Below are 72,089 nucleotides of genomic sequence, written 5' to 3'. Positions count from 1 at the left end.
TATCCCACTCTCAACAACAATATTTTAGCATCAATCCATAAACAGAAGTACTTTGTAAGAGCTATGGGATCCAGCACTGTATATCAAGAGACTCAGAGGAATTCTCGTCCACTCATGTATTGGGTAATAGACATACAGAATGCAGAAGGCATAGGGAGTATAAAATGGTAGGATTTTTGCATGAAATTGGAGTAAAAGATGTTAAAGTAAAATAAACTGCTATATATGGATATAAATGCAGATTTACATATAGATTTATGAGATATGTTTTAGGTAACTCTCATGGTAATAGCAGGCAAAGACCAATATTAGATACACACACACACACGCACATATTGGAATCAAATCATACCAACCACGAAAAAAGTCATCAATTCAAAAACGAAGGCAGCAAGAGAGGGAGAACAAACAACCAAAAAGCCAGAAAATGATCAATAAGATGTCATCAGTAAGTTTTTCCCTATTAATATTAAGTAAATGGCTTAACTTCTCTAATTAGAATGAAGAGTGATGGATGGATAAGAAAAAGACTCACCAAAGAAAGCTTTGGTAGTTATAACAGATACCATAGATTTTAAGCCAAAAACCTGTACTAACAGACAAAGAAGGTCATTACATAATGATAAAGGCATCAATTCATCAAGAGGATATACATATACTTTCAACTTCAGAGCACCTAAATATATTAAGCAAATAATAAAATATATGAGGGGAAAATGGACAACTTATATTAATAGCAGGGATAAATTATACAGGCAGAAAATCAGTAAGGAAATTTTGGACTTGAACTATAATAACACATAAATACAAAAGATCATAAGATATTACTTGGCACAATTATATGTCAATAAATTGTATAATCTAGAATAAATGGATAAATTCCTAGAAACACAAAACCTACCAAGACTGAACCATGAAGAAATAGAAAGGCTGAACAGACTAATAACAAGTAATAAGGTCAAATCAATAATCAAAATCTCCTAATAAAGAAAAGCCAAGGACAAGATGGTTTCCCCTGTGAATTCTACCGAACATCTAAAGAATTAGTACCAGTCTTTCTCAGAATGCTCCCAAAAATTGAAAAGAAAGAAACACTCCCAAACTGATTTATGAGTCCAGCATTAATCCTACCCAAGCCAGTTAAGGATATTACAAAAAAAAAAAAAAAAAAAACTAGAGGCCAATAATTTTGATGAAAATAGATGCAAAAATTATTAATAACATAATACTTATTTGGTTTCAGCATCACATTAAAAGGATAATACACCATAATCAAGGGATGTATAGTTCAACATATGCAAATCAATAATATGATATAGTATATTCATAGAATGAAAGATAAAAATCATATGATCATCTCAACAGATGTAGTAAAAGGATTTGAAAAAACACCATATCCATTTCTTTTATTGGAGGATAATTGCTTTACAATGTTGTGGTGGTCTTTGTTATCATTTTAAGATAAAAAACACCTCAACAAATTTTATAGAAGGGATGTATCTCAGGATGGTAATGATCATAATGACAAATCCACAGTGACATGATACTCAACAATGAAAAGTTGAGAGACTCTTTTATGGTCAGGAACAAGATAAGGATTCCCACTTAACACTATTCTTATTCAACATAGTAGTTAAAAACATAATCAGAGCAATTAGGTGAAAAAAGAAATGAAAAGCATCCAAATTAGAAAGGAATAAGTAAAACTGTTTGTGTTTGAAGATAAAACTGTGTGGGGTTTTTTTTGAAATCCTAAAGACTCCACCAAAAAAAAAAAAAAAGATATAACTAATCTACAATTCAGAAAAGTTGCAGATACAAAATTGACATAATGAAATCAGTTTCATTTCTATACACTAACAAATGAAATAACTGACAAAGAAATTTAAAAAAAATCATACAATAACGTCAAAAACAATATAATACTGAATAGCCGAAGCAATCCTGAGCAAAAAAAAAGAAAAAAAAAACCTTGAGGAATCACTTTTCTTAATTTCAGATGATATTACAGGCTATAATAATCAAAGGAGTATGGTATTGGTAAAAATTGAAACATAGACCCGATGGAATGGACTCAAGAACCCAGAAATAAACCCTCATATATTTGTCAACTAATATTTGTCAAAATAACCAAGAATATACAATAGGGAAAGGATAGTCTCTTCAATAAGTGGTTCTAGAAAAATTAGATTTTCACACGGCAAAGAATTAACTGGATAAAAGATTTAAAAATAAGACCAAAAACCATACAACTGCTAATAGAAAACAATTGTTGTCAGGACTGAATACGTTGATCCTGGAAACAATGATTTGAATATGACACCAAAAGCTCAAGCAACAAATTAATGGGACTACATCAAACTAGAAAAATACTGAATGGCAAACAGGACCATCAACACAAAAAGGCAACTTACAGATGGAGAAAATGTGTGTGACCCATATATTTGATAAGGAATTAATATTCAAAATATGTGAAGAAGTCATACAACTCAAGAGTGAAAACAATCTGATTTAAAAATGGTCAGATGATATAAATAAACGTTTTGTTTTTTTTCAAAACAGACGTTACCAATGGCCAACAGGTACATCAAAAGAAGCTCAATACCAGTAATCATCAGAGAAATGCACATCAAAAGTACAAGAGATGTCATCTCACACCAGTTAGAAGACCTGTTATCAAAAGACAAGAGATACCAAAGTTTTGCAAGGTTGTCAAGAAACGGGAACCTTTGTGCACTGTTGGTACACTGTTGGTATATCATTGGTACAGCCACCGTGGAAAATGGTATGCAAGTTCTACAAAAAATTAAAAATGGAACTACCATATCATCCAGCTAGCTCACTGCTGAATACACATGCAAAGAAAATGAAATCAGGATCTCAAAGAGATATCTGCACTTTTGTGTTCATTACAACATTAATCCACAGTAGCCTAGACATGGAAACAATCTAAGTGAACATCTATGGGTAAATAGATAAAAAGATGTTGTACGGATACAGATAGAGAATATCATAAAGTATTTCTATGCTCTGGTAGCCCAATTTGTAAAGAATTTGCCTGCAATGTAGCAGAGACTGGTTTGATTCCTGGGTCAGGAAGAACCCCTGGAGAAGGAGTAGGCTACCCACTCCAGTTTTCTAACCTGGAGAATCCCCATGGATAGAGGAGCCTGGTGGGCTACAGTCCACGGGGTCACAAAGAGTCGGACACAACTGAGTGACTAAGCACAGCACAGCAATGTCAAATATTTAATTTTTTTTTAAATGTGTAATTATAATTAATAAAAAATATTTTTTTAAAAAAGGTGTCCTCATTCTACTAAAACTCTGTGTGTGTGTCTGTGAGCGCACGCACGCATGCACAAGTGTATATGTGTATGTATAAAGTTCTAAATGAAAGGGATATCAAAACAAATAAGGATAAGAGAGTTTAATGACTCACTGGAGGTCACTTTACTCTGGTGCATATTTAGAGTTTGCCATGCTGAGTCACTAACCCTTAAAAATACTGATGATATTATAATAACACAAAGAACCTCTAATTTTAGAACCTCTAATTTTGCATTGAGTCTGACATTGATGCCTGCCAACATTTCTTTGAGTCTTGCTACAAAGAAGTCTAATAATCAGAATTATCAGGAAAAGTGTCATGATTCATTTGTTGCTGTTATTAATTTATATAAGAATGAAAGTATATGCTATCTACTTTACATGGAATAAGTTGAGTCAATGCATTTAGAGCAGTGATTAGAAAGTTGCACATTTAAAGGTCCATATATTTTTTAAAGTATTTATATTTTAAAGAAAACTGTTCCTTTCTTAACTTTTTAAATGAACATTTTCTGCCACATTAAATGTAGTATGCCAAATATAACTGATCATTTATAATATTCTTATATTTTATTAGGATTATTTTTTATATTTAATGAAGACCATAAAGAAATTCAAAAATGAATGACATAGGTGACTGGACACATAGTCAGTACAAGAGCCAGTTGAAACTGTTGACTTTTATCTTGCCAGTCAAATTTTTTACATTATAAGAAGCTCTTAGATCTAGCATCCATATTTCCCCTTTTTCCTCCACACAAAAAAGAAAAATAGAATACAATGATTTAGCCTCATTTTAAATTCAGGAAGCCACCTGGCAGGTATGATATAGATGTCACAGCAGCGTGATTCTCAGTAAATTCCCACTGACTTAAGAGGATGGAACGGGAAACTATTTTTAACTTAAACCTACTGGTAATGGCTGAATTTATTCAATGCTATTTATCTGATGATTTGCTGCCTCCATGAGTGAAAAATTCTGAGTGCTGAATATGTGCTGTCTACTTACTCTCCAATAGTTAACATTTCTATATCTGATTTTTAAATAGCCAGTAGAGTATAAGGTATTGTTGGATATTCTTAGATCGTAATCATTCTAGTATTTTTTTTTCTTTTGGCAAATGTCTTCACTAAAAGTTTTTTTTTTTTTTTACTATTTTTGTTTATTTTTTATTTAAATTTTAATAGCTATCTGTTTACCTTTTGTAGCAGCAATGAGGTAAAATATTTAACATGAATGTCAGGTAAAATATGATAAAATAAAGACATGCTTTACAAAGTTGAAATTAACCTTATTGCTAAAGAGATGAATTATATGCAAGAAGCAATCTATTTGCACCAATTGTTTCTCATCCTCCCTCACAAGGCATGACGTAGTGTTTCACATGTTAAAAAATTAAACATTTAATTTCTGTCTTATAACATCAAATATTAGTTATCATTGAAGAGTTCTTATCAGAATTTTTTATAAAATACATTATTTCCTTCAGTTGAAAAGATTAGGGAAGACACAAGAAACATTTTTTCCCAGTGAAACTATTACAAATTATTTATTTAAAATAAGATAAGAATAGTTTTAACTCCAAAAAGAAAAATTACATTTTAAATTGGTTACAGTAGCTAAAACTTAATGGGTAAAGGAAGTTTGTTATAGTAGTACATCAGTTTCATACTAAATGAAATTCTATATTTCTATTCAAACAATATTGCCATCATCATAAAAATTCCTATAGAGTAGTTTTATAATTATTTAATTTCAGAAAACCTGAATGTCATTCTCTCCTTTATTTAAACCATTTTAAAATACACACAGGCAGAGTCATAATGTTTTTCAACTGCTTGGGTTATTCTTGGAAATGTTGAAAATTTTCCTGTACCTGAAAATACTTGGTTCCAAAAGAAAAGTGAGGAAACATAATATAGACAATTTAAAGGATTATTATGATACGTAATTTGACTAATTATCTAGAGATTTTCTGTATCTCATAATTTATTTTTTACATCATTTGGTTTACCTTTTCCTCTCTCTCAGTTTTTGATCTTGTTTCTTGGATTTCCTTAAATCCAATGTATACACTAGATCTTTGGAGAATATGTGAGCTGGGTTAACACTAAATCTTTAATGAAATAAAGCCATTTCCTGAAAATAAATCTTTCTTTTCCCTGTTTTCTCATTGTATCTGTGTATATTTCTTTTTCAATAAGGACCAGAGTTCTGCAAACAGGTGTATATCCTGGCATACCACTTATTTGACTTGTGACAAACACTTAACTTTTTTCTTTTTTTCTCAATTTCTCCTCTGAATTCAGGAAACAAAATCAATGTTGAGCCTCCCTCAGTTGAATATTGGAGGCTTCCCTGGTGGCTCAGAGGTTAAAGCGCCTGCCTGCAATATGGGAAACCCAGGTTCGATCCCTGGATCGGGAAGATCCCCTGGGGCAACCCACTCCAGTATTCTTGCCTGGAGAATCCCATGGACGGAGGAGCCTGGTGGGCTACAGTCCACAGGGTTGCAAAGAGTCGGACACAACTGAGCTACTTCACTTTCACTTTTCACTTTCACTTGAATATTATGAGGATTAGGTCATACAATCTCATTCTACTTTATGGTGGAGGTTTTCCCAGTAAAAGAAAATTTATCTAGTATTTATATAACATTATTTATTGTGTGTTTGTGTTAGTCACTTGGTCCTGTCTGACTCTTTGTGATCCCACAGATCCCTCTGTTTATAGACAAGAATACTGGAGTGGGTTGCCATTTCCTTCTCCAGAGAATCTTCCCAACCCAGGGATCAAATTGGGTCTCCTGCATTGCTGGTGGGTTGTTTACCGTCTGAGCCACCAGGGAAGCCATATACCATTATTTATTATATCGGTTAATTAAGATCATATTCAGAGTGAAGTTAAAGTCTCTATATATAGGACCCTTGTGCACTTACACAGCAAAAATATTTACAATGTAAATACAAACAAAACAACAATGCCAATAGTATTCAAATCAACAATGCTAATTTCCTATTACAGATGCTATTGCTTTGCTGAAATTAAATTGCCACTGAGATGATCCAATAAATGATTGTCAAATCAAAATTCCTTGAGTTCAATTCACTGATCCCCCTGGATACACCATGTAGAGTGGTTTCTCCTCTGGTTTTCTATATACTATCTACACACACACACACACACACACACACACATATATGACTTTCCATGAGTAATATTGTGTTAGTATGTTTTAAGTCCAATTCCATTTTTATCAATATGCTGACATAAATAGAATACTGTGCTCCATGATTATAAACAAAAGCAACCACAGGTGATAAAACGATGAGTAGAAGAATTGTTGAGAAGACAGTGAAATAACATTATGATGCCATCTTTGACTCAATCACATAACAATTATATATAAAATAAAGAAAACACTATAAAGATAAATCAGGTCTTACAAACTGAACAGAGATTATCATGGGCCATAAATACAAGGTGAATACAACCCTCTAGGATTAAAGTCCAAAATCAGGTAGGAGAAGAGGTCACTTTTTCTGAGGCCACAGGGATTAAAATTGCTCCCATAAAATGGATTTATAGAGCCAGACTCAGTGTTTAAAGCAAGGATTGTGTGTCATGGCTCCTCCTGCTTATTAGAGAAGACTAAAAACAATTGTTCCCTAAGGCTGCCACATATATGGAGTTGTGAAATATGAAAGTAGAAGGTCACATATTCATAATTGAGAAACGAATCAAGTTCCCCACTTGCTTGATGGTCATGTATGTTATTCGCCTATGAGTCAGAGCATGATATTGTTACTATGAGTCCTAGGACCTGAAAAATCACTGAAAGACAAGTAGAGACAACCACAACACTGATTCACACAAAAGGAAACACATACCTATAGGGGGGAGAAAAAGGAAAGAAAAAAAATAAGAACCTCCCACTCAAAACAAGCCTGGTAACCAAAAAATGAAGAAGAAAAATAATTCCCCAAATAATCAATCAGAAACTGAATTTACCCAAGATGAAATGTTTATATGGATAAGACTGTAAAACACTTTAGTAATAGCTGGCAATCCTCCAAGGGACAAATGTCAAGTTTTTTAAATGAACTAAGCAAAGATAAAAGAAAGACTGGTGGAAGGGATTTTAAAGAATCTTAATAAAGAAATATGTACCTGAAAACAAACAAATAAAAACCCACCACCAATTCAGTAAACAGACCAGCCTTTAGAAATAGTTCACACAGTTTCATAGAGATCTGCTGAATTTGAAACGGTACTAAGGAATTTACTTAGTATATAAATACTACTTAAAAAATTAAAGAAATACAGAGAATACTATGGATTCTCCAGCTTATAGCTAAGTGTCTTAGAAGAATAAAATAGAGTAAATGAACTGAAAGTCATATCTGAAAAAAGGAAATGGTGATAATTTTCACAATCAAATAATGACATGGCACAGAAGGCACTCCAAGTGCCTAAATAAACAGCCTGAATAAATAAAAATGCACACTTAAACATGATAGAGAAACTGAGTATGTCAATGATAAATTGTAAAACCTTAAAAGCCAGAAACAAATCGCATTAACTGGGAAAGAAAAAAAAAAAAAATTAAACCAAAGGAAAACGTTGTTGTCGATAGAAACAGATGGAAAAATGCATTCGTAGTCTGGAAAAATGTGTCAACCTAAAATATTATCCCTGGCTAAACCAGTCATACAAAGATTAAAATTTCATCACATAAATTCTCAACAGAAGGCTTATTAAAGCAAGAATATTAATTACAAGCAAAGTATGACTGAGGAAGAGCGTTAGTTAAAAAGATAAAGGTGAACATAGAAATTTTTATAATATGTAGACACATTCAACACCTAATAACTTTCATATATAACTTGTGTGTGTGTGTGTGTGTGGTGCTAAACTTCAGGAGACGGTGAGGGACAGGGAGGCCTGGCATACTGCAGTCCATGGAGTCACAAAGCAGACTCAGCTTAGCGACTGAACAACAACAACAAAGCTTGATAGATCAAAATATATTACTGATCAAATATATTATTGATCAAAATATATATTAAAATTTTAAAGTTGACATTGAAATATATAATCTATATTTTCAAAACCCACAGAGAGAAGAGAATAATTTGTTTATGGCAGAACATAGAAAGCTTTATTCCACAAAAGGCAGAAAAGGAAGACAAAAGAGGGCAAGAAAATGAGTATAAATAGAAAATACCAATAAAATGAGGAAATACATTCAAAATTCCTATTAATAAATGTAAACAGATTAAACTCGCTAATTAAGAGATAATCAGATTGGGTAAGTTTATAAAAAAGGAACGATATGTTTAAAAAAAAATACCCCTGAAATAGCACAAAAAGTTCAAAAATAACGATCTTTAAATTACTTCTATCAGGAAGTTCATACAAGAGAATAGTGTGCAGCAGTTAAAATAAGTTACCTGTAGCCACTTGGGCAGGGGTACTCCTTCAGTTCTGATTTCAACAACACAGAGAACCTGAGTTGAAGCTATGGATGTCAGTTACTCCCTGTGTGACCTTGGGGGAACTATTGACCTCTTATGTAGACGCTATTAAACTTCTATTTTTCTTTTGTTAATGTCTTTTATTATGGGGGCGGAGGGTGGGGTCATTGTAGGGGTGGTTCTCAGACAAGAACCTAGATGAGCAGAGGGAAAAAGATTTCTTCTCCACTATAAAATCATGTGGTATTACTTCCTTTCTAATTCATGAACTTGTAAACTGCCTTTCTTCTATATGCAAAAGTGATAATTCCAATGACAAAGAACTTGTGCAAGAAGATCCCACTCCATTTTGTGACAGAGTTAATCATCAGATAATGTTTCCTTATGGTGAAGTGTAATTCATCCCTGTTACTTCTATCTCTTAAGATTAGTTATGTCTTCTGGTGCTTCATGCAACATATATAATTTTCCTTCTCTGGTACATTCATTAAAAAAATACATAGTGTCTTTCTCAGTGCTTCCCTCATTGAGGATATCTATTCTGCCATTATATATAACATTTTTCCTCTCTCTATTGGTAGGCCATCTGCGCACATTTTTTAGCCAGTTACTTGATGGTATGTGAAATATTCCAGAACAGAGCACTTTCTTTCGCAGTCGTATGCATGCACACAGTGGGTAGAGCTATGTCTTTTCTTATTTGAATAATCTGACTCAATGATTGGGGGCTTCTTAGGTGGCACAGTGATAAAGAATCCACCTGCCAATACAGGAGACACAAGAGATGCAGATTTGATTCCTGGGTCAAGGAGATCTCCGGGAGTAGATCTGGTATTCTTGCCTGGAAAATTCTATGGACAGAGGAGCCTGGCAAGATACGGTTCATGGGGTTCCAAAGAGTTGGACATGACTGAGTGAGCCGAACACACACCGTGAATAGATGTTTATGTCCAATACAGTACAGAAGACAGATGCAATAGTAATTACAAAATAGACAAGGTCCTGCCTGCAGAGATCCTGAAGTCTTATTGTTGTTCAGTCATTCAGTTGTGTCTGACTCCTTGCTTCTGCATGGACTGCAGCACACCCGGCTTCCCCGTTCTTCACCATTTCCTGGAGCTCACTCAAACTCATGTCCATTAAGTCCGTGATGTCATCCAACCATCTCATCCTCTGTCATCCCCTTCTTCTCTTGCATTCAATCTTTCCCAGCATCAGGGTCTTTTCTAATGAGTTGGCACTTTGCTTCAGGTGGTCAAACTATTGGAACTTCAGCATTGGCATCAGTCTTTCCAATGAACACTCAGGACTGATTTCCATTAGGATGGACTAGTTGGCTCTCCTTGCAGTTCAAGGGACTCTCAAGAGTCTTCTCTAACACCACAGTTCAAAAGCACAGTTCTTGGAGGCTCAGCTTTCTTTATAGTCCAACTCTCACATCCATACATGACTACTGGAAAAACCATACCTTTGACTTATGGACATTTGTCAGCAAAGTAATGTCTCTGCTTTTTAATATGCTGTCTAGATTTGTTATAGCTTTTCTTCCAAGGAGCAAGTGTCTTAATTTCATGACTGCAGTCACCTACTGCAGCGATTTTAGAGCCAAGAAAGTGAAGTCTGTAACTGTCTAAAGTCTAGCGGGGTAAATTTAGCAAGGTAAGCAACAATTGAAAAACAGTGTGATCAGGGACAGAATTCTAAGTCCAGAATGCAATGAGAATGCCCAAGAGAGACAACTAACTTGATCATGGGGTCTCTAAGGTAAAATCTGAAGGATCAACCCAAGAATGACTTTCTATCTCTCAAATAATTGAGCACAATGTCTTTGAGAAACTAAGCAAAGTTTAATTTGATTGGATTTGGGGAATGCAAGTAAATGAATGGTAAGGGACAAAGCTGGAGAAGCAATAAAACCCCAGTTACGCAATGCCTATCAATTTCCCTGGTGGCTCAGACGGTAAAGCGTCTATCCCCAATGTGGGAGACCTGGGTTCGATCCTTGGGTTGGGAAGATCCCTGGAGAAGAAAATGGCAACCCACTGCAGTACTCTTGCCTAGAAAATCCCATGGACGGAGGAGCCTGGTGTCCATGGTGTCGCAGAGAGTCGGACACGATTGAGTGACTTCACTTTCTTTCTTTCTGAATACAATAGCTCTATTAATGTGAACCACAATCGAATGGATTTCTTCTGGTCATGTTACACTTTTGACACTGTTCATTCTAGGTTTACTTTCCATAAAGAGCTCAATTATTTTCCTATGTACTTCCATATGTGTTTATTTGGGATGTAAATGGAAATGTTTTCAATTTCAATTTGTTACATTTATTCTCATTTCTATCATTCAGAGTTTTTCTGGAACCTGATTTGTGATTATACATGTTAAACTCTCTATTCTCTCATTTAAATTTCAATTTTGGCCACAAAAATATAGCAGACTTAGTCAATTCTCTTTGAGAAAATGATTTTGAGAAACAACCTGTCTGTCTAGTAATCTATCTCAGTTCAGAGATACTAAAAAGACATTTTATGTTGTCTTAAACATAATGCAGCCCTCAGCTCCTTATAAATATTAGCTTTTGTGGTTCAACATTTTGGAAATCTAGAGACATTTCTGAGGACGAGCAATTTAATTCCATTCCTCTACTCCAATGGTACTTGTTTTTAAAAGCAGATTTACTCTTTCTGTTTAGTTCTATTTTCTAACATCTAAAAGAGAAAAATTATTCAGCCTTTTATGTGAAAGCACACTAATCATTATCTTTTAACTTAGAATGTTGAGTTAAATACCTTCTATAGACATATTTTAAATTTCTCTAATTAGTTTTTTCACAAAGATGGCTCATTGTTCTGTTCCCTGGAATGACTGGGCATCTGGATGAAGACTATGAGAGAGGAACATGAATAAGTTATTGAATTTCAAAGGAAGAATCTTGGAAGGAAAGTCCATGCTTTTAGACTTATTTCTATGTGTGCTTTATGGCAGACCAAATTTTTATCTTTATTGCCAGATAATTACTGCCTTTTCATTCTTAGTAAGATTTTTTTTCACGTCTTTTGTGAGATTTTAATTCTATGAAACTTGTAATTTACAGCATCAGAAAAGAACATTCTCTTATATACATCCTATAACAAACCTGTAATTTCCTGATGAAAATTAGTATATTAATATATTTTTTCATATCCTTATTTCAAGTAAACATTACATATGCAAACTATACATATAAGAAGGTACATATAACTTTAACTTTGCAAAAGACTTATACACTGACCCCTTTACCAAGCTACTCTACTGCATTTAAATATAATTTAATTCCTAATGGAATAACTTTTAAGAACATATTTTTGACATAACACAGGATGCATTATAATAATTCAAAAAATCATTAGATCAGTGCTAATGAAATAAAGAAAGTAGGTAGAGTCACAGAAATGAGTTAAGTATGGGAAAAAAATCTCTTAAAAGATCCTTTTATATTTTCAGGTAAAGACAAAGGAAAGGAGTTAATTGAATGTCAGAAAAGTGACAAGTTTCTATCTTAACCTTGAAACTTGTGGGAATGAGGAATGCCAGATTTTTGCCATATGTTACAGCTCCTGACAGTGTTATGTGTCTTTACCACAACACCATCTGTGCTGCTATACCTGAATAGGGACAGTGGCTAGAAATGGAGAAAAATAATGAACTCTTACAACATATTTTCTCCCCTGAGTTCACACAGCTAGTGATAGATGCTTTACTTCAATCTGAGAAGCACTACTTAATTCTCAAATGACAACACATCAGAATATATTTGACCTCTTCCTATTGACTATTTATATCCTATAAGTGTGAAAATTATGATTTCCTTTTAAAAAATAAATTGATACCTAAAATGTTAATAGCATATCTTTGGAATTTCTCTCTATTTTATAAAATCTCTTACAGATATAAAATACAGACTATACCTATATAATGATAGAAAACTTTAAGGTAGATAGTAAAATTTGACTTTGGTGGCTCTGGAGTCATCATAGAATACATCTATTACTCTAAACTCACCATAATGCTTATTTACTGTTGTGGATTTAATCCTTGCTTTGGTAGTCATTTTTTTTTTCCATATGATGGACCACACCATCTACCATTCCAGGATTGCTGTAAGCTCAAAGACAATGTATATCAAGAGCATAGTACATTGTCAAGTTCAAAGACAATGACCAATTATCTCCATCATTCTAAAGGTGCTCTGTCATATTTTGCAGTTGTCAAAGAATACACTATTATTCCTGTGTTAACTTCATCACATATGCTTTTTGGCATGTGTGACCAGTGATCTAAGAGGTATATGAATATTTCAAATTTTATCCCTGCTGCTGCTGCTAAGTCGCTTCAGTTGTGTCCGACTCTGTGCGACCCCACAGACGGCAGCCCAACAGGCTCTCCCGTCCCTGGGATTCTCCAGGCAAGAATACTGGAGTGGTTTGCCATTTCCTTCTCCAATGCATGAAAGTGAAAAGTCAAAGTGAAGTCGCTCAGTTGTGTCTGACTCTTAGCGACCCCATGGACTGCAGCCTACCAGGCTCCTCCATCCATGGGAATTTTCCCTAAGGAACATATATTCACATATTATGGAAGGAAATTGATTCTATTTTACATGTAACTTGTTGGTTGTATATCTGTCATTATACCCAGAATCCTTAGAGAAAAAAAAGTAGGCATATAATCCTTAGTTTTAACATTAGTCAGAGAGGTGTAAATATACCTTAGAGAAGAAATGAATAATCCCTCTCCAGGCAAATATATAGGAAGGAAGGAGGGAAGACAGGTTAGGATGGAAGAAAGGAATGAGGGAAAAAAGAAAGGAGGGAGTATACACATATGATTATACACAGGCCATGACATATCTATGTCTAGAGGAACAACTTGATGAATCTGTTCAACGGATCATCTAGAAACATACTCAAAAGCAAAGAGTATTTTTATCCTCCAGTTGTGAAAGAAAAACCCTTTGAAATTTGATAAAAGAATGTTAAGATTAACAAACAAATAGGGAGATAATTCATATTCCAGTTGATGGAAACTTACTGCCAACAACACTAGAAGCATCAGACTTTATTCATCTATCAGTTTCTCAGGATTATCAGGAGGTACATTGTGTCCAATCAAAACTGACTGTGAGCCCCTCTCTTTTAAACTAGCTTTCAATTCCTCAGTTTTATTTCATGAGCACAAAATTAGGGCATTCCAATCGCTTTCCTCTTATGTAGCCCTTGCCTTCCAATTCCTTTGCCCACAAAGAAATGGATTTTATGTTCTCAGCCAGGTAACAATTTTATTAATAATCTATGATATTTTTATTCCACAACAGTATTTTTATCCTGTGTTTCTTAAAACACAATTCTGTCACTTTTTATGTGAGATCATAAGTATCTGACATTATATAGTAGCAAGGCACATATTCTCTTTAACAGAATCTGAAGATTTTGCTGTGATGTGATAAAAATCAAGTGATATTTTCAATGCCACAAAGATGTTGATTTGCCTAGGGTCAAGAGAGAAATTTAAGACTGAAATTAGAACTCCAGTCTAGTGTGTACTATACTATATACATAATAATAGAATAAATAAAAGCTATCAGCACTTTATAACCTACTTTATGTTTAGCAATATAGTAGGAACTTTATATATATTACATCTGCCCTGGATAACAATTATTATGACTGTAGGTATTAATATATTAATTTTATAGATGAGGAAACAGATTCAATTTTAGAGAATTTCCCTGAGATCAAACAGTTAACAACCGAGCTATCATTCTAAACAAGGTTTGTGTGACAAAAAATCTTCTTTATAGAAACATTAGGCACAGATATCAAGCAAAGTCATGATAGGGGTATTAATTAACTGATAAACAAGAAACCCAGTACCAACATACCAAGAAAGGTATGGTGTTCTCTTTAAATTAATGAAAATAATAGTAGAAGGCAGAAATGAATAAAAATCTTTCCAATTTGAAATAAAAATTCAATAATACTCCTTTAGATTTTTTAATGGAAGTTTTCTGGCATGATTACATAAAAGGTTTTTCAGAAATATTGAGATTCATTCTATTATTCGTAACAGGATGCTATCCTCATAAAGTCATTCTATGTGATATACACTTAGATCAGATGCAGTAAAAAGTATATCAGACACCCTTTAAAAGCCAAGAATCATCCATTAATAGTGGTTTTTGACTGAAGCTGTTACAAGCAGATGTGTACATATAAATTTAAAGATTAAATACGAATTTTTATATAAGATACCTATATATTAGCAAATGAACACACTCACAATGCAGTGGATTCGTAGACAAACCTTTTCTGAACCAAGCAGATTTCTGCTTAGTTAAATCTTTCCCTCCCCTTGACTGTGAATCCCACTGGCTCTTGCTAGAAAATAGTATTATACTGAATAGGTATATGTGCTTGATGTAATTTCTACCCTTGTAAAAAGCAGTTATTGCACATCTGAAATTGCTACTTTTCTTCTCTAATATTACTGTCATTTTATGGTGTGCTGTATAATTAAGTTTACTGAAACACAGAGGCATTTGGTAGAGTTTCCATTTCATACCTATGGCTTATTTTTACTCTGTATGATAAATTAATAGGCCGAAAAATATAATTTTAAATCCCAGCTATTTTTACTGAGTCTTTTCCCTTCTGGAGTTTTATTATTCTTTAATAGTTAATGCTAAGGAATATGATACCTACATGTTATATTAACTCAGATATTGCAATATAGCTATTCTGTTTCTAGTTTTTAAACTTAAGAAAATAAATCAACTTAAACAAACATTTTTGAAAATTCCACCAGGATTAGGAAATCATCAGAAAAATGATACTGAATCTCAAATAAAATTTAAAACCACCATCAGTTCAGTTCAGTTCAGTCGCTCAGTCATGGCCAACTCTTTGCAACCCCATGAATTGCAGCACACCAGGCCTCCTTGTCCTGGTGACACTGGATGACCTGGGTGAACTCCGGGAACTCATGTCCATCGAGTCGGTGATGCCATCCAGCCATCTCATCCTTTGTCCTCCCCTTCTCCTCCTGCCCCCAATCCCTCCCAGCATCAGAGTCTTTTCCTATGAGTCAATTCTAGGTTACCGTAATATTAAGAGTATGGAGACCCTTTGATACTTTGCAGGAACTGGGAGGAATAGAAGGAAGTTATTTAAGATTAAAAAGCTGTTAGAATAAAGGAGAATGTATTTGACATAATACTGTATTTTAGGACAAAGTAATGCCATAAGGCTACGCCTTATCTCCCAGCTTTACCAATAAACTTTAATCTCATTGATTCTTTAGCATTCTTGTCTGACTTGGAGCTTGATTTTAAATGAGATCTGTGGTTATCTTAAGCTGTTGTCCATTTACAAATCTTTTGAAATATATTTTTCTAAACTCCAATAAAAATTTAAAAATAAATAAATAACATTTATTAAAATCCTTCAATTAAAAAGCACATTAACAATTGAAACACTGGTGGCAGAAGTATATGAAGGGCATTTTAAAGTTAGATTTTGTGCAGTTTTGGCCATGGTAATTCTGTTTAGATGTCCTACACATCTACTACTTTATTATAGTCTCTTATAGGAGCCTCTAGTGACTACCCACAAATTCCAGTGGGAATTTTTAATTGACTCTGTTACAGATGAAGAAATTCTAAGTAACTTACCCAAGGTTAAAGTGATAATTAGGGTCACGGTAGTGTTTCAGAACTAACTTTCTGTGCCAGAATAAAAGATTCCATTGCGCTTTATTACTTTTTTTTCTTTATGTTTTATTTTTTATTATTTTAAAATCAATTTGTTTTAATCGGAGGCTAATTCCTTTACAATGTTGTGGTGGTTTTTGCCATATTTTATCACCACTGACACACCCATTTACTTATTTTTTCCAGAGCCATTCTTGATTTTTCATTCACTATGAAAATTGTTATGTCATCAGTACTCATTTTTACTTCTTATAATGTACATAAGAGAATTGACATGTACAATATACAACTCAGTGGAAAGCCTGGTTGGACTCTGTTTTCTCTTCCAACTTCTAACTAATATTTAAGTTCCTTCTTTATATATACCACTCACAAAGCAAATGATATATGTAAATCATTTGATAATTTATTCCTTATCCTCTTCTTCCTCTATCCTCTTTTTCTTTTCTATTTGTTGTAACACTGGTCATTGTTCAGGGCACATCTCAAGTGAATTGCTTTCTGGAGGTTTCTGAATCGTTCTCAACCCAGCATAAATGCCACTATATTCTCTGACCAGTCTTGGTAATTTGTTTATACCAATGAAGCACTTAAAACACTAGATTAAGATTTTATTAATTATGTGGTTTGTCTCTTCCTCAAATCGTAAGCTTAGTTTTACTTCTGACTTTGCTCAGCCCATAGTGGGTGATATCATGCAATTCTGTAGTGCATCAATGCTTAAACATAAAATTAATGATATACATACTTCATACTATATTCAGATATAGCATGTACATAAGAGTTATGACTCATTATTAAATGCAGGTCAAAGTACCACATTTGCCAATAAATTATCAGATAATTGGCTGCACTATAATGAACTTTTAACAGCATCACATTTAGCATGTTGCTAACATGAAAGCTTGTTCTTCACTGAAATAAATCTCAATTATCTAACATTTCACCTACATATTTCTTGGTGGTCCCCTAACCATTTTATATTATAGTAGCAAAATCATCACCAATGCACTTAGCCAAAACAAGATCCTAGAAAATGCGTCTAACACTGTACCGCAAATGTTTTACTTTCCATTTATATTCCAACCAGCTTCTTCTGTATCCTTTTTCTTACTGTTTTCCTTAAAACCATAAATATCTTTGCTTTCATCCCTCTCTCCCTTTTCCCCTCTCCATCCAATCTCTCTCTCTTTCTCTCTCTCCCTCGCCCTTTCATTCTCTTGCCTTCTGCATCCAATCTGAGTCCATGTCAACTCTCTTTTATCACCACTGACACACCCATTTACTTACTTTTCCAGAAACATTCTTTTTTTAATTTTATTTTTTAATTGAAGTATAATTGCTTTAAGAATTTTGTTGTTTTCTGTCAAACCTCAACATGAATCAGCCATAGGTATATATACATATCGTCTCCCTTTTGAAACTCCCTCCTGACCCCACCCTCTAGGTTGATACAGAGCCCCTATTTCACTTTCCTGAGCCATACAACAAATTCCCATTGGCTGTCTATTTTAAAAATTGTAATGCAAGTTTCTATGTTACTCTTTCCAGACATCAAACCCTCACCTCCCTTCTCCCCATGTCCATAAGTCTGTTCTCTATGTCTTTTTCTCCATTGCTGCCCTGTAAATAAATTATTCAATACCATTTTTCTAGATTCCGTATATATGTGTTCCAACTCCACCCTAAGTTCAGCTCAGTCGCTCAGTCATGTCCAACTCTTTGAAGTCCAACCCATGGACTGCAGCATGTCAGGCCTCCCTGTCCATCACCAACTCCTGGAGTTTACTCAAACTCATGTTGGTGATGCCATCCAACCATCTCATCCTTTGTCATTCCCTTCTCCTCCTGCCTTCAATCTTTCCCAGCATCAGGGTCTTTTCACATCAGTCAGTTTTTCACATCAGGTGGCCAAAGTATTGGAGTTTCAGCTTCAACATCAGTCCTTCCAATGAATATTCAGAACTGCTTTCCTTTAGGATGGACTGGTTGGATCTCCTTGCAGTCCAAGGGACTCTCAGGAGTCTTCTCCAACACCACAGTTCAAAAACATCAGTTCTTCCATGCTCAACTTTCTTTATAGTCCAACTCTCACATCCATGTATGACTACTGGAAACACCATAGCTTTGACTAGATGGACCTTTGTTGGCAAAATAATGTCTCCACTTTTTAATATGCTGTCTAGGTTGGTCATAACTTTTCTTCCAAGGAGCAAGCATCTTTTAATTTCATGGCTGCAGTCACCATCTGCAGTGATTTTGGAGCCCCCAAAAATAAAGTCTGTCACTGTTTCCACTGTTTCTCCATCTATTTGCCATGAAGTGAAGGAGATCGGCCCTGGGATTTCTTTGGAAGGAATGATGCTAAAGCTGAAACTCCAGTACTTTGGCCACCTCATGCAAAGAGTTGACTCATTAGAAAAGACTTCGATGCTGGGAGGGATTGGGTGCAGGAGGAGAAGGGGACGACAGAGGATGAGATGGCTGGATGGCATCACTGACTGGATAGACGTGAGTCTCAGTGAACTCCGGGAGTTGGTGATGGACAGGGAGGCCTGGCGTGCTGCAATTCATGGGGTCGCAGGGAGTCGGACATGACTGAGCAACTGATCTGATCTGATCTGATGGAATATATGTGTTACAATATAATATTTATCTTTCTTTTTCTGACTTACACCACTCTGTATAATAGGCTCATTCACCTCATTAGAACTGACTCAAATGCTTTCCTTTTTATGGCTGAGCAATATTCCATTGTGTATATGTACCACAACTTGTTTATCTACTCATCTGCTGATGGACATCTAGGTTGCTTTCATGTTCCAGCTATTGTAAATAGTGCTGCAATGAACAATGGGATACTTGTGTATTTTTCAATTTTGGTCTCCTCATGGTATATGCCTAGGAGTGGGATTTCTGGGTCATATGGTAGTTTTATTCCTAGTTTTTTATTTGTTTGTTTGTTTCTCAGATTTTATTTTATTTTTTTTATTTTTCATTTTTTTTATTTTTTTCAAAATGAATCCACAACAGGCATACACGTGTTCCCCATCCTGAACCCTCCTCCCTCCTCCCTCCCCATACCATCCCTCTGGGTCATCCCAGTGCACCAGCCCCAAGCATCCATGTATCGAACCTGGACTGGCGACTCGTTTCATATATGATATTATACATATTTCAATGCCATTCTCCCAAATCATCTCACCCTCTCCCTCTCCCACAGAGTCCAAAAGACTAGTTTTTTAAGGAAACACCATACCATCTTCCATAGTGGCAGTACTTCATTCACTATGGATTGTTGTGTCATCAGTATTTATTTTTACTTCTCATAATGTATGTAAAATTTACCAAGCTTTTTGTTAGTTCACCTATTGTTTTGTAAGCTCCTGGGGCCAGTATAAATTTCAATTCATGCTGTATACTCTCCAGAGTAAGCAGCCCATTCCTGTGCACATATTCAGTAAAGGATTTTTAAACATATTTTTTGTATGCCTTCAAAATACTGAATAATCATTGTTGCAGAAGTAGCTGTTTAGTCTTGCTTGCATGTCTCAGTATTAATTTTGACATAAATTTGACATATTAATATATTTTCTGAGCATTTACTGCCTCCGAGGCCTTAGAGCTGGAGTTAAAGATACAGTAGTGAATGAGACAAACAGATTTCCTGAATATAGGTAACTTACACTGTTGGAGAAAGTATATTTATGAAATTAAATGTTTATGAAGTGGTTGAAAGATTTTTTAAGACATTTAGGAAATTGAGTCTATCACCAAATAGTTGCTGTATTATCCATTGAAATGTATCAATTAGCTACAAAATTGAAAAGAAGACTATAAATTTGGCTTGTGGTTCATAATGACCTTGGGCAACATCCTTATAATACTTCCATTTGACTTTGTTATATAAGAATGATCATTTTCATAATGGACTAATTCCATGATATTGAGGTAGTTAATGTGTTGTTTTAATTCATTAATGAGATTTTAAATTTCAAGGGGTAGTGCTTTGTTACACAGATGTTCTTTTGTTAGTCCCTGAATTATTCAAGGCAATGAAATAGTCCATATCTAATGAGACTCTGGCATACTCATAAAAATGAGAAGGTAATGGTTATTATATTTTTCTTATTTTATTTTTTAAAAGTGTACCTGTATCAATGCTATAGTTGCCTTGTTAGGAAAGCAAATACCATTTTTGATGTGTTTTTTTTTTCCCTCCAAAAAATTATGATCACAACTGATGGATAAGAATATTATTTTATATTGCCAATTTAATTGTTAATCTTTAGGTCAAAATGAAGACTTCTATATTCTACAAACTGAGAAGACATTTAATATGTAACTAAAAATTGTTTGTACTTATACCAACATATTATACGTAGGTAAATTCTTCATAATTATTATTTCCAATGTCCCTCACTATAATTATTATCTAATAATAGAGGACTCATAGAGGATTTGCTTTTTCCCAAATAATTATCTAAAGATTTAAAATGAATCATGTCCTACAACCATCATAATACCCTGGGTGCTAGAAATTATAATAACCTCTATTTTATAATGCAGTTAGAACAACTAATATTAAGTTAGAAGCAAAGTTTACCTAGGCATTTTATGGTTAAGCCCTTTCTTAAGATGAAATATATCCATTTCTTCAACTGATTCCTTTGGAAATAAATTGCCAAAAGTTCTTTAATTGATTCCAGAGAGATTAAGTGCCGAAAGTTTCTGGGAAACTGTAATACATGACTATCTTTATTTATGTGATTTTCAAACTCTAAAGTACATTTTTTGTGTGTTTGGTATATTTTCTTCCACTTTGTGTACCATAAGTACCATAGCTGCAGACAAAAAGCACCTGTTGGAAAACAGTGAATTGAAACGGGTACAGGAGCAGCTCAGTAAAAGAGGCAAGTTAGACAGAAAGTGTGAAAATATGTTTACCTGGGATTCAAAAATGTCAACACCATGTGGTCCCTTATGAATCTGAAGATAAAAATAAGTAATTTGGCTTTGATAAATTTTATACAATTTTCTGGATTAACATTAGTAACACTTAAATGATACGGAAAAAAAAAACTCTCTTAAACCTAAAAATACCATTTAGAGGTGTGCCCTTATATATTCTTTTTGTAGACATGGTTTCCTTTCTGTTAGGGATTTCAATAAGAAGCCATTATTCATATCACTGCCAATGATCCTAAAATATAGGAATCTTAGTCACAAATTCTTTTCTTTAAAGCTTCAAGTAGGTTATTGAGCTGTATACAGAAAAAACATGAAAATATGACATTCAGGGTGATTATTAGGTAACATGATTTCTCTGGGAACTCAAAGTAGAAAGCAGATTACCAAATGCACAGCTACTTGCAGATATATAAAGTCTCTGTAACAACATTTGCTTTAGTTGTTTTTGTAGATTATTTTACTTGATAGTCTATGAAGATTCTCTTTTTGATATATATGTTTATGTCTGAACTTTTAATTATTACTTTTTTATTTTAGAGTCAAGTGGAAAAAATATAACTACTCAATTTGAGATCTATTATTACTTTCATATGCTACAGGACCTAAAACAAAAATTTGTGTAAAAGGGTTTATATATCATTATTTTAAAATTTTTTAATGAATCTGCTAAGAATGCAATGAGGGTTTTGGCAAAGATTCTTCATCAGTTACTTTGGAAAACTGTCTCTAAGATTTCACAAAATAAAATTCTAGCATCATGTCTTTTTATTAAAACATTCCAGTTGAAGAACATGTTTCTCCATGTCTCATGCTAGATTTGGAATCTTATTTCCTTTAGGAGAATTTTGCATCTTCTCCAAAGATGCTATTGTTGTCTTTAACTTCAAAAACTATACCTGAGAAGATTCTTATATATTTTTTAAAAAGTATCCCTGAGAAGATTCTTATATATTTCTACAAAATTATCAAACAGAAAGAAAGCAATTTATAAGACACTATTTTGTCATTGTTGTTTAGTCAGTCATGTCCAACTCTTTGCAAACCCATGGACTGTAGCCCTCCAGGCTCCCCTGTCTATGGGATTTCCGAGGCAAGAATACTGGAGTGGGTTGCCATTGCCTTCTCCAGGGATTCTCCTGACCCAGAGACTAAATCCATATCTCCTGCATTAGCAGGAGGACTTTACTGATAAAACATTGTTTTAACTTACAATTTATTTAATTCTGCAACTATCTAAACTAGCTTCTGCTTCCTAGGTGACTCCTGCCAGTGCAGGAGACACAGGTTCGATCCTTGGGTTGGGAAGATCCCCTGGAGGTGGAAATGACAACCCACTTCAGTATTCTTGCCTGGAAAATGCCATGGAGGAAAGAGCCTGGTAGACTATAGTCCATGGGATCGCAAAGAGTTTGACATAACTTAGGAGAAGGCAATGGCACCCCACTCCAGTACTCTTGCCTGGAAAATCCCATGGATGGAGGAGCCTGGTGGGCTGCAGTCCATGGGGTCGCTAGGAATCAGATACGACTGAGTGACTTCACTTTCACTTTTCACTTTCAAGCATTGGAGAAGGAAATGGCAACCCACTCCAGTATTCTTGCCTGGAGAATCCCAGGGACGGGGGAGCCTGTTGGGCTACCGTCTATGGGGTCGCATAAAGTCGGACACGACTGAAGCGACTTAGCAGCAGCAGCAGCAGTGACTGAGTGTGCAAACTAGCTTCTAATTCTTATGGTTTTTTGTCAGGTGTGAAGCTATTAGCTGGACAATCTTCCTCTGTTAATTGTGCCCCTCCCTTCCTCACCATTAAAGGTAGCTGAGTGGATACTGGCATCAAAATCAGGCCTGGAAGAAAAGTACTAGTTCACTTCTTTGTTAGTGACTTGCTTGGTAAGTTATGATGATTTGTTGAATTTTTACCACATTCCATAGAGCAGCAAAATAGAGAATGATATTATGCCTGCATAGTGCTGACATTTGCTTTCAATATATTCTATGATTTTTAAGAAGAAAAACTATAGGGCACTAAAGAAAACCGAGGATCTAAATTATTTGAAATATATAAAACAATTTTTGAAATACATCTTTATAACATAAAAAAGGCATTTATGTAATGCGTGTGTCTTAGTTTTACTTCACTGAAAACAAAAGATGAAATAGAACTGGCTATCAGAACTGGCTTGTTTTATTCCTGGTGGACGTTTTAAATGTATGCTGCCTTGTTATACTTCTCGATTGTATAGTAATTAAAATATAAGTTTTTCATATAAATTGAAAGAAAGTTATTTAGTAAGAATTCAATTTAACTCATATATTTATGATTTTGGATTGTCCTATAGATTAGACTTTAACATCTTCTGAAATGTCACCTCAGTGGGTGACTTGAAAAGGTGACTTCAGAAAAATCTGCTTGCAATGATTAGGCATCCATGCTTTCATTTTTGAGCATCTGAGAATGTGTTGTCACTGCTTATATGGATAAAAATAATGGAAACCTGAAGATGGAGATCTATGATCTGGATCTTGAAACATCAGTTAAGATTTTACCACAAGGGGAACACATTGCACATAGAGGGCATCACTCATATATAAAGTTAGATAAAAGAAAAGAAAAACAGCTTATTGAGAAACAATTGGGTTGTATTGGTTTATAGTTTGCAAAATGTAATTTAGTAAATATGAATTAGAAAAAAGAAAATTGCCTTTATTTTACCAGAGTTTCAAAAATTATACATAGTTTCTCCTTTATGTGGCTATTCTCTTTTCTTTCACATGACTATTAACTTTCATGGGAGAAATACGTTTAAAACCCATCAACATTTAACTTGATTTTGTGGTGCATATGTTTAAACATCGCTTTGCTTTGGGAAATAAGTTTTTATTTTCTAATATTTATTTTTGATGTTTTTTTAAACTTAGTGTTGGAAAATTCAGGGAAGAACTGGAAACTTTAAAATGCTAAAATGATGATCATTGCAAATTAACTCAGTAAAGGAACTCATAAATCTGTTTTGGGGTTGTTGCCATTGCATGAATGGTCTATTTTTGTGTTTTTATTAATATTGTTGACTAGCTACAACAGGTGACATTTTTATCCCCTTAGGCTGTCCATTAGCCAAATGAAGGACCATCTGGAAAGGGATTCTGTTCTTTGAAAAATGTGACAGGGCTGATGGCTTTTTAACTGCTAGTCATCTATGATTGCTGGTAAACACTAGAAATTATTGTTGATCCCTCAGAATTAAGAAGTTAGTCAAGTACTTAGAGATAAAGCAGAGGAATACCTTTTAACCAGATGTGTATATCAGTACAGATTTTTTTTTAAGCTTACCTTAGATTTACTATTTTAAGAATCATATATCAATAATACCATGAGTAAATAATACAATTATTCTTGGTGATTATACTTTGATGGACAAAGTAAAGAATATTGTGGCAGTAAAATACAAGGTAGATACCAAGAGAGTAAAATGGTAAATTCATCAGGATATAGTTTTTTGGCAATTTCCCCAAAGTGCCATTTTGCAATATTGATGCTCAAATAAACAGAAGGTGATGGTTTTGATGGCTGGCTGCCAACATCAGTTCATTGCAAGACTTTTCATGATCACAACTTAAAGGGTCTCTAATAGCACTGTGTTAGACGGATCTTGGTAGCCATTCTGAATGTGTTCAGTTGCTCAGTCGTGTCCAACTTAAGGACCCCATGGACTGTAACCCACCAGGATCCTCTGTCCATGGGATTCTCTAGGCAAGAATACTGGAGTGGGTTGCCATGCCCTCCTCCAGGGGATCTTTCTGATCCAGGGATTGAACCCATATCTCTTATGTCTCCTGCATTGTCAGGCAGATTCTTTACCACTAGGACACCTGGGAAGTCCCAGCCATTTGAATAGTGCCTTCATTTTGCCAAAGAAGATTCTGTATCCCAGAGGAGCTAGGTAAGTTTTGTAAGTTTACAGTTATTTGATGGCTAAAATGGAAATTTCAATTCAAAGGAGCAGATATTTGTAGAAGTTACTCAATAGGATCATGAACACATGTTAATTCAACCATTTTATGTTGCTTAAAAAGATCAAGCAATAAATCATGGGCATAAATGAATCTGTTTTCTTATAATCTTACATTATAAACACATCCATTTGCCAATATTATTTTATACTTGTTTTTTTAATCATAACACATTTTCAAAGTAAGCATAGAGCTACTATCACATTAGTATACAAGAATTGGTTTTCCATGGAAAGATTTTAAGTATGTTTTTCTCATACTTAAAACTATGAACTTCCTACTGCATCTTTTGTTTAAAAATATGTGTCCTACAACGTCACTGTGTGAATAAATTGGCACCTATTTATTGTGTGTTGCAATCTCATGTATATTATTCCCAATCCTATTTCTAAGAAAGACGGACAGAAAATTTTAAAACGACAAGCAGGTAAATTTCTCTTCAGAATGTGGTGATGTTAGGGATGGGGAGTACAACAATCAATGTAGGAACAGCTTGAGGGGCATTTGAAAATTTATAGCACATTTTCAAGCCCAGCACCTCCACTGTGGCTCACACTGGTCTAATTTGAAGAGCAGATTAGAAATCACCTTTTTTCCTAAAGCTTTTCAATGGCTCCTCTTGCAGGGCTAAGAAAAAAAATCCTGCAATATCCTCCAGAGCCCTATCTGGTCTACTCTTTGTTAAGCCTCATTTTCCACCATGTTCTCCATTGTCTATAGAAGGTTACTTCTTCCTTCAGGACCCCTGACAGTATCTTCACATTCTAAGTCCCTCTGCCTGAAATGTGCTTCCATCCTTTATTTAACTAGTTCATTCAAACAAAATGCAGTACAAGATCTTTGTCCTCACAGAGGTCTCTTCTAACCTCTCTTACTACATCAAACTGTGCTTCATATAAGCTCTCATAAGTCCATGGAGTCCCAGAGTCAGACAAGACTGAGCAACTGGACTGAACTGAACCGAAAACCATGTAGCCTCTTCTTTGTAGTACTTAATTACAGTCACAGTTTTACATTTAAGTACACAATGATTTGGTTATTTATTTATTTTGCTGTCTGGACTAGAACATAATCTCCCTGAGTACAGGGAACATGCTGGTTTCTGTCTGTCAGTGTCAGTGTGGAGTTAGTTGATCAGATGACCTGCCTTCACGTATCTATGACTATTCCATTGCTGTTTATTTGCTAAGTTGTAGCCAACTATTTGTAACCCCATGGGCTGTAGCCCACCAGGCTTCTCTGTCCATGGGATTTCTCATGTAAAAGTACTGGAGTGAGCTGCCATGTCCTTCTCCAGGGGATTTTCCTGATCCAGGGATCTAACCTGAGTCTCCTATTTTGCAGGTGAATTCTTTACCACTGAGCAACCTGAGAAGCCCATCTATAACTATATTCCTATTCTATAAATTAGAAAAATTGACTCAAAATATGTGCATTGCATGAGGTCACCAAGTGGTTATGCATTGACTGTAAGCTTTATTTTTAAATTTATTCACGCTTATCTTTCAAAAATATCCAATCGCTTAATTTACCCTCTTATTTCAAAAGATTGCCACTATATTGAATTGATTTTTACATTTCCTGTACTTCTCTCTCACAAGTGTAAAAATAAAAAACTTCTCATTTCACATTTTTAAATTTAAAGCATTTTACTCTTACTTCCAGAAAATAATGGTAAAGATTATTTTGATCATTTTTTCTAAAGTCTTTCATTTGTGTGAGCATTGCAAAATATTCAAACAGTACAGAAATTACTGACTAGCATTTGGATATAGGTTTATAGGTTTTTGAATAATTTATTTAAAATTTAACTTTAAACAATCACTTCAGTGATTGTCAGTTTAAAAAGTAATTACCTGTAATTTTGCCATGTTTTTGCAGCATGAAAAACATTTTTCCTACCATCCTAACTTTTGTTTTATGTCTACCTCTGAATGGATAAACTAGACAAGACTAAACACATTATACCAGTATGCTCTGAAAGCAGTCTTATTGATGTTGAAGCTTTTTAAGGAGTTCAAAAAAATGAAAGTAATGGGCTTTGTCATGCCACCAGAAACAAAGTGGTTTTAGTTCTTCAAGAACTGCTTAGAACAACATGGCAAGCAGTACAATCAAATTATTTTGTCTGCTTGTCTAACATGAAGGCAACATTATCAACTGACATCCTGCAGCTCTGAGATAAGACTCTGGAGAAAGGCCTGGGAAAACTGTGTTTATCTTACAGGAGACAATGATTAGGTAATTTGGACATTTCATATTTAATAAAAACTATTTAAATCAGAAACCATCAGACCTTCACTGATGGGACTTACAAATGTATTGTACCCTCTGTCTGTCTCCAAAAAGTGATTGAATCCCTTTCATTTTTAAGAAGTACTCTTTAAAATGAAGGAAGCGTGTTAAATGCTTGGAATTACTTTTAAATTAAACCATACAGCTGACACGAATAAAAGGGGACCTCCTAAAGTGCTCTGTAATGATAGGGAGAGCAACCAGCTAGCACAACACTTGACTTGTTTTTCCACAGTAGGTTTGATCTGTGCTGCAGTAAAAATATTGAAAATGATTTCTGGTCTTCACTGATATCACAAATCATAATTTGCATAAAGCTATAGGAGTAATCAAAGATCCATTTGTGTGGTGAATCATATGTGCATAAGCCCCTCCAGGAAATGTTCACTGTTTTAGAATCAGTCCCGCAAACATTCTTCCTTCATCTCCTATCTTATTAACACCGTGCAAAGGAGGAAAAGATGGGATCAGATGTAAAAAAGAAAAAAATGACATTAGAAAGCAAGGCAGGCTTACTTTTTAAGACCAAAAATTTACTTGCTATACTGATTCCATTTCAAGTCATCTGTATTTCATGAAGTAATCATAGAAATTGCTTTTCTCACAGCAAAAGGCTTTTTGAAACTTCAAATCAAAATGTAAAGTGCAAAACTTTGAACTCTTATGCTGAATAAATCATAATAATTAAGATCTCATTCTTCAAGAAATCACATTATACAGGTGAATAGGAACCAAGGAAAATTGTTTTCACTCTTTCTAATAAGAGTCACTTCATCTCTGATTTAGTTTTACACTGAGGTGTGTGTGTATGTGTGCATGTGTGTGTACATATCTGAATTCCAAAACATAGGAGGAAAAAGTAATTTCTCCAGGGAGGAGAGACATTTGCCGACATTGTGAGTTTTATGGAAAAAAGTCCTGTGACTTAATAATTGTGGTTCCATTTTAGCATGTTGTATAAGAATGCTTTCGTGTAACATTCTAACTGAATGTATGAGAGCAATTACTGGTGGTCCTGAAGCAGAAAAAAAAGAACACACATAAAATTTAGCTTCAGTTTTTGACATAATTATGTCTTTGGTCAGGTTTTGTCTGTTTTGGATGTGTAATCTGGCTTAAATTACATTTCTATTATTTTTTCTATCATTGTATCTTTCCTGTTTTAGTAAGAAAATCCAAAGTAGGAGGGCCAAGAAGAATTATAAAGTCACTGAAAACTAGAATCCTTCTAATTGTAAAATATTGATAAATATCCATGTGTGTGCATGCTCACATGTGTCTGACTCTTTTCAACCCCATGGACTGTAACCCACCAGGCTCCTCTTCCCGTGGGATTTCTCAGGCAAGAATACTAGAGTGGGTAGGTATTTTCCTCCCCAAGTTGGGATCTTCCCCACCCCAGGGATTGAACCCGTATCTCCTACATTGTAGGTGGATTCTTTACCACTTGAGCCACCTGTGAAGCCCATTAATAAACAGAAACCTCAATTAAATAATCAGGAGAACAGTAGGGGGATCTCCCAGATCCTGTGATTATAACAAAGTCCATGAGGAAGAAGAAAAATTTCTTTCCTAACAATAACACAGCCATTGAAAAGCAATTGACTCCTTGTATACTGTAGTTTTCCCAACTTCCTTTTCCTCCCTATAGAGGGGTTTTAGTTCTTCTCTTGCCATATGGGGACTTGTACATGACTTGACATGGCTGCAGACCCTAAACTGCTGTTCTCTGTTGATCCCAAATACACCCATCTTTGCTGGAGAAATATCTGTCAGTCTATTTGTTTCAAGTCAACATAATGAAAAAAATAATAAGCATTTTAAAACATGTTGATAGAGAGATAGCTGGATAGATAGATGAGAGATGGATGGATGGATGGGTGGATGATTAATAGGTAGATAGACAGAATATGATAGGATAGCTAGATGTTAGCTAGGAAAGCAGGAAAGGGAGAGGAGCATGAAGAAGAGGGAGTTGTGAATCACTAGAACATTTTCCTTTGAGATTTTTTAAGTATATTCTCCTTTCAGATTCTTGCAACTATGTACTTACTAATCAATTTTCAATATTATGATTTGTTTTTTATCATTTTTATTGCAGTTTTCTCCTGCCTTTGAGAAACTGACAACTTCATTGTTAGATTATTTTGGCCTACATATGCTGCATCTTTAGGGTGTCCTCTAACTGTAAGTAGTATTATTTATAATATAAAATTACAAAACACTACTTAACAATAAAAGTGCAGGTGTCCAAATGAATTTGAACAATGTCCTAAAGAACAAAAGTGTTAGGATAAAAAGATTGATGGTAAGTGATTTAATCAAATGATTCAGTTCAGTTAGTTCAGTTCAGTCACTCAGTAGTGTCCAACTCTTTGTGACCCCATGGACTGCAGCACGCCAGGCCTCCCTGTCTATCACCAACTCCCAGAGTTTACTCAAACTCATTTTCATGGAGTCAGTGATGCCATCCAACCATCTCATCCTCTGTCATCCCCCTCTCCTCCCACCTTCAATCTTTCCCAGCATCAGGGTCTTTTCAAATGAGTCTGTTCTTTGCATGAGGTGGCCAAAGTGTTGGAGTTTCAGCTTCAGCTGAAATATTCATTGGAAGGACTGACTTCCTTTAGGATGGGCTGGTTGGATCTCCTTGATGTCCAAAGGACTCTCAAGAGTCTTCTCCAACACAACACACCCCAAATGTTTATCATAATTACATAACAGAAAATAAAAAATGGTTTAAACCTTTTCAATTGTTAATATAATAATTAAAGAGTAGGCTAGGAATGGCATCACTGACACGATGGACATGAGTTTGAGTAGGCTCTGGGAATTGGTGATGGACAGGGGAGCCTGGCGCGCTGCAGTCCACGGGGTCACAAAGAGTCGGACATGACTGAGCAACTGAACTGAACTGATGGATGGAAGAGAGCTGGGAACAAGCATAAGCGCCATTATAACCATCTTTCACTTTTAGGGAATCATAAATCTTGTCTATATTGATAATTGCAGTTAAACATTACTTCTCTTAATATTTTTTATGTTTATAATCTTAAAATGAAACTTTAATATCTTATATGAGGAAAAAAAATAATATACCTGCACCATAATAATTCCTTCAATTTCTCCTCCAATTTTTCAACTTCTCTTTGAGTCAAATACAATAGCATTAAATATGAACCATCATCCTATTTTACTAAAATTATTCTTCCCTAGCTATATCTCCTTTAGCTATGTGTATTCTGAGAGAGATTCTTCAAATGATGTTCTCCTAACCTTGACTGTAGTCCTCTGTGGTTGAATACTGTGAGACATTTTCTTTCTTGTATGTTTTTTTTACTTTGCTTTTTGTATTGCTTAAATATTTAATGCAAAAATAATTTCAAGAGCAGTCATTTTTATTTTAAAATGTATCAACTATTTTGAAAACCTTTATTTACATAAGTTTCAAACTTCTTTAAATTCTACCAAGATTAAGTTTCAAGAAAATCTTCTAAAAGTCTCAGAGCTCACTTTCATACTTTTCATGTTAATAAATTGGCACCACCTTTTCAGGAGATAATTTGGCAACATTCATCACAACATAGAATTATAATACTTTGTCCCAGGGATCCCAGTGCAAACCCTACATTTGGAAATCAAATTTTATATCAAACTGTACTAATGGCCATCTTATGTGATGAGAAAAAAAAAACCCTGAGTACCACCAAATGCTCATATATGCAGAAATGGTTACATAAACTTGTTATATCCATATGGAAAATAAACAATTTTGTTATTCAAAATGTAAACAGATCTGTATGCACATATGTGGAAAGTGCCCCAAGAGGTACATAAGTGGGAAAAATCAAGGTGCAGAACAGTGTGTAGAGTTTGATTCATATTTTGGAAATAAAATGTATGTGGTATTTAGAAAGACACATGCAAAGAGAGAAACAGACATAAGCCTTTTAGTAATTATTTTCCACCTTGAGGGGTGTGGCTTGTGGCTTGTGGCTCCCTTATGTCTCAGCTGGTAAAGAATCTGCCTGCAATGCAGGAGACCTGGGGTTGATCCCTGGGTTGGGAAGATCCCCTGCAGAAGGGAAAGGCTACCAACTCCAGTATTCTGGCCTGGAGAATTCCATGGACTATGTAGTCCTTGGGGTTGCAAAGAGTCGGACCTGACTGAGTGACTTTAACTTTCCACATTGAGGGATTCACAATGAAATTTATCAGTTAACTTGGAGGCCTAGGAAAAGCAGCAGATGGAAACTTTCCTTTTTAATTTTAATACTCTTTAAAAAGGCAATATGTGTACAATAAAGTTTGTAAAATTAAATACAAGGCTTAATAAGTACTTGAAGTAGGAAGTGGCAACCCACTCCCATATTCTTGCCTGGAGAATCCCATGGCCAGAGGAGCCTGGTGGATTACGGCCCATGGGATCTCAGAGTTGGACACAACTGAGCAACTAAGCATTAATAAGTACTATAAAATGAGTAACAATATCTTTCATAGAACATTTTTCATGTAATTATATCAATAACTTTGGCATTGAATTGTAAACTGTACATTTCTCTGCTCTGTTGGTTTAGTCATCATTTCAGTTATATATGTTTACTAAAGAAAAAAAGAATCTGTGTCTAGAAAAAATGTTTTTATCTGTGTGATAAAACATTATCTATAAGGTAGTAGCAAATCAGATGTTCCTATCTCATCTTTCTTGAGTCAACCGTCCACTTTTCTCTAGAAGAAACAGCTAGCCTTACATCAACTCATTTACTTTTTTTTTTAATTGTTTTAGTAACTCTGAAACATATTATTTTGTCTTGCTTCTTTAATTCAAAATTGTATTTATAAGGTTAATTCATACTGTTTACTTCAAGTTCATTCATTGTAATTGCTATGCAACTTGTATGAATATTGTACAATCTATTCAGTCTACTGTTGACAGATATTTTTGTTGTTTCCAGTTTTGGGGTACTAAATATAAAGCTGTCTTAAATAATCTTGTATATGAACATATTCATGTTTTTCTCTAGCCCATATATTTCTCTTATATCTATAGGAATGTATGGAGGAGGAAATGGCAACCCACTCCAGTATTCTTGCCTGGAAAATCCAATGGATGGAGAAGCCTGATGCAGGCTACAGTCCATGGGTCGCAAAGAGTCAGACATGACTGAGTGACTTCACTTTCACTTTATAGGAACTAAGTTATTCATATATACATTTATTTAACTTTACCAGATAACTCAAACATTTTCCAAAGTTATATTAATGTACACTCTCACCAACAATTTATGAGAGTTGTTCCCATTGATCAACATCTTCACCAATACTTGGTATTACCTGATTTCCCTCTCCCTCTCCTTCATCTTCCCCCTTTGCCTCTTTCTCTTGTCTCTCTTTCTTCCTCTCTCCCATCAACCAAGTATACAAAATGAAACAAAAAATAATGTTAAAATAGAAACCAAAAAGTTGCAGTGCCTCCTAAATCAAATACCAGGGGTCCCTGTGAGTGTGTATCTGCTTCTGAACTCCCCATCATTTTCCATCATACTACTTAATTTTGTATACCTTTCATAAACATTATAATAAGCTTTGTTATTTGATAAACTAAATACTTCAAACTCCCCTGCCTTAGAACGAACGTCTTGTATCTGCATTTCTATAAAACTGTAGAACCAGTTTCTCAGGTAGCTTTTAGGTGTCTTCAATATAGTCTGCAATGCTGGCATTTTACCTTAAATTTTATTTTGTTTCAAATATAGTCAGAAATTATCTGGGCCTATAAGACATTTATTTTGTTTTGTTTTTTTTCCCTCAACCTTATTCATATGAAAGTATTTTAGAATTAAAGTAAAAGAGGAGAGTGAAAAGGTTGGCTTAAAACTCAACATTCAGAAAACTAAGATCATAGCATCTGGTCCCACCCCTTCATGGCAAATAGATGGGGAAACAATGGAAACAGTGACAGACTTCATTTTTAGGAGCTCCAAAATCACTGCAGATGGTGACTGCACCCATGAATTTAAAAGATGCTTGTCCCTTGAAAGAAAAATTATGACCAACCTAGACAGCTTATTAAAAGGCAGAGACATTATTACTTTGTCAACAAAAGTCCATCTAGTCAAAGCTGAATATTCATTGGAAGGACTGATGCTAAAGCTGAAACTCAAATATTTTGTCACCTGATGCGAAGAAATAACTCATTAAAAAAGACCCTGATGCTGGGAAAGATTGAAGGCGGGAGGAGAAGGGGACAACAGTGGATAAGATGGTTGGATGGCATCAGTGATTCAATGGACATGAGTTTGAGTAAACCCCAGGAGTTGGTGACGGACAGGAAGGCCTGCTGTGCTGTATAGCTCATGGGGTCATAAAGAGTCAGACACGACTGAGCTACTGAACTGAACTGAACTGAAAAGTGATATATTAAAAAAAACTTGAATTTCAAATAAGTAAAAAACTAAACATAATTTTTATGGTAAAATACACCTAATTTCTAACTAATTCAATCCCCTAACCAAAAAGAAAAACCAACCAAAAGTCACTTACTAAACTAAAACTTAAATGTGCATTTTACTTACCTATTTTTCCTTTGCTTTTTTTTGAAGATGTCACATAACCCACAAATAATACAATAATTTAGATTCCTTATTTCTGTTGATCCATAATTCTCTACATAGAATCACTGATTTCTCTACTTTTTTCCTTTAACAAGATCTAATAGGAATCAATGTTTTATTTATAGTTATTCTTTATATAGTCCTTAACATTGAAAGAGATACAAAAATTTATTTGAGAGTCTTTTTTTGTACTAATTCATATTCATTCTCCTCTAAACCACTATAGGATTTAAACATGCTCCCAATATTCCATTTTCTCTGATCATTCCACACAACAGCATCGTAATTGGTTGCATTTATGATCATCTATTCAAAAGCAGAGACATTACTTTGCCAACAAAGATCTGTCTAGTCAAGGCTATGGTTTTTCCTGTGGTTATGTATGGATGTGAGAGTTGGACTGTGAAGAAAGCTGAGCACCTAAGAATTGATGCTTTTGAACTGTGGTGTTGGAGAAGACTCTTGAGAGTCCCTTGGACTGCAAGGAGATCCAACCAGTCCATCTAAAGCAGATCAGCCCTGGGTGTTCTTTGGAAGGACTAATGCTACAGCTGAAACTCCAGTACTTTGACTACCTCATGTGAAGAGTTGACTCATTGGAAAAGACTCTGATGCTGGGAGGGATTGGGGGCAGGAGGAGAAGGGGACGACAGAGGATGAGATGGCTGGATGGCATCATTGACTCGATGGACGTGAGTCTGGGTGAACTCCGGGAGTTGGTGATGGACAGGGAGGCCTGACGTGCTGGGATTCATGGGGTCGCAAAGAGTCGGACACGACTGAGCGACTGAACTGAACGGAATCATATAAACTGATAAAGCTCATCATTTCTAAAAATAATAGTACCTAAAAATATTTTATTTCTAAAATGCACTTACTTAACACCTACCATTTGTATACTTCCCATATAAAATATATATTTCATATGCTAATCATTTCAAGCAATCACTTTGCATTATATGCAAAAGACAGAAATCATACCAAGATATTTACAATTAAAAGGAAAACTCCTTAATTATCCTTAATCATCCTATGTTTCATGCACTCTTTTTTCTAGATACTATCAGTGTTGACAGTTTGGTGTGTATTCTCTCATGAATTCACAAATATTTATGCATGAAAGATTATTTATAATAATATTGTATAGAAAATTACATAAATATTTTATTTGTAATATTGCATGTTGTAGATCTATAATATTGTGAATACATATTGTATACATTGTGTATATATGTTATATATTAAATGTAATATTAGCTATATATGTTTGAAGACAGACTATAAGAACTTTTTAAATCATATAGTTTTATTTAACATAATATGGTCAATATTTTCCATATATGTGCCCAGTTCTTTCAGATCATCACCAACTATTCCAAAGTATGACTAACTTTATTTCCCAATCTTTTTTATCTCCGTCTTGTAACCACTTTCTCAATTCAGATCCACTGCTTTTGACCACCAGTCGCCCCCTATACACTAAGTTCCAGTGTCAACAGTTTCTACTTACACTGCCAATGCTTCATATTCAACTTTAGTTAAAATATGCAGCTTGGCTATATTGTTTGCTTACTTGTCTCCTTTTTCAGAGAGAGAGAGTTATGCTTGTGGTTTCTATTTTTTTAAGTTGTAACACCACTGAAAAATAGACTATAGAGATATGCTTGAAATATTACCTTTATCTCCCTTTTATTTAGAATGTCAAACGTGGTTTCCCCAAGGAAATAAGGTTTGTACTTGATAAATGTGGGCTTCCCTGGTGGATCAGGCGGTAAAACGTCTGCCTGCAATGAGGGAGACCCAGGTTCAATCCCTGGGTTGGGAAGATCCCCTGGAGAAGGAAATGGCAACCCACTCCAGTACTCTTGCCTGGAAAATTCCATGGTAGGCTACAGTCCATGGGGTCACAAAGAGTCAAGACATGACTGAGTGACTTCACTTTACTTCACTTGATAAATTCAGTTTCTATATACAAAATAACAGAATTACAGAAATGTTTTCATATAGTTAATTTATTATGATTAATCTCTAATTCTCATCTTTCTTGAACAGTTTGTTTATTAGAAGTTGGCATATATTTAAAAAACAAAGTAAAGCCTTTTTTTCTATAATTTTTAAAAGGTTAAATATATCATCTAGCAAAGTTGTTTCATGTATTTAATCCAACTTTTCTTTTACTAGTTAGTTGATGAAATGCTATTTGGAAGAGAAATCTGAAATATAAATATTATTTTTTCTTGTCTATTTTTGTTAAAAACAAGGGACATAGTTACTTGAACTTATAAATATATTCAAAATATAATTGTTTCTAATGCTAGTCAAGCTTCTACTGCTGATAAAAAAAAAAAAGACTACAGCACCTTAGGTATAACTCTGACAGTCTTTGCTAGTTAAAATTGAAACTCACAGAGCATGACCTGTCATCTATCTCTCTCTCTGTCATGAATCTTTGCTATTACTAATTTTCCACAAGCAGTATAGTAACCTTAGGGCTGATTAATTAGCTGTTGGTTTATGTATTTTACAACATTAATTGTGAAAGCCCTCACTGTTACTTCATGGTTTGATTAACCTTGTTAGTGTGTAGAATTAGAAATGGAGAAGCCTCGTTAGACTGTCTCTCTGACATTTTAAAAGGATTTTAACTTGTTAGCCGGAGCACAGTACTTCTATACTATTTTTAGAAGTTCAGTACCCTTCATATCAGTACATAATGGTCTGCCTTTTGATAATCACTGCTTTTGGATGGTTGTTTCTCCCCTCCACGCTAACAGGTAATTTCCCCGTGCTTTAACCAAAATTTTCTTTTGTATTGGGTGTGAATTATTTTTAATCTACTACAGTAAGTTTTAAAGTCTGAATTGAATCACCCTAGAAACTCAAGTTTTAAAAGAGACTATTCATATCTGTCTTAGCCTGTTCTCTGAGGATCTCCTAAACATTTTGAGACTAAAAATTCAAACAGAATAAGCCAGGTCATTTCAATCGCTAAATAATTTCCTACAAGTTAAACACCTTTAGTAATTTCTTGAACTGTGTCACCATAAAAATGTCTATTTATTTACAAATGCCTGTATCATCTCAGTGCTAGTGTTTGTAACAGAAAAAACTAACTTCTAAAGTAACTTAAAATGATTAAGGTGTAACTGGACTCCAAAAAGAAAATGACTTAAAAATAGATTGCATAATTTTCTTCTCAAATTCTTCTGACGTTTGTAGAGCTCATTTATTACCCTTGATTTCAATACTGAGAAGTATTTTTTTTTTTTAGAAAAGCCAAATACTTAATTACCCATAATAAACATAAAAGATAATGGTCTTATCTATCCAAATTAAAAACAAAATGTATTCTTTAAGATCATATACCAAGACACTTGGTGATTAATATTATACTAACTCATAAGAGCTCACAAATAGAATATATTTGGTTAAAAGTCTAATTAAAAGAATGCAAAATATCCTTAGGTCAAAATTAACATTTAAGATTTTAATGAGATTTTTCACTCCATAAATATGTGTTGATTGATCAAGGCTTCTTTTTCTTTCTAGACTTAAAAAGAAAGTCAAGATTGATCTTGTCGTTTGTTTTGCAGGCCTCACATTGCTTCCCTTTACTTTGATTTCTATCCCTAACCTGACTAGCAATACATGAAAGTAACATGAGACCTCTCTGTAGCTGAATGGAGATGCTGTGCCCATATTTTATGAGAGAAGCAAGATGCCAGGATATTGAATTAATTAAAGCATGGTGGTGCCACTTCCATCCCTGTACTTGTATCTTACATCACACAATGTAATGTTAGCTTATGAATTGTTTTCATTTCTATTTATGGAATGTATGTGTATGTAGGTATGTGGGGGTTGTGTTTGTGAGTGTGAATGTTGTGTGTGTGTGTGTATTTTCAGTATGCAAGTTCAATTCTTGATAGTCTTAGGTAAGGGCTACTTTGTACCCTATAGCTCTTCCTTACACCCTTTTCCTTAACATAAGGCTAACATTTTATGATTCACTTCTCCATTGCTTTTTCAATTTTATTTCTGATCCTGATTGTGAAGAGAAGAAGATTCTTTCATCTCCTCACCCTTTCACAATTTGATAGCTCTCTTCCCCACTAGTAACATCTTCAAAAAAAATTCCCAGAGCATCTTAACTTCTAATCTCTCCCTGCTCATGTCCCAGTCAGGGGTTGTCTTTATGTCTCATTCTTGTAAAAGTAAAGAAATGACAATGCAGTTTCTCTATTTTAGGTTAATCATTTTAGCCTAAATGATTGCTTTGGTTTAAACTATATATTCATTTTTTTCTAAAATTTGTATACTTTCCAACTAGAAACTATTAATGCACTGTGCTTTTATTTTTACCTGTTCACCAAGTATTTATTAACCCTAACAATATACCATGCAGAGTGAGGAGTAGTAGAAAAAGAAAAAATATATAATAACAAAGAGAAGCCATTTATACCTTAAGTGAATATAGGCCACATGCCTTGAGTTTCTAAAAGAGTTTCTCCATCAGTGAGGATGGTTTTCTGAAGAGTTTATATACCCTCTTCCAATAACCAATATTTTATATTTCACAATAATGAAGGATATTTTGGGAAATGATATATGATTGAATTAGATATCGAATATAAAATTAGATTAAAATTATTTATTTTTCAAAATAATTAGATTGATCTTCTTATTTTGAAGACTGTTCATTTCACTTGTTATTAAGTTAGAAATAGCATTTGAGGTAGTAGAATGAATAGTTTTATGAAAAATCATTTTCTTTTGGAAAGTTTTCCAATATTCATATTTCTAACTTTGTAGTGATTATTTGTAGGCTTATTCTTATTTGGCTTGAGGAAAAGATTTTGTTCATATGAACTGAAAAAATTAAAAGCTTTGATACTATATATAAAAATTTATAACTTAAAGATACAGCCTTTATGCTTAAATTCAGATAAATAAGGAACACATTTTAATAAGTTGTCATTCAGATTAATTCGAAACCCTCCTAACTCTGTGCATGTATTTCCACAAAGGTCAGTTCTTACAAGGAAATAATCTAATATAGATGAAACTTGTTAGCCCCAACATCACGAACTAAATTTTCTCAAACCATAATTAGCTAAAGCTAAATGCAAGAAAGCAAAAATTATAACACCGTTTTTATTAATAACAAATGTTACTTGATCTTAGTTTCTGATGTTCATTAAATAGAAAAGTAAAAACTACTTCATGTTCATCTAATGCATAAATTTTAGGTATCCAGGCAAATGTTACCATTTACAAGGAATTAATCAAAATATTTTAATTTTCTAAACATCTTAACATTTTACCAGTTTAGAGATGCTGTGCTGAATTCTGCTTGTTACTGTCTTACAGTAAAGGGCTCATTACACCAGTGAAGATTTCTATAATTTACAGACTTGTATACCAGATTCTCTCCATCTTGAAGCCTCAATCATGAGAACTTTCCTCTTACCTTCCTAAGGATTTATCATCCTATTTTTTTGAGTCATCTTGTCAGACTAGATGCTAAAAAGAAGGCCCGACAGTATACAAGTTTTATGTGCTTTCAATTATTCAGCTGTCTGTCATCTTATGTGGAATCTGGACAACCCAGATCAAGTGAAATGCAATAATAAGTAGCAGCAACAAGTAAACCTACCCCCATGATAGGCACAGGATAGAAAAGGTGTTAGGAGCATGCTATTCAGTAACAGGAGAGCCACACTAACTTCTAATCTTACAAAGGGATTTGTATTGAGACCTGCAATTACAAATTCTAATTACACTTGCACACCCGCTATCTCTCTGCAACAGAAGGTTTTGAAGCCTGAGGATCTTTCTACCAATCTTACAAATAATTAAATGGTACTTCAAAATTATCTGATTCCAATAAAAACCATGAAATAACACAGGAAACAGAGCTTTGGTGATGCCACTATTTTGGATAAGGAAAAGTTCTTTCCTCCTTTTCAAAGCATTTACCTTGTGGTCCCCCTGCCTTTCCAGCTCTTCATTCTCTCCTTCACAAGTTCAACTGTTTCTGCTGAGGTACTGCTGGCATAATTTCTCCAGGCTCTATCCAAATTCATTTCTTCTTTTCACTCTATACTTGCTCCCTCACAATTTAATGCATATCCATGTCCTCAACTGTTCTCTACACATATCTCTCCAGAGCTTTAGATTCATAATACCTTAATTACTTGAAATCTTTTTTGAATATCATAGCTGCATGTCAAGTCCAAAATGTCCAAAACTGAGCCGAACTGAGACCATGAGCTCCCAAAGATCTTTAGTAAATTATGCTTTTTCCTCCTGGAATTATTTCTCCTGCCATCTTCCTCTTGTTATCTCCTGCATATTCATTAATCTCATCAATTTCTAGGTCTTCTTAGTGAAACCAAATTCTCTTAAACTCTCACTGGACTCTGATATCCCCTTCAGATGCTCTATCAAAGTGACAAGTTAAATGAAATAATTACACACTAAGAAATATAACATTGGTCTTTATCACATCAGTGTCAATACCAAGGGGCTGATACTGTGTCTATGAGTGCTCATCATTATATTGTCTATGTCCAGCATAGTGCTGAACCAGAGGGCAATAATCAAAAATATTTGTATAAAAAATGAGAATGGATAAATGAATAGACCAAACTACCACTAAAGTTTGATTAAGGAAAAAGCAAAACCTTTATTGAATATTATTTTAACTAGAAGGCATGATCAATGTGAAAATCAGATGGTTTACAAAAAACATTTCACTCATCAATGACCAAACTGCTCACAAAATTTAAGGCCGAATTCAAATTAGTCACTTCCTCTTTGGGATGAGGAATTCCCTGAAAATTAAAAATTTCACCTGAATAGTGGCTATCACCTGAAAGTAAAGCTGATAATGTTATTTTGTTTTCAAATCTCTAGTGATGATTTCTGTTACACAAACGTGAAGATGTTATTATAAAAGACAATATGCTTGATGAATATTAATCAATATGGAAACACAAGTATAAAAGCAACTTAATAGTAATAAGTTTTAGCAACAATAGTAATAATCTAGTAGTTTTGGATGTTATAATTCAACAAGCAACATACACTTTTGTGGTCTCTACCACAGCAAAAAACTAAATGTTCTGGGTATGATCCCCATCATGTCTTAAGCATGGTTCCCACAAACACTACAGATGAATGAGACTTGTGGGGAACATCTCAAGCATATAACATCCTTAGTCTGAAAAACAACTGAAATGATAGTTCATGCTCAATGATTCTATAGCTCGTAGTATTCCTTCCATAAATAAATACAGTTTCTGCACAGTAAGACTCATAAACATATTTATCTAAAATGGCCACATATCCCAGAAACAATTCTATTCACAAATATTCAACTACTTATTATATCACATGACCTGACTTTCATTATGAGAATATGCTCACCTATATGTAAGAGCATTAAAGACAGAAAACAAACAAACAAAAACTAAGGCATCCAAAACAGGCTTATTTATAAGTTTTTTTAAAATTTTATTTTATTTTTAAACTTTACATAATTGTATTAGTTTTGCCAAATATCAAAATGAATCCGCCACAGGTATACATGTGTTATTTACAAGTTTGATACTTAAAACTTAAGATGTATTCATTTGACAAATTAAGATTAATTCATTTGGTATTTAGAAGATGGTTCAGATTTAAGTTACTTTTCAATGCCAATGTTTGACTTAATTTATCAGAACTGTAAGCATTCTGTGAAAAAATATTAACATTATAAAGTCAGAAACTTGTTGTTATGATGTACATCAATGTAATGGAATGTCGATTTTCAAATAGAATGAGAATAAAATAAAAACACACAGAAAATACTGAATGTGCCTTTTATCCCAATATATTGACTTTAGAAATGATACTTTCTCTCTAAATCATATGTTTCACTATTTTCATAAGGATTTTTCTGTCATTTCTTTAGTTCCCAGATAATCATTTTTGTTGCAAAGTTCTAGAGAATTTTTGGCTTTGACCCATTTATAGCCATTTTGGATAAGGATAAAGGCAAGAAAAGTTTGAAGAAAATAGGCTTCTCTTACGTGTGAAATAAAATCATTATGTAAGAGGACATTTGATGTTTCTTAAGATGTCTGACTAAAGTTATGGCTTGCATGGTGACGATGAAACCCATAAATGTCAAAGGATAAGAACCCTAGGCCAGTTATATAGCCTTTTTATCAGGATCTTAAGTCATTACCAAAAATTACTAGGTAATAATAACACTTTAGAATTTTGGCCAATAACTACTTCATTCCTATATCTGTTTCAAAGTCTTATGGAGCTACAGCAAATAAAATTGTATTTTGACTAATGATATTCAGCGCTTATCTTTTCTATCTCACTTTAAAATCATCATATGTAAATGATCAAAGTCCTCATAATACAAGATATAATGTTTCTGAATATTTCACAAAAATATTCATAACAGAAGAGGTAACTTTGTGAAGTTAAAAGTTCTCTTGAACTTCATTATAACAATTGAACATACAACAAAGATTGGTAGTAACAATGCAAAATATTACATATAGAATAAACAACAAGGTCCTCCTGTATAGCACAGAGAACTATTTCAATTTCCTATGATAAATTATAATAGAAAAGAGTATGTAAAACAATGTATATATGTGTAAAACTAAATAACTTTGCTGTACAGCAGAAATGAACACATTGTAAATCACCTATACTTCAATAAAATAATTTTTTAAATGATAGATATATGTTAATAACTAAAACTAGAAAAAAGAGTAATATCACAGAGGAAAATGAAACGATTATCTTAATAGTAGATACTAGCAGATTTGACTTAGAACTACCCTTGATTTTGGTGAGAAAATGAATTATTACTTGTTTAAACCAAAAATATGAAAAAAATTTACCTTGTGTTTGAGTAAATTTTGCCATACACTGTGAAAAATAGGACTCTAAAACATGTTATTGATGCAGAGTTATAAAGAACTTAAGAATTAATTAGACTGGTTTACTGAATCTTGTTTCCATGTTTATTACATGTAAAATATTGGGTACATTATAAAACTTTCCTTAAAATCATCTGTAAAATAAAGGTAATAACAATGCCTAAGTACATTATTATGAGAATTAAATGAGGTAATCTAATATAAACTATCACAATGGCTTTTATATATAAAGATACAAGGAGGAACTATTTTTACTGTTAATGTTACTGAAGATTTTCTGAGACAATGAGAGATTCTGAATCTCCTTGAACTTCCATTTAAAAGCAGACAGAGCCACTAAGAATAAATCCAAGACTGATGGACAGCATTTACAATGTACCAAGAACTAAGACACAAATTATGAACAGATGGGTACAATAAAGGACAGAAATGGTATGGACCTAACAGAAGAAGAAGCTATTAAGAAGAGGTGGCAAGAATACACAAAACTATACAAAAAAAAGATCTTAATGACCCAGATAACCATGATGGTGTGATCACTCTCCTAGAGCCAGACATCCAGGTATGTGAAGTCAAATGTTCCTTAGGAAGCATCATTATGAACAACTAGTGGAAGTGATGGAATTCCAGATGAGCTATTTCAGATCCTCAAAGATGATGCTGTTAAAGGGCTGCACTCAATATGCCAGCAATTTTTATAGAGCCTGTTGTAAATCTTTGGTGCTTGAGCAATTAACTCATTTGATTGATGTGTAATGCTGGGCTGGGTGAAGCACAAGCTGGAATCAAGATTGCAGGGAGAAATATCAATGACCTCAGATATGCAGTTGACACCATCCTTACAGAAATCAAAGAGGAACTAAAGAGCCTCATGATGAAAGTGAAAGAGGAGAGTGAAAAAGCTGGCTTACAATTCAACACTCCAAAAATAAAGATCATGGCATCTGGTCCCATCACTTCATGGCAAATAGATGCGGAAACAATGGAAACAGTGACAGACTTTATTTTCTTGGGATCCAAAATCACTGCATATGGTGACCGCAGCCATGAAATTATAAAATGCTTGCTCCCTGAAAGAAAAGCTATGAAAAACCTAGACAGCTTATTAAAAAGCAGAGACATTACTTTGCTGACAGAGGTCCGTGTAATTAAAGCTATGGTTTTTCCAGTAGTCATGTATGAATGTGAGAGTTGGACTACAAAGAAAGCTGAGCATTGAAGAATTGATGCTTTTGAACTGTGGTGTTGGAGAAGACTCTTGAGAGTCCCTTGGACTGCAAGGAGATCCAACCAGTCCATCCTAAAGGAAATCATTCCTGAATATTCACTCGAAGGACTGATGCTGAATCTGAAACTCCAATACTTGGGCTACCTGATGCAAAGAACTGACTCATTGGAAAAGACCCTGATTCTGGGAAAGGTTGAAGGCAGGAAGATAAGGGGGCAACAGAGGATGAGATGGTTGGATGGTATCACCAACTCAATGGACATGGGTTTGAGCATCACCAGGAGTTGGTGATGGACAGGCAAGCCTGGAGTGCTACAGTCTGAGGGGTCGCAAAGAATCAGACATGACTGAGTGACTGAACTGAACTGAACTGAATAAACACCAAGACATATTCTTGTAAGTTTAATAAACATTAAAGTAAAATATTTTGTAAGAAAGTTAATAATATTAGGCATAAAAAGGCAAATGAAATTAAATTATCACAAAAATTTTGACAGTGACTTTTTTTATGACAGAAGAAAACAGAGCTGTATATTAAAGATACTCTAGGAAAGAAAAGGTGAGGAATATTCAAAAAAATCCACAAACAACAGATGCTGGATAGGGTGTGGAGAAAAGGGAAACTTTCTGCACTGTTGGTGGGAATGTAAATTGGTACACCCCTAGGGAGAACAGTATGGTGGTTCCTTAAAAAACAACAACAAAAAATAGAGCTATAATATGACCCTGCAATTCCACTCCTGGACATGAATACATAAAATATTAAAAAAAAAAAAACATGCCCTGAAAATATACATCCACCCCAATGTTCATCACAGGACTGTTTACAATAGCTAATACATGGAAGCAACCTAAATATCCATTAGTAGAAGAATGGATAAAGAAGATGTGGTGCATATATATACAACAGAATACTACTCAGCCATTAAAAAGAATGAAAGAAAGGGCATTTGCAGCAAGGAGGATGGAACTAGAGAGTATCATACTGAATGAAATGTCAGACAGAGGAGAAATATTATATGACATCTCTTATCTGGAATCTGAAAAGAAATGATACAAATGAACTTACAAAAAAGAAAGAGACTCACAGACAGAAAATGAACTCATGGTTGCTGGGAGGATGGGATAGTTAACGACTTTGGGAAGGTCATTTACTCACTGCTATATTTAAAATGGGATAACCAACGAAAAACCTATTGTATAACACATGGAACTCTGCTCAATGTTATGTGCCTGCCTGAATGAGAGGAGGTTGGGGACAAAATGGATATATGTATGTGTATGGTTGATTCCCTCTGCTGTACTCCTGAAACTATCACAACATTGTTAATCAGCTATACCCAATATAAAATGTTTTTGGTGTTAAAAAAAAAAAACTAACATTTTTGTTTTTAAAAAAAAGGAAAAGTGAGTGAAGGAGTCTGTATTCACCAAAACTCACTTTCAAGTACAAAAGGCAGAGCTAAATGGTCAACATCATTCAAAACCTCAGGGAGTTTTGATTTTAGGACTGTGTCTTTAGGAAATGAGTAGAATATGAGCTTCAGACCACCACCATGACTAGAAAGCGATCAATATAAACCCTGATAGTAGTTCTCAGTTGCTCGGTCATGTCCAGCTCTTTGTGGCCCCACAGACTGTAGCCCACCAGGCTCCTCTGTCCATGGGATTTTTCCAGCAAAAATACTGGAGTGGGTTGCCATTCCCTCCTCTAGGAGATATTTCCAACCCTGGAAGCGAACCCGTGTCTCCTGCACTGTAGGGAGATCCTTTACTGCTGAGCCACAGTGAGAATTAATATATAGTCAGTTCTGAAGCCAAAACTAAATGATAGTTTAATTCAAGAGAATAATATGTAATAGTCATATATAGCCCTATCAATGCTGATATGGGGAAAGATTATGCAAAAGAAATATAAACCTTTTTCATTCATCTTATTGATGATTATAATATTAGTATTGTATTATCAGTATTGTAATTCCAATGGTAGGCTTCTTCAGCAGATACATCACATAGGAGAAAAAGAGGATTGAGGTGCAATCTGTAGAATTTTCCTTTAATTTCAATTTTTTAAAAATAATATAATAAATATAAGAAAAAAAACTACCATAGAACTCAAGATAGTTGTTTTTGTTAAGGAGACACAGGAGGAACTTCTGAGATCATTGGCAAAGTTCTAGCTCTTGACACAGATGTTTGCTTTATAATAATTCAACTTATATAACTATATGAAAATTAGTATTAGAACTATTTCTGTTTTGTAACAATTAAGTGAAAATAAAGATCAGTGAAATCATAGAACTTGCAGTTTTACAATGCACTTATAATACTCATTTTAAAATTTCTATGCCCAAAGGAAAATATTACAACTATAAGAAAATATCTTAAACATATAAATAAATACCATCTAGGCATGAGCTTTTTATTCCCTCTTTAAGACTTGAAGTAACATTGGAAAATCACTGTGTCCTTTGCATGTCCTTTCCCTGGAGCATACTGTGTCATTCCTTATAGCACAGTGGAGTTGGCATGAACCATAGGCTTCTGCTATTACAATGATCTTCTATTGGACTGAAGAATTAAAAATTTAATGAATGCCAGTTTAAAAGGTTAATGAGATGCTGCTTTGATGGCAGTGGGTCGTTTCAATGGGTTGTTCCTTGAAACACCAAGATGACAGCATTTTATTTACATTAAATTATTTGGATTGGAACCACCCAACTCGTTGGATGATTGCTGGTTGTCCATTTAATTTCCTGTTAACAAAGAACTGACCATATTTCAACTTAATTCTCAGAGTTAGGTTTTGTTCCATTCTATATTTTCTTTCTATTGCTATAATAAAAGAGAAAAGAATGTAGTTGACAAACTATGTAATTACCAGTGTTTACATTTTTAATTATTGGAAGGGCAAACAAACACATTACTGAATTTTCTGTAAGGCAAATAATATCTTTATTTGGTTGCAAATTCCATCTCTCAGTTCATTATTTGTTTTCACTCTGACTTCATCCATCTGAAAATTTCATTTTTTCCTCACAGAGAATAGCTTCATACAGTCTCATAATTCAGGTGATTTCAAACACTAAGCTCCTTTTTAATATTCATTATATTTCCCAATTTTTGTTCTAAAATGTTATATCATTCTAAAGTAAGGCTGAAGCCGTAGAGCATGTATTTATATAGTCTATATTTGTATTTATATTTACCCCAGGAGTGCCATAGGGCTATAAGTCATTGTCTTTGCTGTAACTGGTCATCAAAGATAGAATGTTGTTTTGCTCTTCTCTGCTCTTCCTTTACCTTGCAGAGAGGCTGTTTTCAAGCCCTGGGAGAGAGGTGGGGGGTTTCTATTCTTTGTGATAATGTGTCTAGTTTGTGTTTATAAAGTAGTATTCTATCAAAACTATCAAAACTTAATTTTTAATGAAATGTTCTCTCTCCCCATCCTAAGCCATGCCTGTTCCTTGAAACCACTCTGCCCTCCAATGTGATGGATTAAAGTATCCACTATGAAAGGGTGGTTATGTTCCAGAGTGTACGACTGATCCTCCAAGAATGTACAGTGAAAACTCCTGCATCACAGTTACTGTATAACTTACATGAATTTATTATTCAGCAAAATAAGAACACCCATACCTTTCAATTGACCCTCATTACAGGGGATATCTCTGGTTTTAGAAAGCTATCCATCTCCTTTCTTTACCTAAGTTGCCATCTGGTCAGTTTATTGATGGAGATTGTTGTTTTTATAGAAATCCAATTGATGCTTAACAGAAGCCAGTTGTTATACACACCTTTAATTAAAAGTAAATTAGATATCACTTATATGTGAGAGGACTTCCCAGGTGGCGCAGTGGTAAAGAATCCACCTGGAGACAGAATCACGTGGAGACACAAGAGGCAGAGATTTGATCCCTGGGTTGGAAAGATCCCCTGGAGAAAGAAGTGGCAATCTGTTCCAGTGTTCTTGCCTGGGAAATCCCATGGACAGAGGAACCTGCAGGTCTACAATCCATGGGATCAGAGAGTCAGACACGACGAAGCGCACACACACACACACACACACACACACAGATGTGAGAGATTAAAAAAAAACTGCTCTAGCTCCCTTTAGATGGCTCAACAGTGAAAAGCAAAATCTCAGTTGTGAAGATTATTTAAATTGTCTGCATATGCATAATCAAAATAAAATAAAAGGGTGAGCTTGACTTTCATTAACTTAAGTTGTACCCTTCCCTATGAGAAGTCAAGATCAGATGTCATTTTGGAGAATGAGGGGAATTGAGCCATATAAACACAGCCCAATATAAGGCAACTATCTACCCAGGAGCCAATACCACAGAGACTTGGTCACTAAGCATAACAACAATATAATAAATGTTGGTTAAATGACTAAGAAAGTCAATGGAAAATGACATAGTTTTTAAAAAGAAAAAAAGGACTACATATGCCTTTTGAGATTTTGGTTAACATTTTATGAATAATGTACATATGATAAAAAATAATCTTATTTTTAGAATCTTATCTCTTACAAATTGGAAAAACAAAAAACGTGGAGGACTGGGAGGCAAGCAGTGCTACACACTGGTTAGTTCAACAGCTTTGGAACTCAAGAGAACCCACATGTTGTCTATTAACTACTAACTTTAAGTCTCTTTCTTCATCTATATTATGGACATAATATCTGGTAAATTTTCAGCTAAAGTTTAAAATGTGTATATAAAACTACTAGTCCACTGCCTAGCACATGTTAAACACTGGAGATCGCATTTAAGCTGAAACACCTACTCACAGAACATTTACTTATTGTTAAACAGGGCTTCCCTGATAGGTCAGTTGGTAAAGATACTGCATGCAAAGCAGGAGACCCCAGTTCAATTCCTGGGTCGGGAAGTCCCACTGGAGAAGGGATAGGCTACCCACTCCAGTATTCTTAGGCTTCCCTTGGGGTTCAGCTGGTAAAAGATCCACCTTCAATGCATGAGACATGAGTTCAATCCCTGGGTTGGGAAGATCCCCTGAAGAAGGGAAAGGCTACCCACTCCAGTATTCTGGCCTGGAGAATTCCATGGACAGTCCATGGGGTCACAAAGATTCAGACCCACCTGAGAGACTTTAAAAATAAATAAATAAATAAAATGTTGAAAGAGAACTCAGGCTAGGTGGGGACTTACTTGAAGTTAAAAACAAAAGATTTATTCTTCCTAAAAGCTTCAGCAACTATAGTAACTGACACATAATGGAATAATATCATATTCTAGGTGGAATCTGCCATTTCTTCTGAAATATGTTCATAGCGATCAATTTCCCTTTATTATTAAAGTTTCATTGATTATTTGAAATGGCAGATTCTAGTATGTGAACACAGTAAAATAAATGTTTGCCTGTCACTCTTAGCATGAAGGTGTCCGTGGTTTGTACTTATGAAAGGATTAGGTGTGATTATTTTACTTAGCAATATATTAACATCCATTGAATAATACAGTATCTCTGCCCTTGTTTTTCCCCCTAACACATATAATTCCATCACTGGGCATTTTGTTTTCTTTCTTTGAAATTAACTTCATGTACTTTCCATCATTATTCTTTCTTCACATTGGTTCTACTTGCATTCAAATATTTTAGGTTTATCTCATGAATTCACTGAGATATTTTCTTAAAAGCATTGATAAAAGTGCCTACTCTTGACTTTTCCATTTGATTAATAGAAAATAATCATCTCACTCTCTCATGTGGTTTGCTTAATTAACTGATATAGGCAGCACAAATAATTTCTACAGTAGTGTACTTATTGTTTTAAGAATTATGTGAAAATTAGTCTCTTACTACATGATTAGATTTTCAGATCTGGTAATGAACAAAAATAGTCTTTCTGTGCCATCTTTTAATGTGTTTTTAATCACCAGCTAAATAACAAAGAATTGTCTTTTAAAATAATTAAGACTACATATCGAGTCTCCATAGGATGTCAACAATAAAGGGGTTAATGAAGCATCCAATCATCATGGAAACAATAAAAAAATGTCTTGCTTTAAACAACCCAAAGCAATTTCTGCAATCTAAATGCATCTGTGCTGGAATAATTTCCATAGCATCAGAACATTTTTCATCCTGCAGAGATTACAAGACGAAAAAGAGGAAAGCTTACAAATGATGGCAACCTCCTATGTAAGTAGAGCCAAATATTTAAATGAAAAATCTGTCAAAAAAGCCAAGCTATTACAGTTTCACAAACCAAGCTAAACATCATGGCATGACCTCAGTCATGGCACCATTTAGAACTATGAAAGAATATTACAATGAGAGATTTCCATTTACATATTGCACATAGCTTCTCAGCATATTAATAAAATCTCTGCTATGTGTTAAAGTAACAGATGCTTTTTTTCCCACTCTTTATAATCCAAGATCAGTTCAAGGCTCAAATCAAATACCAATTCATTTTATCTTTAAGAACATCTCATTCATAGACATGATTGGAAGTAACATATATCCTAAGTCAAATGAAATTAATGTGTATTTAAATGATCTGATGATAGAAGTGGCAAGAATAAAAACAATGATGATACATAGAGTTTTCTGTATAATTACTTCAACTGCTCAATATGTCCCACTCATCTACAAGCTATAATACAAAAGTACAGTACTCGGAAGCTGAGTTCAAGTACTTACTAGCTTATTATTTGAGCATATTGTTTAACCAGCTGTCAACAGGAAATAGGCTCAGAGATGTCAGGAATTACAACAAATGTATTTGCTTTTATATCTCTGGTTTATTTACTAGCAGATTATATTATCAGAATAGTTCCCAATGTGCATTTTCTAAATTAATGACTTTTTGTTTTCAGTTCTGTTAAATGGGAACAATTCATACGCTACTATATGAAGTAATGGAAGTGTATACATCACTAATAAAAATATAATAGGCACATAATAAATGTTCATTAAATGTGAAGTATTATTGTTAAAAAAAAAAGGTTTACAAAAATATATTCGATGGTTTCTTAAGAAAAGAGGATTTGTTTTGGACCATTAAGTTGTATACTTGCCGCAAATACCACTATAAATTTATTTGTGTGTATCAATCACAATTTAGATGAAATAAGGTCATATAGCAATCTAAATACTTTCTTGGCTTTTTGTTGTATATACTGGAGACACTTCAGATCATTTATGTAATAATTTCTAAAAAGGTTTTTTTGTACTCTCCATGTTGTAGAAATTGTACTTTAGCTCTAGTATCATTTATTTTCTTGCTATTTAAATGAGGGTTGGTATAATTTCCACTTACTATCAGGAGAGAACTAGAGAACAATTAAACATGGAGATTGAGGCTGTTTCTATTTAATGTGACTGAAATCAACAGGGGAAACCAATTCACAGACCCAAATGATTGTTTTTCCCTTATAAGTGAGTTGTTTGGCTGAGTATACTGTATAAACGTTCTACTTCATAGATTTGGTGCCAGTCAGCTTGCATTTATACTGAGAATGGAATCCAGATTTTTCACAAAGGCTGTTTCCATAGAGCCAAAAATGAAATGAAGAGGGGCTGCTTCCTTGTAAATAGTTAGAGAAACAGAATAATTGTTATAAAATTGCTGTTAACAGTGTAGGAAATGCATAGCATGCACTGCTTAGATATATGATTCCATTTCAAAATTAGTTCAAATTATGTACTTTCTACCTGATACTACTCTTAACCTTTGATAATGTTCATAACTGATAGAGATCATTGGCATTTTGTAGAATGTAGTAAACTGATTCATTTTAAAGAAGCAGTGAAAAACCAAGAAATTACTACATGAATATAAGGAACACAAACCCACAACAAAACATCGGGGCTCAGGTTTGCATTTGGGGGAATGTATTTTATTTTTATGGCTTTTAGATGAGCATTTCCCATACTTTAATGTTTCTGAAAACAAGACAGAAGCAGAGTTGATAATCACCTCAGGGGGTTAGATTTTCTATCTCTACCCACATTCATATTCTCAGAGTTGGAATTCAACTTGTTCACAGCAGTAAATTCTCATCAACAATAACTGAAAAGTTTAATAATTTAGCATTCAGGTCATTCTTATTATATACTTTAATAGGTGAACTATAATTTTATTAAATTAATTTTAAAGCTCACTATGAATAAAAAATTGAATTATTAATAATAAAACAAGTTATGAAATAAAAGCTTAAAATACAGCTTCAACAATTCATGTTTCACAAGGTTTAAGAAAAACTGAAGTAATAGTTATGAATGGAATTTAGGATTAAAATATTACTTCTTTACTCTCAATATCTTCATTTAAATCAGTCTACTCATTTCTTAATACATTTTGAAAAATATATTGTATTTAAATATTTTCAACATTTTTAGTTATATATGATCTCATTTAGTCTTTTCAGGGCTTATGCCTTAGTTAAACCAACCCTATGACCAACCTGCTGCTGCTAAGTCACTTCAGTCATGTCCGACTCTGTGCGACCCCATTGACGGCAGCCCACCAGGCTCCCCCATCCCTGGGATTCTCCAGGCAAGAACAGTGGAGTGGGTTGCCATTTCCTTCTCCAACGCATGAAAGTGAAAAGTCAAAGTGAAGTCGCTCAGTCGTGTCCGACTCTTAGCGACCCCATGGACCGCAACCTACCAGGCTCCTCCATCCATGGGATTTTGCAGGCAAGAGTACTGGAGTGGGGTGCCATATGACCAACCTAGACAGATATTAAAAAGCAAAGACATTGCTTTGCCAACAAAGGTCCGTCTTGTCGAAGCTGTGGTTTTCCAGTAGTCACGTATGTTGGGCTATAAATAAAGCTGAGCATTGAAGAATTGATACTTTTGAACTGTGGTGCCAGAGAAGACTCTTGAGAGTTCCTTGGACAGCAAGGAAATCCAACAAGTCCATCCTAAAGGAAATCAGTCGTGAATATTCATTGGAAGGACTGATGCTGAAGCTGAAACCAAAACTTTGGCCACCTAATGCGAAGAACAGACTCACTGGAAAAGACCCTGATGCTGGGAAAGACTGAAGGCAGGAGAAGAAGGGGACGACAGAGGATGAGAAGGTTGGATGGCATCACCCGATGCAATGGACATGAGTTTGAGTAAGCTATGGGAGTTAGTGATGGACAGGGATGCCTGGCGTTCTGCAGTCCATGGGTTCACAAAGAGTCAGACATGACTGAGCAACTCAACTGACCCACCCAAAATTAATCCAACTGATGTATCTGCACATTGCTAAGTTATAAGTTCTGAAGATAATTAAATGCATAAATAACTGTAGGAGTTAAAATATTAACTGAAATGATATGTTAGGCATTTCATCAAAGACATTATTTTAACAATATCACTTTTAATGAATTACTGAAGAATCATAACATATAGCCTACAGACTTTAATCAGTCATCAGAACATATATGAGATTTAATAGTAGATATTATATTATTGGGGAAAATGCTGTGGTCATCAGAGATTTTTGAACATGCAATTTTATAAAATCTATTAGTTGTACATGTTCTCTAATATATACATATATGTGTGTATATATATTTCTTTAACTGCAAATAATAAAAAAGATTTAAGAGGAAAAACATTTACTAAATGTTTTCATTAAAATTAAATAAATGGAAAGTAAATTTCTGTAATATTTAAGTAATAGAACCATTGCTTCATTACAGCCATTTTATTTTTTTGTTTTTTTTTTTTGTTTTTTAATTTTATTTTATTTTTAAACTTTACATAATTGTATTAGTTTTGCCAAATATCAAAATGAATCCGCCACAGGTATACATGTATTCCCCATCCTGAACCCTCCTCCCTCCTCCCTTCCCATACCATCCCTCTGGGTCGTCCCAGTGCACTAGCCCCAAGCATCCAGTATCGTGCATCGAACCTGGACTGGCTTCTCATTTCATACATGATATTTTACATGTTTCAATGCCATTATCCCAAATCTTCCCACCCTCTACCTCTCCCTCTCCCATAGAGTCCATAAGACTGTTCTATACATCAGTGTCTCTTTTGCTGTCTCATATACAGGGTTATTGTTACCATCTTTCTAAATTCCATATATATGCGTTATTATACTGTATTGGTGTTTTTCCTTCTGGCTTATTTCACTCTGTATAATAGGCTCCAGTTTCATCCACCTCATTAGAACTGATTCAAATGTTTTCTTTTTAATGGCTGAGTAATACTCCATTGTGTATATGTACCATAGCTTTCTCATCCATTCATCTGCTCATGGACATCTAGGTTGCTTCCATTACAGCCATTTTAAAATCTTTGTGAAACAAGTGTATACCATCAACCCAAAGATTCAATTATGAAAATTTTAAATTACTATGTTATTGCAAAGTGGAATAGATCTTTCAGTATGAAAACATAAATTATCAGTAGAGAAATTTTTAAAATTTAAAATTATCATAAAATATCTTAATACTAGAAAAAGTAAAATATTCTATATGGGAGACAATAGAGCACAAAGACTGGAAACACAGGATCTGACGATCATTTATTTGCCTTTGAACTTTATATAGTTTATTCACCTACCTTTCAGCTTCCTCGTCTGTAAAATCATGGTAATAAAAGAATCTAACTCAGGACACTTCTGAAAGCTATTCATTGGGAAAGTGCCAGATATATTGTAAAGGGTGAAATTGGCTCAGTCATGTCTAACTCTCTGCAACCCCCGTGACTACAGTCCATGGAAATCTCCATGCCAGATACTGGATTGGGTAGCCATTCCCTTTTCCAGGGGATCTTCCCAACCCAGGGATCAAACCCAGGTCTCCCACAATGCAGGTGGATTCTTTACCAGCTGAGCCATCAGGGAAGCCAGATATATTGTAAATTACTAATAAATGCCAGCCATTGTTATTATTTTGATAACCTATATTTCACATCTAAATTGCAACATTTCTAATACTAACATTATTTATTTTCATTCAGTGATGGTGACAATGATAAGTGGAAATAGCACATTTTCCAGCATTCTAGTTTGCTATAAGAATCAATAGATAAAACTCTCTTTGACTTTAATATCTTATTGTATAAATATTAACTGAGCAATTTAAATTTAATTCACATTTCTATTTTTTTCTGTTCATTTCTGTTCAACACACACATACCACCCAAAGACAAATAGAGAAAAAGGAACAAAAATCTACAGGAGATTTGCATCCTGATATAAATAGATAATCAAGAGTTATTTCTATTTCTCTAGAATATTTGCTATTACGGCATCCAAAATGTAATTTGGAAACTTGTGGATGATAAACCACTGTGATCACTCTTTTCAAATACCTGAATTTAGTTCTTGACTTTAAATTTTTCTATTACCTAAGGAGTTTTATATCTGACAACATTAAAATTTGACATGCTAGCATTAGAACATAACTTAGAAATCATCTTTTATATGTGTAGTAACATAATTGAGGAATAGTCACATAAGAACCCTTGATTTTGAGAAAAAGCAATAAAGGCTGGGTGCAACTATTTTCTAAGTGTCTAACAGTGGGCCACTTCTTATAACAACATGACTCATGAGTATTCAAGAGACTTCAAAATGTGGAGCCAAAAGTATGTGTTATAGAAAGGTCCTTTTATGCCTTTGATGTACAAAGCAAATCAGCCTGAAATCATCAGAGAATAGCCATGACAGGGGTTGGACAAATCTCAGTATGATCAAAGCATTCTAGGCCAATGGCATTTGAAAGGAAATTAAAGCTTTCTCCACTGAGATTTAGCCATCTTCTAAACAGAATAAATGCAAGAATGCTAAGATGGATGCATATGTTAAGTAGAGCTAGCACTCCTCCAAACCGTCACCCCAGCGCTTCACTTATTAAAGCTGTGGGCACCATTCCTATTTGCATGCCATGGAACTGTTTTAGGAAACACTTTCATTGCTTTTTTCTTGTCTTCCTTAATATAGTCCAAAATGAGAAAATGCTCACTGAGAATATTATTTGTCATATTGTAGATAAGGGATTTTTAGGCAATTTTAAGAACAGAATTATTGAGAACTGATCTTTTATTTCTATTGGTGCAAAAAGTCTGGTAACAAACTAACATAACTCTAACAAGAACAGCTATAATGAAATTTAATGACAACATGTTTTAATGATTCACAGTTATTACTTATCTGGGAGTGCTAAAATATATTGTTATCCCTGACATGATCAAAGGTTAAAAAGACAGATTGTAAATACAAAGCTTGCATTTGCTTTGCAAAACACATCTTCAAGTACTGTTTTCTCTAATATTTTGAAACACTGTTTATTGAGAGAAATTAAGCATTGAAATATTATTCACATAGAATCATGTTGATTTAAAAATGTTTAACAAAGGAGTATTAAATAAAATGGCTCTGAGACCTCCTTGATCTTACATATTTAAGAATAATTATGTAATGTAATAAGCTTGTTCTGAACTGAACTGAACTGAGGTGGTCATTCACTGAAGAAGAGTAGATTTTGTATAAAGCACATATAGGAGAACTCTGTTTTGATATATTTAGGTAGTTCTGTGCTTTAGCTCTGAAATAGAGCTAAAGTTATGTGTATACTGTTCACCATGCTTATAGCATTTGTTAAATACAGTGTTGAGAGTTCAATATGACAAACATTATGGACAGTCTAATATGAACAATGCATGATGCCCTCTTTAAGAAACTTGTATTAAGATGGGAAAGATGTGCATATAATCAGTCCCATGGTATGGCATGGCAAGAGACTTTACAGAATTATGCGGCTTGAGTTTATTACTTTTTAGAAGCATGAAGCATAACAGGAGAAAAGTAGTGATCAGTACCAAAAATACGTGACCCCTCTCATGTACCTGGTACTCTTATTCTAAAAACCACAACAGATGACAACACATGGAAACACACACACTCACACACAAACACACATACACCTACGGTTTTCATGGCTTTGAAGCATGGTAAAGGCTTTGAAAATCACAGTACAGTTGTATAGAATGTGGGATGGCATCACTGCCTTTTTATAAATTGCAATCTTATCTTTGCCATTTTCTGGGGAAGCTTGGAAAATAAAAGACAACAGTACTTAACTCATTGACTTATTGTGAGGATCTATTGAGATACGTATGCACAACCTGATTGATAGGAAATCTCCAACGAACGTTTGCCATTACCCATCATATTCTTAATACTGCTACTATTATTTTTTAAGGTCAGTAAGTTTTCCCCTTGTCTTTCTTCACTCATTTTAGATTTGGGCTTTGATATACAATATTTTCTAAAGAAATATTAGCTTATTATATATGATGGGTTAAGTAAAGTAACAACAGAGCTTGAGCTGGTGATCAGATTTCTAGATAGAAATCTTTTTCTCTAAGTTTTAGTGTCCTCATGAGTGAAGTAGAGGTAACCATACTGTGAGTATTAGCATCTCCACACTGCTGCTGCTGCTGCTAAGTCGCTTCAGTCGTGTCCGACTCTGTGCGACCCCATAGATGGCAGCCCACCAGGCTCCCCCGTCCATGGGATTCTCCAGGCAAGAAACTGGAGTGGGTTGCCATTTCCTCCTCCAATGCATGAAAGTGAAAGTGAAGTCGCTTGGACTGCAGCCCTCCAGGCTTTTCCATCCATGGGATTTTCCAGGCAAGAGTACTGGACTGGGTTGCCATTGCCTTCTCCAATCATATTCTGGTTTATCACACTATTAATATGAGGAAATGTGCTCCAAGGATTCATCTTGGAATACCTGTGAACCACTGCTCCACTCTGCACAGGAATCATTTATTTAAGCTTCATTACCATTTGGGTAATAGGGAATCTGAATTTGCTGGCCTTTTTAATCTTGGGACAGAGTATTTTAGAGGACTGCGGCTGAATTAAGTTACATGACAGGACATGATGAGGCATGATTGAGACAGGAACACATTTCAAAGCCCTGAAACAAAAATTAACAAGGCGACTATTTGAATTTTAGGTACTAACCATATTAATCAAATTTATAATGCATAGAAAAGATACCTAAATATAACATAGAGATGAAACACTCTATGTTTCATCTGAAATTTATTAAAATTTCATAATCTGCTTCTCTAACCTTATACCTCTATTTTGTAAATGGATTTTAACATTTTTCTTTTACATCTCTGTTATACTACCATATTGTATTAGCCTTTGTAGTTCTAGTTTTACTAATTTCACAAATATTGATTTACATGATCCTTACTTATAACAGTATTTAGATTCATAGGAAAAACGTCTGCAAATAATAAGTAAACAATTATTTGAATAATTTTTAACACGACAAAATGTTAGAAATTAAGTGGCCACACTTAGAAGGAATGAATGGAAAAGATCTTACGTAGGAAAAAGAGAGTAGATATGATAAATTCTGCTAATGTGTGTCTGGAAGATGTTTTTAATGTGAGTAAGCATTGAAAAAAAAATGGGGGATGTAAAACATTGGACACAGAACTACACTCTAGTTTCAGATATAAGTGGGGTTAAAATTCTGGTACTTCTAGTACCTAGTTTCATGACCTTTCACAAGCAACTCAGTCATTCTGATGCTCAAATGTGAATATAAAATATATTTACCTCTTAAAATTTCATGAAGTAATGCATGTAAAGAAGCATCCTACTTCACACATTGGTATGATTTCAATAAATGTTAGCTATGTCAACTATAATAGATATGTAGGATTGCGGAAATGACTTACAAATATTTAGAACTGAAGTTCTTAATTTGCATTTAACTATTTAGGCTGGTATTTGAAATAGCTAGCAAAAAGTCTAATATTTTCCCCTCCTCTTGGTCTCAGACAATCCTCATTTATAGAATGTCATTTTTCTAGAGATTTACTACAATTAAAAAAATTATTTCAAATTAATTTCCCAGAAACGAACTATAGTCAATATATAGGAACTAATTTTGGTTAATTATTGATTGTTCATTTTTCAGATGTGGTCCCAAATAGAAAGAATGTGCCTCTCATCCTTTGAAGCATGCATTTTCATATGTGCAATCAGATCAGATCAGATCAGATCAGTCGCTCAGCAATACCCTATCACAAAGAAGTTAACACAGACCAAGAGATAGCAATGGCACTGTGCCTCCAGCATCTTAATGTTCACAATCCATGAAAATAAACATGAAAATAAACTCCATTTAACAATGGAGTAGAAAATTTCTGGGCACTTGCCCAGTCCAATTACAACTTTTAGGAAATTTCTACTCCTCCCCCTCACCTCTATATATTTGGACTATGTGAGCCTATTTCTCTAACCAAAATCAGTTGAGTAGAGTAGTTACTTAACCTACAGTAGACTAATCAAGTTTTCTTTAAATAAGTTTTTTGAGTTAGGTAGGGTTCAAGTCACTTTGTTGGTTTTAACAACAAAATTCCAGTTCTGAAAAAACTATTTTATGCAAGATAAACAAACACCAAAACAAACAAACAAAAAATTAGAAAAAGCCACTCTATGGGGTGGGAGTTGGGTGGGCAGAACAGATAGAAAAAGAGCAAACCAGAGACTTGGCACATGCCAAGGTATTAATCCTAAAGGAAATCAACCCTGAATATTCAATGGAAGGACTGTTGCTGAAACCGAAGCTGCAATAATTTGGCCACCTGATGTGAAGAGCCAACTCATTGGAAAAGACCTTGATAATGGGAAAGATTGAAGGCAAAAGGAAAAGTGGGAGGCAGAGGATGGTTAGATAGTATCACTGACTCAATGAACAGGAATTTGAGCAAACTCCAGGAGATAGTGAAGAACAGAGGAGCCTAACACACTGTAGTCATGGGGTCACAAACAGTCAGACATGACTTGGCAACTGAACAGCGAAGTTATTAATAACTCTGGTTCCTGTTCCAATCCTCCTTAATCTAAACTACACTTATATTTAGGTACAGTGAAATATTTCTGTATTTACAAGCCAAATTAGTATTATTAACATTATCCAACTGAGTTGTGACAAATCCATCCTTTGTCATAATTGCTGTAAAATTTTCTATAATTCTAGTGCTTTTAAAATAATATATTTTGCCATTAAAAGATAAGTGTATAACAAAAAAGGAGACTATGTGGGTTTGAGAGCTGCTCACAGAACCAACGTCTATGAAGCATGCCTTAAACAACTTACTTAAACTTTGCTTAAATGATACAACTTTTGATAGGCTTCCTACTTTCAAGTCAGGTTTTAACTATGAAATCTGTCAAAACAACATATAAGGAGACATACAACATATGATCAGAATCAATTAGGTAAGTTTCAGAATGATACAGCTACATGAGTCTTGAAGTATATGTTAAATATTGGCAGAGTTCATTAATGTTTACTTTTTAACGAACAAACCATTTTATGAAATTGAAGATCTGCAACTGGGTTTCTCTTCCAAAAAAACAGAGCATAGTTGCTTTTTGAGCTACATTTTTAAAATATGACAGTAACTTTTTTCATGACTTTTAATTTTATTTTTCAAGAAGTAATTTGAATCAAAACATTTTCTGAAGTGTGAAATCATCTTTGTTTTATTTGTTTTTTAACCAATTATACTTTGTTAACCAACTATACTCGTATAACACAGACTTCTCTGTCAGTCCCACAATATGTTGCATATTGGCCAAGTGGTTCACATTTTTATGCTAAGAACCTCTATTTTGTCCCTTATTTTATCAGATTACTCTTTAATATAAACATAATTATGTTTTGTTATTAGCCATGGGAAAAAATCAATAAATCCAGTGCAATCTGCACAAAATTAGAGTTTATCAACATGTAGACAATATCTAATTTCATGGATGGAATTGCTCTAGCATTACCTCATTTGGAAATGTTCTCATGGATGAATCTATTTTGTAAATTAAGGCAATTTGAAGTGAGGCTTGAATAAGATGACTTTGACCTTGTGATATTGGGCCTTAGATTTCTCTAATTTGAATGTGATGCATTTAAGAAAACAGTCATATTTTCTCTAACTCTTTTAACGTCTTTAATTTTATATTATGTAAATTACATATGGCTGCAGTTATTAGAAGAGACGATTTAAAAGCTGAGTGGCCCACTTACTTGAATCTATAGCACTTAAAACATTTCTGCAAATAATAATACTGCCTTGCACATCCAAACAGAATTTTGCTTTCCAAGTATTTTCACACCTCTGTTTTCACTTTGTATATTTTTGAAATAGAGATGGGTCACAAGAATGCTACCTATATTTCATTATAGAGAAGACTGATCTCTACTGAGATTAAATGATTAAATGATATCTCACATCTAGAGCCCTATCTTTCAGTTGTCCAAGTGCAAATCTTACCAGCTCCATAGAATCAATGTAAATGTAATGGGGCATCCTTAGTTTAGCAAGTAACATTTGGCAGAATTGTTGAGTTTTTCTCCAAATGTTTATGGACCCATCCACTTCATCTCCATCTCTACTGTTGATTGATGCTCTCCATGTTTCAACTGGTTGGGTCTTCCCATTCATGTGTTGTTTTTTAATGAGCTTTTTATGTGTAAATTACATGCCAAAATCCTCTTTAATAAAAACTAAGTGACTTTCTCATAGTCACACAACTAGTAAAGTGCACAGCCTGAAAAAAAATCTTCCCCGGTGGCTCAAACAGTAAAGAATCTGACCGCAATGAGGGAGACTCAGGTTTGATCCCTGGGTTGGAAAGATCCCTTGGAGAAAGGCATGGCAACCTACTCCAGTATTCTTGGGATTCCCTTGTAGTTCAGTCGGTAAAAAAAAGTCTGCCTGCAATACAAGAGACCTGGGTTCAATTCCTGAATGGGAAAGACAGCCTGGAGAAGGAAATGGCAACCCACTTCAGTATTCTTGCCTGGAGAATCCCATGGACAGAGAAGCCTGGCAGGCTACAATCCCTGGGGTCACAAGAGTCAGATATGACTTAGCAACTAAATCATCATCATAAAAGATTTTCTCATGGTCACACAACTAGTCATATGCATAGCCTGGGAAAAAAAATATCTTCTGACTATTAGAATGAAAATATAAACTTCTGGAAGGTATATATTATGATGCATCCCTGCAGTACCTAGCAAAGTGCCTTCAGCAAAATAGGTGCATCATAAGTACTTTGATTAAATACCATCACAAGTCCCTGATTAAATCAAGGTCAAGACTGAGACTAGCATCTCATTAAATCATCAATACCTTGCCCAAATGAAACTGTGGTTATTCTGGGATCAGCAAATATTAAAATATCTACGGGCTATATTTTGAATTGCTTTCCCAGGTGCAATTTTAAACTTGCAATCAGAGGGGCAGCTTCTTAATACACTTTCTCTTTATATTATTTCCTAGTATATACAGGCAAACCTCTTTGAGCAGAGCTACTGCAAATACATAGAAGTAAAAGCAGACTTTTAGCTTTAACCGTACTTAATTGATGTTCTAAGGATGAAAAACCCCTTCAGCAATAAGGGTCCTCAGTTAGATAAGCCACTGTGTCACAGAAGGACCCCAAACTGGACCCCTTCTGATCTTCGTCCACACCAGCCAGCTGCTGCGAGGCAGTTCAAGAAGACAGTGCTTAAAAGGACCTGCAAGTTTGACAAAAAAAGTTGGAGAAATTGATTGGTATTTAGAGTTTAGTGGTCTCCTATGGGTATTTCTGGGTTTCTGTGACTGATTTTGATGAAGTGCTTTTATTTGTCTCTCTACCCAGAGACTGCAGATGAATTTGCAATAGAGCAGCATGCCTCCTGTTTAGCTTTGTCAGGCACCACTTAGACATGTTATAATTTATTTTCCAGGAAAAATATTTCTCATGAGGGCTTCTGGCTAACACAGTTATAAAGCAGCTGGCTACCGTTCAGCCTGTTGTCTGCTGGCAGCTGGGCTTCCCTGCTTAGGCTGAAAAGAAAGACAACTGGAGAGGAAAGTCGTGGAAGATGGGGGCTGGGACCAAACATTCTACTTATGTAGGCCTGAGTCTCCTCATCTTGACTGCTTTTGGTGGTTAACAACTTTGCAAGCATCCTATTAAGTCTGGAAGGGACTGCTGTTATTTGTGTGTGTGTGGCCGTACAGTGGAATCATATCTTAAACAGGCTTTGGCTTGTTTTTATCATTATGCAGACTCAAACTGCTCTTGAAAATTCATTAAATCACCCAGCTAATTTTTTTCTAACATAGGACATTCCAGATAGAGGGTCAGATAATTACTTTGATTATTTTAGAACAACAAAGTTTAAAAACTTTCAACACTGAATGCAAACACATTGTGAGGAAATGTTCATATTATTAGAGGTACATAGGAACTGAGGTTAACTTATATTAATGTTCCTTGATGTACACTCACTCTGAGGCATGTGTTGTCTCAGTGAAATAACAAAATTGCCCAAAGGATTTAACTTATTTTATTTTTCTTTTTAACGAGTGCATATACCATGTATTATCAATCAATATCTCCTATGTATCATTGAGAAAATACAAATTCTGCCAAATAAATAATATATTTTTATCATACTGAATTTGTCATTTTCAATTGAAAGAACTCTTTTATCATAGAATTCTTATACATGATAAGGCAAATTTAAGCTTAACAATTGCTTTAAGAAATTCTTTTAACTCCTTACCCTGTATCCAATTATTCTGAATCATTCTTCAACTCTGATTTATCAATGGCTGGATTTTTTTTTACAGGGTATCATCTTCTGTGCCACCAAAGTCACTGGTAATGAATTATTTCACAAAAGAGCCCCCACTCCCCACCAGTATTGCCTCCAGAAATTTTCTTCAAATTTTCTGGCATCCATTATGTAAAATTCAATGCTTCTTTTTTTTTTTTTTTTAACTTGTATCTGAAGGTATCAACAGAAAATGCTCAGACAGCAACTAGATCTCACATTATTCTTTCTTTGATTTTCAAGTGGTTTATTCACCAAAACATCAACATTGGTAGGCTATAGTTGTCCAGTCATGCCTCCAGGAAAAACAAACAAAGTCCATGAAAGCACAGCAATAAAAACTATACCCTGATATTACGATGTCATTATTCATGGTGAGCACAAGGTTAGGCTACCCCCAAGTATACAAAAGTAGCAGACTGATTACTTTGAACTAAAATTACTTAGGGAACAGACAGAGCAAGAAGGACACTGATCTTCCTCTCTGTTCCCCTGAAAAAAGGAAATAAACTTGCCTGTACTAGGAGACATCCTTATCACCAGATATAGGGAGTTCAGGGTCAAGAAATCTGTTTTAATAAACCGTCCTTAGTTTCCTCACTAATTAGTAGCAAGGTTAAGTTTGTCTTGTCAATTGCTTTTAAATGTATTTTTTTTTTTTTGTCTAAAAGGTTTTTAAACAGCCTGCTTTTGTTGCTCCTTAGTTTCTAAGTCTATGAGACCTCCATACACACTAAATTAGATTTTTTTCCTGTTAATCTGTCTCATGTCTATTTAATTCTTAGATCAGCCAAAAGAAGCAAGAGGAGTAGGAGGAAATTTTCCCCTCCCAAACAACTGTAGAAGGTACACATATTTCAAGATATTAAAAATGTAGAAAATACGCATATTAGATTTAAAAAAATTTAGAAGCTTGGCGGGTTATAGTCTACGGGGTCGCAAAAGAGCTGGACACAAATTAGCAACTAAACAACAACAAAATAGAGGATAAATAGGCTATGTGTATATGAAAATTTCACTGTGAGATACAATGTAGAGAAATTTCAGAGAGAAGTTTATACTAGTTTTCATTGATTACTGTCACCATCAGAATCACCCGAGGATGCTAAGTCGCTTCAGTCATATCTGACTCTTTGTTAGCCTATGAACTGTAGCCTGCCAGGCTCCTGTGTCCATGAGATTCTCCAGGCAAGAATACTGGAGTGTGCTGCCATGCCCTCCTCCAAGGGACCTTCCCTACCCAGGGATCGAACCCAGGTCTCTTACGACTCCTGCAGTGGCAGGTAGGTTCTTTACCACCAGCACCACCTGAGAAGCCAGGAAATCAGCCAGGGCCCTAAAAATATGGGCAATCCAACTATCTAAGAAGGAGGCATGGGCATCAGCATTTTTTATAACCAACCCTGGGATTCTGATGTAGTCAGGTTAGTCAGGTTAGGGGAGCACTTCTATGAAAAGCCTGGGATTCTCTGGCTGTGTCTTGTTGGCCAACACACATTTTACATAGAATGATCAGATATCCAAATTTTCCTGGGATGGTTCTGGTCTGTGCCTCTTGTCCTAACTTCATTGTTATCAACATACACTTTCACTCTTAAAAGTGTTCAATTTGGGGTCATCTTATGAAGTCATCTAATTTTATGTTAATGAGTAAAAGATATATGATCACAGCTAGAAGAAACTGTTTATGTGACCTTGCTATGAAATGCAAACAGACTCTTTGTTTATAGGCAATTGAAACACCCACCCATGAGTTCACTGTCAGGCCACCTGCTAAGAGTCCACTGTTCTGAGAATTTGCCATCAAGACAAAAAAATAATCCTCTTAGGAGAAATATGCTATGCTTTGAGAAGACTATAGGGCCAAATAAACCAGGACAATCTCTAATCCAGTTAACTCTAGGATCACATTTTGCTGAGTGTGTAGGGTTTTTGACTGTGTACCTTTCACTGTTCTCATATTTATTATTCAGAGGCTAAAATCACACCACTAGAAGCGACAGTGTCTTGTCAGTTCTGTCTTTCAGAAAGTCTGGAGAGTTATCTAGATGATATGTTGAGGTATTGTCTTCCGTATGGCACTCATAATGAAATCTTCCAACAGAGCCTCCTCCCTGATCTCAGTTTAACATTAAAATGGCACAAGAGCAAACCTTCACCACAAAGACAGCATCAGATCATGCTATGGAAATGAAGGAACAGTTTTTAGTAAGGGCACTGTTTGTACAGAGATGAAGTGAGTTCTTTCCAATTGAATCAAAAGAGATATAAATTTCAGAGTATCTGTGGGTCAATTCAGAGTAACTATTCCAGAGAATTACAGAATATCTCTACTTGTGAATTACATGATGAAACAGAGTTTGTGAATGAACTGCCATTTAATATGACATATCACTTAAGTTCTATTAGATAACTATTTTAGAAATACATTGAAAGAAATCTCTGCTTAGATGAGGGTGATAACTGTGCTAAGTATGCAAGTCATTTGATAACCTGCATGATATGCCCTGGAGCTTCCCAGGTGGTAGAGTGGTAAAGAATCTGCCTGACAATTCAGGAGGCACAAGAGGCACAGGTTTGATTCCTGGGTGAGGAAGATCCCCTGGCGTAGGAAATGGCAACTTGCTCCAATATTCTTGCCTGGAAAATCCCATGGACAAAGGAGCCTGGTATGCTCCACGGGATCACAAAAAGTCAGATATGACTGAGTGACGGAGCACACACACACACACACACACAATGTGCATTAGAGAATAAATAACAAAATATTTTAAAAGTTCTTCTTCTGTGTCTTCCCTCACAGTCCTACTAGCTGGGACTGGTAGGCAAAAGTTATGAGTAAATAGATTTTTGAATATGTATGATGATGATGGAATTTCTAGCATTTAGATCTTCTCAGAATTGTTAGAATAATTTTCTTGTTTGGAGTGAAGTCCCCATCTTTGGAGGAATTTGATCTAGAACAAAATTCTTAAGAATATGAAATGTGTACATCAGCTGCTATGATCTGAATATTGTGTGCCCCACCCCAAATTCATATGTTGCTATCTTAACCCCTGAAGATAATAGTATTAGGAGGTGGGGTCTAAGGGCAGTACTTAGGCCAGGAGGGTGGAATTGTCATGAATGAGATTATTGTTTTCATACAAGAGACCCCACATAGTTCTTTAGCCCTCCCACTGTGTAAAGATAAAGGTACTGACTGTGAACCAGGAGGAGGGTCTTCACCAGAGTGTGACCAGGTTGGTGCCTTGATCTTAGACTTTCCAGCTTCCAGAACTTGTGAGAAGTAGATGTCTCCTTTTGTATAAGCCACTCAGCCTATGGTATTTTGTTATACAGCCTGATCAGACTAAGACACCCGAGAAATGGAATATTTCTTGTCACAATCCACAGCAATTGTAGTCACCATGGATGATGAGCCAGTGAGCCCTGAGAGAACTCAAGAAGGAAAGAATACCTGCCATCTAGCAACTATCAGACTGTAGCCACTCTCCACAGTGAGCCCTGAGAAAATTCAGGATGTGAAAACAGAAGACACTGGCCCCAGACAGCTGAGGTGCAAATCAAAGGAGTGATTTCCATGAGCACAGACTCTTCCTATACATAGGAAAGTGAAAAATTCCTTGAGATATCTGGTTTTCTTTAATTTACAATAATCTTTTGATATTCAGACTACCTGCCCTTTGTTGCAAAACTTCTGTATAACCTGGCTCCCCTGTCTCCTAGCCTCCTTGAAGTAGTTCTCTCAGGGTAACCTGAGATCCTGTCTCTCGTACTTGAAGTTCTAAAATTTCCCACCGAATAAAGCATGACTTTCAACTTTTAGCTTGTGAATATTATTTTTTAAAATCCATACACCACAGGACATGCAAACAAATGCTGGTGAGCACAAAGGAAATATTAGAGAATATAATCCAAAAATTGAAAAGGGTTTTATTAATATCAAATATGTAGAATGATTCTGGTCCCTCATTAGGTCTGTGGGGCAGATCTTAGGGTGTGATGTCCTGTGATGCTATCCTGAGGGAAGTGTAAAGTTCTAAGGGAGAATGAAGGAAACATCCTCACTCTTTTGGTCACTTTCGTCATACTGATATGCAGATGTTTATGTGAGCCAAGCTAAATGGATTTACGGACTATGTTCTAAAGTTGTGAACAAACTAACTTCCCTAAACTGGTGATATAGTTTCAAAAGACCACTGCACACAAACCACACAGTTAAGACAATACGAATAATGGAAGCCCTAGCAGGCAACAAGAACATGGTTAAGCCAGCACTTGGTTTACTCTCCATTAGGAACACACAAGACTAGGTTTAAAAATGTAATCAGGGGCTTCAATGGGGGCTCTGTGGTAAAGAATCTACCTGCTAATGCAGGAGACATGGGTGGGGTCAATCTTTGATCCAGGAAGATCCCACATGCTACGGAGCATCTAAGCCCATGCACCACAACTACTGAGCCTCTGCACTAGCCCAGGAGCCACACTTTACTGAGCCCACATGCTGTAACTACTGAAACCCACACACCTAGAGAACATCATGTTCTGCAACAAGAGAAGCCACCGCAATGAGCAGCCTGCATACTGCAACCAGAGAGTAGCCTGTGCTCACCACAACGAGAAAAAAAGCCTGTGTAGTAATGAAGACCCAGCACAGCCAAAAATAAATAAATAAAGTATTTTTAAAATCATCAATTCATATAAGAAATTAATGAAAATTTTGGAATTATCTAGGGGTCATTTGAAATACAGATGAAATTTGCTTTAAGTGTTTATATTGCCTTGAGATACAAACCAGTTCAGTTCAGTTCAGTTCAGTCATTCAGTCGAGTCTGACTCTTTGCGACCCCATGGACTGCCACTCGCCAAGCCTCCCTGTCCACCACCAACTCCTGGAGCATACCTAAACTCATGTCCATTGAGTCGGTGATGTCATCCAACCATCTCATCCTCTGTTGTCCCCTTCTCCTCCCACCTTCAATCTTTCCCAGCATCAAGGTAATTTCAAATGAGTCAGCCCTTCACATCAGGTGGCTAAAGTATTGTAGTTTCCGCTTCAACATCAGTCCTTCCAATGAACACCTAGGACTGATCTCCTTTAGGATGGACTGGTTGGATCCCCTTGCAGTCCAAGGAACTCTCAAGAGTCTTCTCCAACACCACAGTTCAAAGGCATCAATTCTTCAGCACTCAGCTTTCTTTATAGTCCAACTCTCATATCCATACATGACCACTGGAAATACCATAGCCCTGACTAGACGGACCTTTGTTGGCAAAGTAATGTCTCTGCTTTTTCATATGCTGTCTAGGTTGGTCATAACTTTCCTTCCAAGGAGTAAGCATCTTTTAATTTCATGGCTGCAGTCACCATCTGCAGTGATTTTAGAGCCCAAAAAAATAAAGTCTAACACTGTTTCCCCATCTATTTCCCATGAAGTGATGGGATCAGATGCCCTTTAAGCCAACTTTTTCACTGTTCTCTTTCACTTTCGTCAAGAGGCTTTTTAGTTCCCCTTCACTTTCTGCCATAAGGGTTGTGTTGTCTGCATATCTGAGCTTATTGATATTTCTCCCAGTAATCTTGATTCCAGCTTGTGCTTCATCCAGCCCAGGATTTCTCATGATGTACTCTGCTATAAGTTAAGTAAGCAGGGTGACAATATACAGCCTTGACGTATTCCTTTTCCTATTTGGAACCAGTCTGTTGTTCCATGTCCAGTGATGTTAAAATAAAGATATCACAATTAGCAACGTATTTTAAAAGAATTCAGCATCTCTTTCAAAGTCTTTTCTTATGAAAGACAAAAATTTCCCCTTCAAGAAAACATTGTTTTTCCATGACACAGTAAAAATGACTGAGATAATGGTGTGGCAAATGATGTGGCAACAGATTAAAATGCATTATTTTGTTTGTAAATAGTGTTGTCACATGCCTGGAAAAAATTGCTGAAACTATGAAAAAAATATATATTAGGACAAACTAAGACATTTTTGTTATAAAGCTAAATAAAATACGTTTTCCAGTCTTTTTTAACTTATATATACATATGCTAGATAGCATTTCCCATATAAAAATAACAACTACAGGGGCTACAATAAAATGTATCCAAAAAGCACATCCTGAACAGTAGTAAGAGAAGGGGGAAAAGGTATAAGTGGGAAGAAGACTTTAACTGCAAGGACAGCCACGAATGGAGCAGTTTATCAGACTAGAATTGAGACAGACAGACAGACAGAGTTATTCCAGAGTAAGACTGAAGAGCTATCATTACAGTTGGAAATTCATTCTGTGAGTCTTAGGAAGGGGGAGCTTTTAAAGCAATAAGCTGAAGTTAGAATAATACAGGTACAGCAGACAGCTCAATGAGAATAACAATAACAAAGATGCACTTTGAATGACAGAGAAGCTCTAAGAATCTTCTGTATTACATGAGATTCACTGGTCATCCATCTCACTGTAAAAATAGACAAAGTGATATATAAGTAAATAAAATACAGAGTGAAAAATTTATTCACATTTTAAAGAATGCTATAAAAAGAAACAAGCATCTAATATTTCTCATGATGGCTGGCTGTTAAAACTATGCAACTTGGAAAATAATTTTGAAAAATGACCACTTAATCTTTCTTTCCCTTCAAGTCACCCACTGCTTTAACAAGGAATGGGAAAATTACTGCTATTTAAAAAAAAAAAACAAAACTTGTACAAGAAATAAGTATTTAGAAAATGAATGCTTGAAAGTGTTTTGATCGTTTCATGAATTCTGTTACCAAATCAACTTTCATATGTGCATCCTAAAAATGGAAACAGAATTTTCTAATCTGTACTCAAGAAAACGTTCCAGTGTATCTTGAAGACATGTGTTAAAATTGAAAGCCTTTCAAATTTGTTTATGAGAAAACAAAGCTATGTAAGCAAAGATAGAAATTTTACAGATAAAAATTCAATAAAAATTGTTGCATAATTAGTCGATGTGATTGAAAAGTATGCATTATGATTGAGTAATATAGTAAACATAATCAACCATGCACTTCCCTTTATACTTGTGTACTATTGAGAGTAATTGTCTTTCAGTCATAAAAGTCATTAATATCAAGAATAAAAATAAGTTGAACTTAAAATTCAGATATTTGATCACTATAGCAAGGAGATCCAACCAGTCCATTCTAAAGGAGATCAGCCCTGGGTGTTCTTTGGAAAGAATGATGCTAAAGCTGAAACTCCAGTACTTTGGCCACCTCATAAGAAGAGTTGACTCATTGGAAAAGACTCTGATGCTGGGAGGGACTGGGGACAGGAGGAAGAGGGGATGACAGAGGATGAGATGGCTGGATGGCATCATCAACTCAATGGACATGAGTCTGAGTGAACTCCGGGAGATGATGATGGACAAGGAGGCCTGGCGTGCTGCGATTCATGGGGTCGCAAAGAGTCGGACACGACTGAGAAACTGAACTGAAATGAATTGATAACATGAAGACTATATTCAAAATGTTTAAAGATTTAAAACAAAATAATCACCTTATACTAGCAAGTAGATATTAATATTTTACTGAGATAAAAGTGAGATAAAAATTCCTATATTTTATAAAGTGAGATAAAAGTTCCTATATTTTATAGAGTATTTTTTACCTTTTTTATAATTCTTAAATATAATTTAGTTTATGTTTATTATTTTAGTTCAGTAGTCTATACAATAGACACATTAGTAAATATGTCAGAACATTAAATACAAATTTCCTTATTGTCTTAAAAATTTTTAGGTTTGGACTCAAAAAAGCAGAAAAAAATAGATTCCAGATCAGATATCTATG

Source organism: Bos javanicus, chromosome 7 (genome assembly GCF_032452875.1).
Source record: "Bos javanicus breed banteng chromosome 7, ARS-OSU_banteng_1.0, whole genome shotgun sequence".
In the NCBI taxonomy this organism is placed as follows: Eukaryota; Metazoa; Chordata; class Mammalia; order Artiodactyla; family Bovidae; genus Bos; species Bos javanicus.
The sequence above is the reverse complement of the archived record's forward strand: the minus strand, read 5'-3'. Positions refer to the sequence as shown.